The sequence below is a fragment of the Phoca vitulina genome, unplaced genomic scaffold (genome assembly GCF_004348235.1).
Source record: "Phoca vitulina isolate PV1807 unplaced genomic scaffold, GSC_HSeal_1.0 scaffold7, whole genome shotgun sequence".
Lineage (NCBI taxonomy): Eukaryota > Metazoa > Chordata > Mammalia > Carnivora > Phocidae > Phoca > Phoca vitulina.
The window spans coordinates 40,455,167-40,526,130 of NW_022589710.1; the positions used below are offsets into that span (position 1 = coordinate 40,455,167).

Below are 70,964 nucleotides of genomic sequence, written 5' to 3' on the forward strand. Positions count from 1 at the left end.
TCTGTTAAAGCCAAAACCAAAACAAATAAAAAATACCACCCCAGAAACAAAAACACCCCTTTTCTGAAGAGATGCTAAGCCTTTCCAATTTTAACAGATCCTTTGTTCAGCAGTGGAGAAACTGGGGAAGGAACAGCTGCCCCAGCAGCTTCCGTACAACATGGCGTCGCCCATTTGTATACCCCAGCCGGGTTTACGTCCTCCTAGCCGGTCGCAGGACCGGAAGTGGTTTCCGTCCTAGTGGATCCGGGTAGGTGCGCGCAGGTGGCCGAGGAGGGTTCCAGTTCCTCAGCGTGAAGTGCCGCAGGTGTTCGGGTTAGGTCCGGGGTCGCAGGTAAGTGAAAATAAGGGACCGCGGGGCCTTTCACCCGCCTTGTGCGAGGGAAGGAAGGGGTTTTCAGTGCGTTTTGAGGAGAGGCATAGATGTCACCGTGTGCGGGGGCGACTTATTGCGGGGACCCCGCCGTCCCCGAGCGACTTGGCCCAGCCCTTCTTCCCCTCCTCCGCGGCGGTTTAGCACCCACGTGTGCGATGAGGGCTCTCGCCCCGGGCCGCGGCCCACCATGCTTCCCCCGGGCGCCCCCTCGGGCCCCTCCGTCTCTCTTTAGGAGCGCCTACCAAACCTTCATGGCTTCTAGACCCAATCAGCTCAAAAGAAGGCACCACCCACAGCACCTGGCAACTCCTTGGGCGCCGCGTGTTGCACTCGGCCGCCGTTACGGTTCCCTCCCCTCCCTTCGTGGGGAGCTGCCCCCGCCCCCAGTGTTACCACCCCTTCCCTCCCAGACCACATCCGCTGCCCTGGGCCTTGCTGGGAGCAGGTTTGTCTTTCCGCAACCCTAGTGAGGCCTACAAAATTGATACTTGCTCATTAACATATAAGCAAACCCAGCCCTTTCTAAGCTTTTGATGTACTGATTGGACGCGAACTCTCTTAGATACCCACTCCTTGAAAACACTACATTATTTATACCATTTTTAAAAAGATTAAAAAAAAATTTATTTTTAAGTGATCTCTACACCCAACGTGCGGCTCCAACTCACAACCCCAAGATCAAGAGTCGCATGCTGCACCGACTGAGCCAGCCAGGCGCCCCAGACCGTATTTTTTTAGTTGTATTACATGGATAGAAGGAACTGCATGGGAATATTTTGTTAATTATCAGAATTAGGAAGTGTGGGAGAAAAGCGGCTTAATAGGGGAGAATAATGATTCGTTTTGGTCAAGTTGAGCTAGTTCTAAAAATGTATTCCTTTATATTTAATCTTTAAAATTTATGTATTTATTTGAGAGAGAGAGGGAGAGCAGAAGCAGGGGGAACAACAGACGGGGAAGGAGAAGCTGACTCCCCGCTGAGTAGGGAGCCTGATGCGGGCTCAATCCCAGGACTTGAGCTGTAGGCAGACGCTTAACTCGCTAAGCCACCCAGGCGCCCCATCTTTTATATTTATTTTAGTTGTAGTTCATGCATACAGCCTTTTATAAGAAATTTAAACAAAATGGATCCTCTTTGATCTCTCTCCATCTCCATCTTCTTTAATCTCTTAGACCTAAAGTAAGAACTGTTACTAGTTTGGGATGTGTTTTTCTATTTCTCTTTCTTTGCATTTGTTGACAAGTATTCACATAAGTTACATGTATGTAAGATGTAAGATTTCGTGTTAAATTTTTACTAATACATATTATACAAATATGGTATATTGTACCTATTCAGCAACTTGACTTTTATACTTAAAAGTGGGTCTTGGAACATTTTCTTTGTCCATGTGTATGTAGAGATTGACCTTATTCTTTCTACTTGCTCTGTAAATTCCATGGTATATTAAGCTTTCATAATATGCGAGATTCCATAGATTGCTTACAGTTAGACACAGTGTGGCAGAGAACATCCTCCCACATGTGTCTGTGTGCCCATGTGGACATTTCAAACCTGCAAATTGAATTGCTGGGTGGGAGGGTGTGGACAGGTAATGGCAAACTGCCCACCAACAGTGTATAATAATGTCTATTTCCCTAGCTCTTTTTTTTTTTTTTTTTTTTTTTTTTAAAGATTTCATTTATTTATTTGAGAGAGAATGAGAGAGAGCACATGAGAGGGGGGAGGGTCAGAGGGAGAAGCAGACTCCCTGCCAAGCAGGGAGCCCGATGCGGGACTCGATCCAGGGACTCCAGGATCATGACCTGAGCCGAAGGCAGTCGCTTAACCAACTGAGCCACCCAGGCGCCCATCCCTAGCTCTTTTAAACATTTGATGCTATTAATCTTTTTCATTTTTGCCAATCTGATGGGTGAAAAATGATTCTGATTGGTGTTTTAATTTGTATTTCCCTAGTTACTAGTGAGATTGGGCATCTTGTCATGATTGTTGGCTGTTTGTATTTCCTCTTTTGAGAAATGTCTCCTTTTAATTGGGCTGTTTTTAAATATATAGTAGTTTTTTTAATGTATTCTGGATATTAATTTTTTGTCATTTTTATTTGTTTTAAGTATTTATTCCCAACATAGTGCTTTTTTAAAGTTAATGCTTGTCTTTCAACTACATGGCGTCCTTGTCAAACCATAGTTTTAACTTTTACATTTAAATGTATCAGTTTTTTACTCTGTGTATTCTGTATTTTGTGGCTGTCATTCCCTACCAGAGTGGTTCTCCAGTGGGAGATATTTTGCCTTCCAGGGGCTATTTGGCAATGTGAGGACACATTTTTTGGTTGTCTAACTGGGGTTGTAGAATGACGGGCATCTACTGGGTGGAAACCAGGGATGATGCTAAATATCCTACAACACATTGGAAAGCCCTCCACAACAAAGAATTTTTCTGGAGTAAAAAGTCAGTAGTGCTGATGTTGAAGAACACTGTTATACCCTAAGGCACAGCAGGGTTTTCTCTTATGACTATTCTTTCTCCTATAAATTCTTACATGTTTGAGTTTTTCTTTAATTCCTCTGGATGTGTGTGTGTGAGTGAATGGTGTGTGCATAGTTACTATTTTCCCAACAGTGTCACTCTGAATATTAAATGCATTCATGACGCATTAATCTGAATTGCCACATTTATCATTTACTACTTTCTCACACAGAGTCAGTTTCTGGACTGGTCTATTCTGTGACCTAATTTTCTGTTTTGCTGGACCAATACCACAATATCTGATGTTAAATATATGTTCTATTTTGATATTTAGTAGGATACTCACTTATGATTATTACTGTCATTACTTTATTGAAAATTGTATACTTTATCAGCTCACATACTCATTTAAAAAAACTATGGGGACTAATCTTAGAATTTCTTTTCCAGATTTTTAGAATTAGCTTGTCAAATAGTTTTTTTAAGTGGCTTTATCTAGATGTAATTTACATAACTCATTGTTTAAAGTGTACAATTAAGTGGTTTTTTAGTGTATTCACAGTCGTGCAGCCATCACCACAATCTAATTTTAGAACATTTTCATCACCCCAAAAAGAAACCCATGCCAATTAGCAGTCATTCCCCATCCCATTCCCCAGTACCGGAGCCCTAGGCTAGCACTAATCTTTCTGCCTTTATAGATCTGAATATTTTATATAAATGGAATCATACAATTTGTGATATTTTGTGACAGGCTTCTTTCACTCAGCATAATGTTTTTAAGTTTCATCCGTGTTGTAGAATGTATCAGTACTCCTCTGTTTTTGCTGCTGAACAGAATTCCATCCTATGTTGTATTTGTTTCCTAGGGCTACAGTAACAAAGTAACACAAACTGGGTGGCTTAAAATAACAGAAATGTATTCTCTCGCAGTTCTGGAGGCTATAAAGTCCAAAATCAAGGTGTCAGCAGGGCTTTGCTGTCTCTGATGGCTCTAGGGGAGAATCCTTTCTTGCCTCTTCTTAGCTTTTGGTGGTTGCCGGCAATCCTTGGCATTCCTTGGCTTGCAGCTGCCGAAACTCTAACCTCTGCCTCTCTCTTCACATGGCCTTCTTCCCTGAGGGTCTGTCTTTACGTGATAATTCTCTCTGTAGGAGCCTGTTTCTGTGTCTCTTCTCCCCTTCATGGAAGGACACCATTTCTATTGCGTTAAAGGCCCACACTAGTTCAGTATGACCTCATTTTAACTTGATTATGTGTGCAAAGACCTAAGTTTCAATAAGGTCACATTCGCAAGTACTGGGGGTTAGGACTTCAACATATCTTTTTTTGAGGACACAGTTCAACCGATAACCTTATGGATATGGTACATTTTATGTATCCACTTGTCAGCTGAAGGACATATACATTGTTTCCACTTTTTGGCTATTTATGAATGATGCGGCTGTGAACTTTCCTTTGGACATATGTTTTCATTCCTCTTGGGTATATACTTAGCAGTGGAATTGCTGGGTCATATGGCAACCCTATGTTTAATCATTTGAGGAACTGCCAGTGTTTTTCAAAGCAGCCGCACCATTTTACATTCCCACCAGCAGTGTGTGAGACTTCTAATTTCTCCATGTTATTGCTAGCACTTATTATCTGTTTTTTTCATTAGAGCCATCCTAGTAGGTGTGAAGTGGTATCTCATTGTCATTTTGATCTGTATTTCCCTACTAGCTTTTCAGTGCTTATTGGCCATATGTATATCTTCTTTGAAGAAATGTCTATTCAGATCCTTGCCTGTTTTTAACCGGCTTGTCTTTTTTATATTGAATTGTAAGAGTTCTTTATATATTCTACATACATGCTCTTAGCAGATATATGCTTTGCAAATATTTTCTCCCATCCTGGGGTTGTCTTTTCCCTCTCTTGATGGTCAGTTCATTTTTAAAAAAGTTTTTTAAAATTAAGTTTGCATTACATTTATATGTTATTTTGACTATATCTGTAAAACAATCTCTTTATTAAAAAAATAGAGTAATTATAGTACCTTTTGAAGAAGGTTGTTGAAAGGATTGAGTGAGTAATGTGTACATGATTGCATATAATGTGGCACATGCTGTGTGCGCTGTATTTGACAGCTGTGATAATATCTCTCTGCTCTTCCAGGCTTCTGTGTCTTCAGTAAAGTTTTCTATTTTTCTTCATATCAATCTTGCACATTTCTTGTTGAGTTTATACCTAGGTGTGTGTGTGTGTATGTGGTTGTTGTTTTGTGTGTGGTTTTAAAAAAGTGTATGTTGCTATTATGAGTGGGTTTTTCTTCATATTTTTATAATGGTTTTGGAAAGCTATTGATTTTATATATTCATCAAACTTTCAAAATGATAAGTTGTAAAAGTTATGACTTGTTTACTTACCCAGGTGATTCCAATGTGGTCATTCTGCTAGGAATCGTGGTTCTTTTTTTCTTTTTCTTTTTTTAACGTAAGAGCTACACCCAACGTTGGCATCTCATGATCCCAAGAGTCACATGCTCTAGTGACCAAGCCAGCCAGGTGACCTCCCCCGCCCCACCCACCTGCCTCATGATTCTTTTTCATTCTGCCTTCTTCTGCCCTGATTTGGATCTTCCTCCCTTCCAGGCTCTACTATTGTGAGTCTTCCATCAGGTCTTCCTGTCTCTTGCCTTGCTCTCCTCCAGTCTAGCACCCACACAGCCGCCATGGTGTTTTTTGAAATCTGAGTCTGAGCCTGGCACTTCCTTCGTAAGTCTATTATTGGCTGTCCATTACCTATAAGGTTTTATCTTGTAAAGTACTTTAAGGCCCCTCACGACTCGCTCTGGATCTGCTCATTCCAGCACCATCTGTCTCTGTTTTCTTGTATGCACATTATGCTCTAGCACAGCACTGTCCAATGGAAATATAATGTGAGCCCCATAAATACAGTTTTCTAGTAGCCACATTAAGAATCTAAAGAGAGGGGCACGTGGGTGGCTCAGTTGGTTAAGCGTCCAACTCTTGATTTCGGCTCAGGTCATGATCTCAGGGTTGTGAGATCAAGCCCCATGTTAGGCTCTGCACTCAGTGGGGAGTTTGCTTGAGGTTCTCTCTCTTCCTTTGCCCCTACTCCCTCTCCAAAATAAGTAAATAAATCTTTAAAATATATATATATATGTCTGTATGTATGTAAAGAAATAAGGTAAACTTAATTTTATTTATTTATTTATTTTTAAAGATTTTATTTATTTATTTGACAGAGAGAGATACAGCGAGAGAGGGAACACAAGCAGGGGGAGTGGGAGAGGGAGAAGCAGGCTTCCCGTCGAGCAGGGAGCCCGATGCGGGGCTCGATCCCAGGACCCTGGGATCATGACCTGAGCCGAAGGCAGACGCTTAACGACTGAGCCACCCAGGGGCCCCAGTAAACTTAATTTTAATAACATGTTTTTTTTTAACCCAGTATATCCAAATATTTCAACACAGATAGAAAAAAGCAATGTGGAATTCATATAAACAGAAAGTGTAATAGGAGTTACCAAGGATTGCACGGGATGGGATGGGAAGTTACTGTTTAACATGTACAGGGTTTGTGTGTGATGAGGAAGTTCTGGAAATGAATAGTGGCGATGATGTACAATATTGTGAATGTAGTTAATGCCACCGAATCATACACTTAAAAATGGTTAAATGGTAAACTTTGTGTTTTGTATATTTTACTAAAATAAAAAAGGTCCTCCTTAAAAATCAATATGGAAATTATCAGTAAGATACTTTTACATTTTTTCATAGTAAGTCTGCAAAATTCTGTATTTTACACTTAGAGTACATGTTAAATTTGCTTGAACTTTTTCACCTCTACTGTGGTGCTTCCTGCCTTTTGTATCCTTGTACGTGCTGTTCCCTCTGCCGGGCGTGCCCTTCTGCTCGGTGCCTGCACACCTGGACGGCTCACGCTCAGGTTTTGACCCCAGCGGCAGCCTCCCTTGCCCTCTCTCCCGAGCATTCCCGTTGGCGGTGCCCGCGCTCCTTCCTCTCTGTCAGCCCCAGGCCGTGCCGTGTTCTCCCCCAGCCCTGCAGCCTGTTCACTACAGGTGTTTCTCCTTTCCTGAATCCTACATTTTTGAGGGCAGATTGTGCCTTTTAACCCTTTTTACCCAGAGTCTGACACCACGTCTGGCTTATTGAAAGTGCTACGTTCATGTTTGCTGGACGAACCCTTTGGCTGGAAAGACACCCACACAAAACCTCCCCATGTGAAAATGAATTAATATGTTTTTTGAATGTTGCCAAGCATTCCCTCATGTGGAGGTACCCTGCTTGCTCCTCCAGGTTCCCTGTGAGACCTTTCTCTTACAGGGGCCACACATGACAAAGAGTAAGTCAGGAACCTTACCATATGCTTGGGAACTCCATATCTGAGGGAGCCCTTCTCACTGGAAGCAAATCAATAATATTTTATTTTTTAAGCCTTTTCTATTTTAATGTCACCTTATTTTAATGTTATGAAATATGGAGATAGTATGAAATGCAAAAATAAATGTAAAAAATGAATTAAAACACATGTGAGAAGATGTTATTTTCTTTGGAAACAAAAATTTGCTTATCTCTGCAAAATGATTTCTAAGTTGAGCGGGAATGCACAATCAAGATGCAGATTGGTCTCAAAGGATGAAACATTTGGCTGAAACAAACAAGATGAAATTTAAAAGAAATGTGAAGCTTTGGATTTAAGTGCAAAATATAAATTATAATTATATAAAATGGGGGACTTGAGTTGGTATCAGTGAATTTCAGTTGACCACAAGCTTTATATGACCCACCATTGGGTTTCTTCTACTCAAAAACAGGTCATTTCATACAGCATTAATAAAGTCTAGGGTCCAGATACTAGGAAGTAGTAATACCAGTGTCGTCCACACCAATTGGACCCTGTCTCAAGTATTGAATACCGACCTGGGTGCCACATTTTAAGAGATACATTGACAAACTTGGAGGTGTTCAGAAGGACCCGGCCACAATGGTGACCCTCCCAGGTCACAGGAAGGCTGCTTGGATTGAGAAGAATGTTCTAAGAGAAACTATAAAAGCTGCCTTTACATATCTCACAGGCTCTCAGGAAGGAACACTGTTGTCATTTCAGGGGCCAGACTGAACATCAAAGACATCAAAGAGAGCGATTTCTGGGGCGACAGGGTGGCTCAGTCAGTTAAGTGCCCAACTGTTGATTTTGGCTCAGGTCATGATCTCAGGATTGTGAGATCGAGCCCCACATCCAGCTCCACGCTGGTTGTGGAGCCTGCTTAAAATTCTCTCTCTCCCTTTGTTCTTCTCACCCTAAAAAAAACCTAAAAAGAGAACAATGTCTAAGTAGGGAACTTTTGCAGAATGCAAGGACTTTTCAATAAAAACTCCTTCTTAAGGTGATGAACTCTGTTCCTAGAAGTATTCAGATAGAGACCAGGTCATGATCTGTCAGGATTACCACGGAAAGGATTCTTAACTTGTGTAGGAGCTGAATTTGGCTCCTGAATTTTCACTCTGTGATTCTTTGTTTTCCTTTAATAGGAGTTCTCTGGTTTATAGAGCCCAATAGCAGTAAGAGCTGACATTTATGGAACCCTGATGTGCTAGCCAGTATGCTAAATCAGGTGTATTGATCACCTTACTTTTAAGTTTCACAAGAGCCGTATGGGGTAGGTACTATCTTTCCCATTTTACCAGTGAGGAAACAGAGACTTAGAGAAGTTCAGTGAATTGCCCAAGTTATATAGCTAGCAAGTGGCAGGGGCTGGATTTGAACCCAGGGTATTTGACTCTAGGGCCCTTGTCCTTATCCTCTACCTTAGGCTGCTCCCTGAACAGCTTAACATATTTGTTTAATTCATCCAAATGTGATTTATTTCAGGAATATAATCATGTCTTAAGTGTGATATTTACATTGCCTATCCGTAAAAAACATCAGTTTAAAATAACGAGTACTTTTCTAATTATCAAGAGATACACATACTTGCACAGAATTTGAAAAATCAAAATTATAATCCTACTACCATTAGGTAATCACTGTTGTCAGTTTGATATTCAGTTACTGGTACAACTTTATTTTATTTTTTTAAAAGATTTTATTTATTCATTTGAGAGAGAGAGTGTGCACACAAGCAGGGGGAGCGGCAGAGGGAGAGGGAGAAGCAGACTCCCCGCTGAGCAGGGAGCCTGACACGGGGCTCATCCCAGGACCCCGAGATCATGACCTGAGCTGAAGGTAGACACTTAACTGACTGAGCCACCCAGGCGCCCCTACTATGTACAATTTAAAAAAATAAATTAAAATGGCAGATTGTTTTCAGTCATGGAAGGTGGTGAGGCACTGAAAGCTTTGGATCCCAGAGCAAGCCCTTAGAGAGGTATCTTAGTCTCTTTGGGCTGCTAAAGTAGAATACCACAGACTGGGTGGATCATAAAAAACAGAAACGTATTTCTCCCAGTTCTGGAGGCTGGAAGTCCAGGAGCAAGGTGCCAGCATGGGTAGGTCCTGGTGAGAGCCGTCTTTCACAAGGTGGACTGCTGACTTCTCATTGTATGCTCACATGACAGATCAGGGAGGCAAGCTTTTATAAGGGCACTAATCCCATTCCTCGGGGCTCCACCCTCATGACTTCACCTAACCCTACTCACCTTCCAGAGGCTCCACCTCCTAATACCATCACATTGGGGGATAGGATTTCAACATATGAATTTTAGAGGGACACAAACTTTCAGTTTGTAATGCAAAATTTGATTTTTCTCACTTCTGGCCCAGCATCGAATCATGCTGTTTCTTTTTAGCATCAAGGCTCAGTAAGGGGAAAAATACTTTTTTCATTGGAGTAAACAGATTTTTGTAATTGGATGATTAAAGTAGAGACATTTATCATAAAATATAACACCTTGAATTGAGTTTTATTCATTCAATGAGTATTTATTATTATGAGCTCTGTGCTACTTCCTGGGGATATATGTAGTGTTGAAGGAGCCAGGTAAGGTCGCTGTTTTCATGGAGTTTACAAGCTAGTGGGAAAGATAGACAGTGAATGAACCAGCAGTTATTCATCAGTCAGGCCACTGGGAAAACATCACAAATATTGCTGAATTTTTTTTTTAATATTGCTGAATTTTGACAAATGTGTGTACCTGTGTAACCCAAGCTTCCATCAAGACTTGGAATGTTACACGCAATTCTAGAAAGTTCCCTCTTGCCTGAAATGCTCTTCCCTAGAATTTTTCGTGACTGGCTCTTTTTTTGATACTCCGTGCTCAGCTTAAATCTCTTCCCTGTAACCCCCTACCCCCACCCCGAGGCAACTACTGTTCAGATATTTTTCTACTATAGATTAATTTTAGTTGTTCTAGAACTTTATGTAAATAGAACCATACAGTATCTCTTTTGTATCTGGCTTCTTTCATTCAGCCTAATGTAATTTAGGATTCATACATGTATCTTTAGTCTTATGAATAAAGCTGTTAACGAACATTCTTAAGTTTTTTTGTGGATAGATTTAATTTATCCAACTTGGGACTCAGAGAACTGTACTAAATCTGATGACCTCCGTCTTCCAACTCTTCACTACATGGATGTTGAGTTTCTCAATCTATCCTTCATGCCTCTGCTATGTTTTCTACATCTTTCTTTTTTTTTAAGATTTTATTTATTTATTTGATAGAGACACAGTGAGAGAGGGAACACAATCAAGGGGAGTGGGAGAGAGAGAAGCAGGCTTCCCGCTGAGCGGGGAGCCCGATGTGGGGCTCGATCCCAGGACCCTGGGACCATGACCTGAGCCGAAGGCAGACGCTTAACGACTGAGCCACCCAGGCGCCCCTGTTTTCTACATCTTTCTGTGCTACATTCTGAGTGAGTTCCTCAGATTTATCTTCAACTCCCTAACTCTCTCTCTCTGTCTGATCTACTATTTAACCTGTCTATTGATTATTGAACTTTTTAAAAATTTTAACAAATATCTTTCATGTCTAGAATTTCTGCTTTTTGTTGTCTCCTGTTCATGTTTTAGATTTTATTTTCCTTAATTTCCCCGAGTGTTGTTATTTTAAAGTTCCTTTCAGATCTCAGATATGGATATTTTTGTTTGGTTCTTCTGTGAACTGTTTTTTATTGGCTCTAGGGTTTTTTGATTTTTGTTTTGTTTTTATTCATTTATGATTGCTCTTCTAGGGACTGATCTTCTGTGGAAGTCCTACGTGTTTCCTGTGTGTTAGAAACAGACACACACACACACTCCAACAGAATGCACCAATTCTAACCATTTTAGTTTTAGGTTCTTGGCTTAGGGTTTTCTTTTGTGAGGATAATGTGAACTTGGCCCCTGTACTGCTTCATAGTGCAGGGTTGAGGGACTGTCTTCCTATGAGGAGCTCTGTTCATACTCTCAGCCTTGGGCAGGTGGCTTGCCTGGACCGTGGTGGGTGAGTACTTTCAGTTCCTGTTCATGGACAATCTCTCCAGGGTCCCAGCTGTACCCTGGCCTCGTGGCCTAGACTTCTGGTCATGGGCTGGTATGAGTTCTGGTCTCTGCCCAGCTCTCTCTCCCACCCACTTCCATTTCTGGCACCTGATGATTTCCCTTTCGTCTTTTTGAATTTAACTCTGTATTATACTTTTATCTTTTTAATGTCTTCTCCAGCATTTTGTATTGTTTCCAGTGAGAAAGGGAGGGGTTTTTTTAAACATCTTCTCAGAATATTTTAACTAGAAATTTGTGCAAATTCTTTAATCTCATTAAGCCTTAAGTAAAAGTACTGGAGAAAGTACACATGAGTACTTAGCACAGTTTCAGCAATAAAGTAAATCTTTTTAAAACAGCACAGCCATTTTATTGTTTTCATTAGCAGTGTTGTGATTTCATTTTTCATCTCCAATGCCAAATATCTCTGTAGGTATGATGATAGCCCAGGGTTGTTGTAAATATTAAATTATTTAAAAAATAACTGTTACCGAAACTTTGAAAAATGATTAAAATAGTACACATTCAGTGGTAAACTCTCAGCCATAGAGAAGCATAGGCAGAGTCTAGCAGATCACTGTGTCTTTGGGCATTAGAGATTTTAGGCCAGAGCTCACAGATAGGTGGCACAGAGCCCAGAGTGTTTTTGTTTGGCTGGTACAATGTTTTAAAAACTGTAAATTTGTTGCTGACACTTAAAAATAGTGACATTTCCCATAAAATTTAGATAACTGACTTCTCTTGAGTAATGGAGTTATCTGACTATACTGGGCCTGCTTCCCAAACAGGATCAATCACCTTGTGCTGAATGAAGTCTGTCCCATGATTTCTTTCCGTGACTGAGGCCAAGGGCCACTTACCCTTTATTGTTACACATTTTCTGTTGTTATTTAAATAGTACAGAAATAGTACTACATATCCATTTCTCTGTCAAAAATAGGAAAACAAAAGATAGATGGAGAAAACCACGTGTGACAAGAAAAATGGAAGAGAGACTATTGTGTGGGGTTTCCCTGACTAAAGCCATCTGCCATTCTTATTTTTTTTAATTGTATAAAATAATAGAACATCAAACTGATCACAGTAGTCACCTAAGGGCAGTAGGATTTTAATTAATTAATTAGTTAATAATTTTATAATTAATTTTGATTTTTCAAATTCTGTACAAGTGTGTCTTATGTTCAGACGCCCTGTTGTCATATGATTAAGTGACCGCTGGGCAGCTGGTAGAGGGCAGGGGGCTTTCCTCGGGTGAGAATGAAGGTAGAGATGGAATACAGAAGGTACAAAAGTGAGAAAAAGAAATATCGCTCTTTCCATGTGGAAATCTGTAGCATTTTGTTTTAGTTTGTGGACACATAGATTATAAGTGGAGCACTTTTTAGGGGAAAACATGTTTCCATCTAGGTTTAAATTCTGTATGTAAATATATTGTTGCCACTTGTTTTGCAGATTGTGGGATTAGTGATATGCTTTCCTAAACAGCAGAAAAAGTTGAAGATGTCTAGATACTTAATGGCTTTGACAGTGACCACCCTCGTCGGTGTGGCCGTGGGGGGGTTTGTCCTGTGGAAAGGCATCCGGCGGCGGAGGAGTAAAGCGAGCCCAGACAGCGGGCAGCGGTGGCAGCATCCGCAGCATCCACAGCATCCGCAGCATCCACAGCATCCGCAGCATCCGCAGCAGCAAGCACCGGGCCGGAGGGAGCTACCCCCTCCAGAAGAGGTCCAGCTGCGCTCCAGGGCCCCCGGAGCCTCATGGGAGGAGAGGATCCTCGGAGCAAAGGTGGTGACTGTGTCTCAGGAGGCCGAGTGGGACCACATTGAGCCCTTGCTTAGGAGTGAGTTAGAAGATTTTCCGGTACTTGGAATCGACTGTGAGTGGGTAAGTTAAAAAGCAAAAACAAAACGTGTAAATCTTTGCTGCTTTTCTAACTAGGTAACTTGAATGGTCAAGTAGAGGATAAGATTAAAGGAGAATTAGCTTGTTCTCAGCTAGCTCACAAATAGAATTTAGCAGAAGGAGAAGCTGCTTCTCTTCTCAGGATAGGGGTGTGCTTATAATCATGGGTTCTAGAGTGAGACGTGCCTGTACACGCTCCATTTTGACCACTTATCATTCTTTGAACTTGGACAAGCTACTTACCCTCTCAGAGTCTCAGTGAACTTGTGTCCCATAGGGATGTAATGGTATCTCCCTCCCAGGACTTTTCAAAGGATTCAAATAGACAAGCCCTATAAAGGGATTAGCATGATTTTCACATATAGTCAGTGATCATTAAGTATTAGCTACTATTAATACTTTTAATAGTATTTTCATAAGGATGCCATGGAGAAGATAGTTAAGGAAGTCTACTTAAATGGGAATTATTACACAAAGTAGCATTTAAAGAGGTAACAGTTAAAATTTGAAATACTAATTACCCTCAGCCAGGTACTTTGCTGTTTTGTTTCCATTATCTCATTTAATTTCCACAGTAATCCAATGTAGGAAGATACTATTGTTACCTTCACTTTACAGCTAGGAAAGGAGGCATAAAAAGGTAACCACTTGAGCCCAGGGCTTTCTTAATCATCTGGTTAATCAATCTTTCTTTCTTTCTTTTTCTTTCTTTCCTTCTTTCTCTTTCTTTCTTTTTTTCTTTCATTCTCTCTCTCTCTTTCTTTCTTTCCTTGATTTTATTTATTTAGAGAGCGCACGAGTGGGGGGAGGGGCGGAGAGAGAGGGAGAAGGAGATCCCAAGCAGACTCCATGCCAAGTACATGAAGCCCGACACGGGCTCAATCTCACAACCCCGAGATCACAACCTGAGCCGAAATCAAGAGTCAGGCAGTTAACCACCTGAGCCACCCAGGCGCCTGACATCTGGTTTTTTCTCATAGCTCTTCCTTTGGGAGAGTTGTTACATAGTTGGGATGAGGATCATATGGTGCATCTATTCCTCTGTCATCCTGATTCACAGAGTGAACTTTAATCTCCTTGAAACAGAAGATATTATAAAAGTATAAATAAATCATAGTTATCATTTCTTACTAATTCAGTAGAATGCCTTGCCAAGATTCTCTGATGTATTTCTTCTGGATATTTAGGATATGGCCTAGAGCCAGGACCTGGAATCAGAAGAGGCTCTAAGCAGAAAAGCTGCCACAAAATCAGGTCAGAGCAGGATGGGAGGCCTAGCAGATGCCAGGGCAGTGATGATCAAGGGTACACGTGGCAGCGTGGGCAAGGCTTAGTAGTCACACAAGACCTCATACCTTGGCTACTGGAGGCTATTTCATTGTATCAGCAATAATAGTAGTTGTTTCTACCAATGACCTTGGGCAGTCAGGAAAAGATTGGATACTTTTGGTGTATTCTATATAAGAAATTATATCATTTTAGAAATATTTACACCAACAATAATAGAAGAAGCCATTGCTAAATAGTGAGCTTTAGTAGACGAGGAAAATTCACTTTTGCCAAACACCTTGATTTTCTAATTAAATGAAGTATCAGTGCAGCAACAGGGTAGTCTGAAGTGAATAGTTTAGTGATAGTAATTGTTTAATTACTATAGCAGAGGCATGGATAAGTTAAAGTGGCAAGTAATCCCAAACCTACTTCCATTTTGGTTTTGGGTGAGTATTGAACGCCTGCTGGAGGCCACATCTCCTTCAGGTGTGATTGCATTTCCCTGATTATGGCTGCAGAAAAGCTTTAGGAAGAAAATCATTCATTCCTTGTTCTCTCCATTCTTCCATTTCTTTCTTTCTTTTTTAGAGATGGGGGAGGGGCAAAGGGAGAAGGAGAGAGAGAATCCCAAGCCGACTCTGCACTGAGCGCAGAGCCTGATGCTCCATCTCACAAACCTGAGATCATGACCTGAGCTGAACTCAAGAGTTGGACACTTAACCAACTGCCCCACCCAGGCGCCCCTCCATTCTTCCATTTCTATTTCCCTTCCTCTTTTATTCACTTTTTGGGTTTTTTTAGATTTTTATTTATTTTATTGGTCAGAGAGAGAGAGACAGCATAAGCAGGGGGAAGCAGGCAGAGGGAGAAGCAGGCTCCCTGCTGAGCCGGGAGCCTGACTCGGGGCTCCATCCCAGGACCCTGGGATCATGACCTGAGCCAAAGGCAGACGCTTAACCGACTGAGCCACCCAGGCGTCCCCACTTTTTGTGTTTGTTTAGCTATGGTTTTTGCTCCTTTGAACACAGTGAGTGTTTGGATTTACTGAAGCGTTTACCTTTTTATCTGCTCATTTTCCCCTTATCTCTCAGACCTTCCTTTTGGGATAATTTTCTTCAAGGTTATCCTTTAGAAGTTTGTTTGTTTGTTTGTTTTCCTCCCTTCCTTCCTTGCTTCCTTCCTTCCTTCCTTCCTTCCTTCCTTTCTTTTTTTGAGGGAGAGAGAGAGAGCTTGAGAGCCATTTGGAGGGTGGTGCAGAGGGACAGGGAGAGAGAGAATCTTAAGCAGGCTCCACACCCAGCATGTCTCCATGCCCCATTATGGGGCTCCATCTCACGACCTTGAGATCATGACCTGAGCCAAAATCAAGAGTCAGTCACTCAATCGAGCCAGCCACCCAGAAGCCCCTAGAAGTTTATTTCTTGTGGGCTCATTAAACTTATTGTCATTGTTATTGTTTGGAAAGTGTCTGTATTTTACTCTTGATCTGAAAAGATACTTTCACTGGATAGAAAACTCTAGCTTGGCAATTAATCATCATTCTCAAGACAGTATTCCATTGTCTTCTGGCTTCCATTGTTGCTGTTAACTGTCAGTCTAAATGTTGATTCCTCATAGTAATCTAACTTTCTGTAGCTCCTTCTAAGATCTTCACTTTGAGTTTGTGGTTCTAAAGATTCACTGTGATGAGGCTAGGTGTTCTCTCTGTATTTCCAGCTTGGGATTCAGAGAGATAGCTGGAAATGAAGATTGGTATCTTCTTTGAATTTTTAAATTCTCTTTGAAAATTGTCTTTACCTTGTTTGTTCTTCTCCTCCTCCTCCCCCCTTTCCTCCTCCTTTTCCTTCTCATCTTCCTCATCGTGCTCCTTCTTTCTTGCTGGAATTTGATCAACTGTATTCTCAACTTTTTATGCTATCCTACATGTCTGGTAATCTCTTACAATATATCCTACATTACCAGACATGTAGGATAGCATATGTATATATATATATATATATATATATATACCCCCCTATAATTTTAAAGATTTTATTTATTTATTTGAGAGAGAGAGAGTGAGAGGGTACAAGCAGGGGGAGGAGCAGAGGGAGAGGGAGAAGCAGACTCCCTGCTGAGCAGGGAGCCCAACGTGGGGCTCGATCCCAGGACCCTGGGATCATGACCTGAGCCAAAGGCAGACGCTTAATGACTGAGCCACCCAGGCACCTCTCTCCTTTATAGTTAACATAATTGTCATCCCTCTGGATTCATTCTGCACAGTTTCTTTAGGTCTCTTTTACAGTCCCCTTTTTTCTTTATTTAGTTTTGTCTCATCTGTTTAACTTGCCCCTGAGGTCTTTTTTTCTTAACCTTTTTTTGTGAAATAAAACATATCAAGAAAAGTGCCTGAAACAAAAATAGCTAAATGATTTATCTGAACAGAACAGCTGTGTAACTAGAAACTAGGTCAGGAAATAGAAGATTGCTAGTACCCCAGGAGCTCCCCTTATGACCCCTTGTAATCGTTATCTCCCAAGGGTTATCATTATCCTGATTTCATAGTATTCACATTCTTGTTTTTCTTTATACTTTTATTACTCAAGCATGTATCCCTAAGCACTATAATTTGGATATGCCTGCTTTTTAAATTTAATATATATGAAATGGTCAAGTATGTATTCTTTTGTATCTGTCTTCTTTTGCTCAACATTATGTTTGTGAGATTTGCCTATGGTGTGTGTGACTGTGATTCTTTGCCATATAGTAATCTATTGTATGAAAATATCACAATTTATTCATCTATTCTAATATTGATGGATATTTGGGTTTTGTGATTGGGAACACTTACAAAGAATGTTGCAGTGAACATATGCACTCATTATTATTGGGCATATGTATCTATGAGTGGAGTCCTGGATCGTGGAATTGTGTATATGTTTAACTTATATGGATAATGCCAAGCTGTTTGCCAAGGTGGTTTTCACTAATGTATCCTCCAATCAGTATTGTATGAGTGTAACCGTTGTTCCAGTTGTTTTCAGAAGTGGTTCTACTGATTTACCAAGACTATATGAAAATTATCTTTGTCATATATCTTGTCAACCTTTGGTATTGTCAGATTTTTATTTATTTTTAATTTTATTTATTTTTTAGTACTGTCAGATTTTTAAATATTAACCATTCCCATGGGTGTGTAGTAATATTTCATTATGGTTTTAATTTTCACATTCCTGATTACTAGTGAGGTTAAGCCTCTTTTTAAAAAGATTTTTTTTAGGAGCGCCTGGGTGGCTCAGGCGTTAAGCGTCTGCCTTCAGCTCAGGTCATGATCCCGGAGTCCTGGGATCGAGCCCTGCATCAGGCTCTCTGCTCAGCGGGAAGCCTGCTTCTCCCCCTCCCTCTCTCCCCCTGCTTGTGTTCCCTCTCTCGCTGTCTCTCTCTCTGTCAAATAAATAAATAAAAATCTTTAAAAAAAATAAAAAATAAAAAGCTTTTTTTAAATCCAATATATTTACTTAATTATACCATTTTGCATTTAAAAAAAAATTTTTTTTTGAGTTTTTATTTAAATTCCAGTTAACATACAGTGTAATATTAGTTTTAGGAATATAATACAGTGATTTAACACTTCCATGCAACACCGATGCTCATCACAACAAGGGCACTTGTTAATACCTATCACCTGTTTAACCCATCCCCAACCTACCTCCCTGGTAACCATTTGATTCTGTATAGTTAAGAGTCTGTTTCTTGGTTTGCCTCTCTCTCTCTTTTTTTTTCCCCCTTTGTGTTGTTTCTTAAACTACACATATGAGTGAAATCATATGCTGTTTGTCTTTCTCTGACTGACTTATTTTGCTTAGCTCCATCAATGTTGTTGCAAATGGCAAGACTTCGTTCTTTTTTATGGCTGAGTAATATTCCTCTGTGTATATATACCACATCTTCTTTATCCATTCATCAGTCATTGGACCCTTGGGCTGTTTCCATAATTTGGTTATTGTAGATAATGCTGCTTAAACATTGGACTGCATGTATCCCTTTGGATTAGTATTTTTGTATTCTTTGAGTATTGTAATTGCTGGATCATAGGGTAGTTCTGTTTTTAACTTTTTGAGGAACCTCCATACTGTTTTCCAGAATGGTTACACCAGTTTGTATTCCCATCCACAGTGCAAGAGGGTTCCCCTTTCTCCACATCCTCACCAACACCTCTTGTTTCTGGTGTTGTTGATATTAGCCATTCTGACAGGTGTGAGGTGGTATCTCATTGTAGTTTTGATTTGCATTTCCCTGATGATGAATGATGTTGATCATCTTTTCATGTGTCTATTGGCCATCTGGATGTCTTCTTTGGAAAAATATCTATTCATGTCTTCTGCCCATTTTTTAATTGGATTATTCATTTTTTGGGTGTTGAGTTTTAGAAGTTCTTTATATATTTCAGATACTAACCCTTTTTCAGATATGTCACTTGCAGATATCTTCTCGGTTGCCTTTTAGTTTTGTTGATTGTTTCCTTCATTGTGCTAAAAAGTTTTTATTTATTTTATTTTTTGATTGAGCATCTTTTTACATTTTATGGATCATTTAGATGTCTTCTTTTATGGAGTACCTGTTCAAGTCTCTTGCCCCTTAAAGTCTTTGAATTGTCTTTTTCTTACCGATTTATAGGATTTCTTTATGTATTCTGGCTATGAATCCTTTGTGAGTTAAATGTATTCCTTAAATGTTTGCTCCCATTCTGTGAATTGCCTTTACATTATTTTTTTTTAAGATTTTATTTTTAGGTAATCTCTACACCCAACATGGGGCTCAAACTCACAACCCCAAGATCAAGAGTTGCATGCTCTACTGACTGAGCCAGCCAGGCACCCCATCTTATTAACATATAATGTATTATTTTTTCAGGGGTACAGGTCTTGTGATTTCATCAGTCTTACACAATTCACAGCACTCTTCATAGCACATACCCTCCCTAATGTCCATCACCCAGCCTCCCCATCTCTCCCACCCCCCTCCACTCCAGCAGCCCTCAGTTTGTTTCCTGAGGTTAAGAGTCTCTTACGGTTTGTCTCCCTCTCTGGTTTCATCTTGTTTCATTTTTCCCTCCCTTCCCATATGATCCTCTGTCTTGCTTCTCAAATTCCTCATATCAGTGAGATCATATGATAATTGTCTTTCTCTGATTGACTTATTTTGCTTAGCATAATACCCTCTAGTTCCATCCACATCATTGCAAATGGCAAGATTTCATTTTTTGATGGCTGCATAATATTCCATTGTATATATATATATATACCACATCTTCTTTATCCATTCATCTGTTAATGGACATCTAGGTTCTTTCCATAGTTTGGCTATTGTGGACATTGCTGCTATAAACATTGGGGTGCACCTGCCCCTTCGGATTACTACATTTGTATCTTTGGGGTAAATACCCAGTAGTGCAATTGCTGGGTGGTAGGGTAGCTCTATTTTCAACTTTTTGAGGAACCTCCATCCTGTTTTCCAGAGTGGCTGCACCAGCTTGCATTCCCACCAACAGTGTAGGAGGGTTCCCTTTTCTCCGCATCCTTGCCAACATCTGTCGTTTCCTGACTTGTTAATTTTAGCCATTCTGACTGGTGTGAGGTGGTATCTCATTGAGGTTTTGATTTGTATTTCCCTGATGTCGAGTGATGTGGAGCATTTTTTCATGTGTCTGTTGGCCATTTGGATGTCTTCTTTGCAGAAATGCCTGTTCATGTCTTCTGCCCATTTCTTGACTGGATTATTTGTTCCTTGGGTGTTGAGTTTGGTAAGTTCTTTATAGATTTTGGATACTAGCCCTTTATCTGATATGTCATTTACAAATATCTTCTCCCATTCTGTCGGTTGTCCTTTGGTTTTGTTGACTGTTTCCTTTGCTGCAGGCGACCCCATCTTTACATTCTTTTAATGTTCTCTTTTGATAATCAGAAGCTCTGTATGGTATATAAGAAGTCTTGTCCTACTCCTAGTCATAAAGATATTCTTCTGTATTATTTTCTTGGAGTTTTGTGGTTTTAACCTTGCACATTTAGATTTACAGTTCACCTGAAATTGATGTGTGTCCGTGCATGCGTGTGTGTGTGTGTGTGTGTGTGTGTTAGAGTCCAGTTTCATTTTTTCACCATATGGATATCCAGTTGTTCTAGTACCATGAATTGAGAAGATAAACCTTTCTTCGCTGCTCAGCAATGCCACTTTACCACAAAACAAGTGTCTGTATATAAAATCTGTTTCTGGGCTCTCTGGTAGTCTGTTTTTCTATTCTTGCACCTATGATTACAAACTATCTTAGTTACTCTTGTTTTATGATGACTCTTGATATCTGGGACAGCAGTTCTTGCCATCTTGTTCTTTTTCCAGAATATCTTAGTCTTGGTCCTTATTTCCTTATTTATTTATTTTTGCTTTTCAGGTTCTACAGAATTTTTTTTTTATATTTTGATTGAAATTGTATTGCATCAATAGATCAGTTTGTGGGGAGTAACTTTTTATAATATTGAGTTTTCTAATCTAAGAATATTTATTTAGATCTTTAATTTCTCCTAAAAATCTATTTATAGTTTTCTGTGATTTTAAAAACTCTATTGTAGGGGCACCTGGGTGGCTCAGTCGTTAAGCATCTGCCTTCGGCTCAGGTCATGATCCCAGGGTCCTGGGATCGAGCCCCACATCGGGCTCCCTGCTCAGTGGGAAGCCTGCTTCTCCCTCTCCCACTCCCCTTGTTTGTGTTCCCTCTCTCGTTGTGTCTCTCTCTGTCAAATAAATAAATAAAATCTTAAAAAAAAAAAATTCTATTATAAATGAAATCTTTAAAATTTTTTGTGTTTCTGGTATAAAGAAATGCAGTTGATTTTTATATATTTCTCTTTTATTAAGGAACCTTACTAAACTCATTAATTCGAATTACACACTTGTAGATTCTTTGGATTTCTGTGTACACTGTTATATCATTTGAGAAATGATGATTTTATTTCTTTCCAGTCCTTACACTTTTTGTTTCTTTTCCTATCTTACCATAGTGACTAGGATCACAGTGTCGTGTTTAGTAGAAGTGGTGATAGTAGGTATCCTTGACTCATTGCCTATCTCACAATGACAGCTTTCAACATTTTCATATTGAATATGATATCTGCCATAGGTTTGTTTATAGATCTCTTTACCAGATTAAATACATTGCATTCTTTTTTTGTTGTTGTTAAAGATTTTTTGTTGTTGTTGTTAAAGATTTTATTTATTTGACAGAGAGACAAAGTGAGAGAAGGAACACAAGCAAGGGGAGTGAGAGAGGGAGAAGCAGGTTCCCTGCTGAGCAGGGAGCCCAATGTGGGGCTCGATCCCAGGACCCTGGGATCATGACCTGAGCCGAAGGCAGACGCTTAACAACTGAGCAACCCAGGGGCCCCTAAATACATTGCATTCTATTCTTTGTTTGTTAGGAGGGTTTTTTTGATTATTATTATTATGAATAGTTGTTGAATTTTATCAAGTGCTTTTTCTGCATTTCTTTTTTTTATTATTTTTTTTAAACAATTTTTTAAGGGGGAAGGGGCAGAGGGAGAGAGAGAATCCTCAAGCAGGCTACCTGCTCAGTGCAGAGCCTGATGCAGGGCTCGATTTCACGACCCTGAGATCGTGACCTGAGCTGAAATCAAGAGTCTGATGCATAACCAACTGAGCTACCCAGGCGCCCTTTTCTGTGTCTTGAGCTGACTATGAAGTTTTTCTTCTTTATTCTGTGGTGGTGGTGAAATACATTGATTTTTTAATTTCTGGAGTAAATTCAACTTGGTCATGATGTCTTATTCTTTTTATACATTGTTGAATTCATTTTGCTAATGCTTTTTAGAGGATTTTTTGTTTTATTTTTTGTTTTATTTATTTTTTTATATATATTTATTTGACAGAGACACAGCGAGAGAGGGAACACAAGCAGGGGGAATGGGAGAGGGAGAAGCAGGCTTCCCGCAGAGCAGGGAACCGGACGTGGGGCTCGATCCCAGGACCCTGGGATCATGACCTGAGCCGAAGGCAGACGCTTAACAACTGAGCCACCCAGGCACCCCGGGCATATACTTGTTTATAATATCTTCAGACAGTTTTTTTCCCCAATCTGAAGGATATGTAGGGATGGCTCCCTTTTCTTTTTTTTTTTTTAAGGATTTTATTTATTTTTTTGAGATAGAGTAGAGAGAGAGCATGCGAGAGTGCAAGAGCACAAGCCGAGAGCATGGAGGGGAGGGGGTGTACGCGTTGCAGGGGGTGGGGAGGGGGAGGAGCAGAGGGAGAGGGAGAAGCAGGCTCCTCACTGAGGAGGGAGCTCTGTGCGGGGCTTCATCCCAGGACCCTGGGATCATGACCTAACCAACTGAGCCACCCAGGTGCCCCTCCGTTTTCATTCATTTTTTTTTTTTTAATATTTTATTTATTTGGCAGAGAGAGACACAGCGAGAGAGGGAACACAAGCAGGGGGAGTGGGAGAGGGAAAAGCAGGCTTCCCGCGGAGCAGGGAGCCCGATGTGGGGCTCGATCCCAGGACCCTGAGATCATGACCTGAGCCGAAGGCAGACGCTTAATGACTGAGCCACCCAGGTGCCCCCCTTTTTTTTTTTTAATATGAGAGAGAGAGAGCACATGAGTGGAGGGAGAAGCAGGCTCCCCGCTGAGCAGGGAGCCTGATGCGGGACTTGATCCCAGGATCCTGAGATCATGACCTGAGCTGAAGGCAGACGCTTAACTGACCGACCCACCCAGGTGTCCTCCCTTTTCATTCTTGACATCACTTATTTGTGCTTCTCTCTTTTTCTTGATTACTCCTTCTATGGGCTTATCAATTTTATTAGTCTTTTCAGAAAACCAACTACTCACTTTGTTGATCTTCGTTATTGTATGTGTGTGTTCTATTTCACTGGTATCTGCTCTCTCATTTTTTTCTTCTACTTGATTGGGTATAATTTGCTATTCTTTATTAGTTCTTCAAACTACTTTAATCTGACCTACTAGACTACGCTACTGGAATTGATCAAGTTGATGGCTTTCTTGTTTTCAATCCAGCAGACACTTGTGTGGACTCGTGCTATTCTAGCTCTCAAAAGCATCTGCATAGTTCCTACATAAGACATTCTTCTTGGTTTTCATGTCTTCACACTCTCCTGTCTTCTGTCATACTGTTCTTTACTCTTTTTTGTCTTCTGATCTCTCTTTTACTTCACATCTAAATACCGAGGTTGCTCGCTTGGTCTCTTCTTTGTCTACCCCAGGGATTGCAAACTCATATGCCTACAAGTTCCAGATGGGAAATGTAAATGAAGATGTGGAGTGATTGTTTGCATTTTTGAGCATATAGAGATATTCTTAAACTTCATAAAGAAATATGCTCCCTCCATTTTTTTCTTTAAATACAAGGCCTCTATGATCTTTTATTTTCCTAGCTTTAATAGAGACATGGATCCTGAGAAATATTTCTTTCTATTAGAAAAACAGTGGTGGGGTACCTGGGAGGCTCAGTTAGTTTAAGGGTCCCACTTTGGCTCAGGTCATGATCTCAAGCAGGGGTGGGGAGGGGTGGTGGTGGTTGGGGTGGTGGGGAGGGCGGCAGGCTTCAGTGTTGAGAAGACATTATGGTGAATTAAAGAATTCATGCCTTAAAAAAATGAGAAAGCTGCCATATAGGTCAAGCCAAGTGTTGCCAGGTTGTCCAGTTCTTTACAGAGAAACTTGGAATATAAATTTTTTAAGCATGTGAACTTTACTAATTTTTAAATTTTGGTGCAAGTTTTTAAAGACGTGGAGACTAAAACAATAATAATATTAAATGTGTCTGTGGATCAGTAGATGTGTCCATGGACCACTAATTTATGTCCTCTATCTACATTCTTCTCTTAAGTGAGCTCATCTGTTTTATAGCTTTAAATATCATTGATACACTGATGACTCTCAAAATTAGAACTCCAGCCTTTTAGATCCACCTACCTACTTGATGTCTTCCCTTCAGTGTCTAATAGTCATCTCAAACTTAACACGTTCCTAAAAGAACTCTTGAGTTTTCTTCCTAAATCTGTATTATCCTTAGTCTTCTCCACCTTTAAGATGAATATCAGGGAAACATCCAACCCCCAAAGGGCTAACTAAGAGAAATGATAAGATTGAAAGTCAGACACATGGGCGCCTGGGTGCCTCAGTTAAGCGTCTGCCTTCGGCTCAGGTCATGATTCCAGGATCCTGGGATCGAGCCCCATGTGGGGCTCCCTGCTCGGCGGGGAGCCTACTTCTCCCTCTCTCTCTGCCCCTACCCTCGCTGGTACTCTCTCTCTCTCTCCCTCTCTCTCTCAAATAACTAAATAAAATCTTAAAAGAAAAAAAGAAAAAGGAAAAAAACAGACACAAACAGGCGGTTGTGGAATGCTGGGTTTCTTCAATGGCAAAATATATAGAAATTCAGAGAAGTAGTTGCAGAAACAGGAAATAACACAGCATGCTACCAGATAGAGGTAGAGGTATGGGTTTCCAGACACCGCTGAATTATCCATGGTAATGTACAATTATGCATAAATCACTTGTACAAAATGAGGTTTCTGCTGTTTTAGAAGGTAAAACATGCCTTTCTCTTGGGAAGGTGGGGATGGAGGTGTTAATCTTTCTGGCCCCTGTCTCCTGCCTGATATTTTCTAGAGTCTCTGGCTACAGATATCCTTGATCAACAGGTGCAAATAACTGGTGCAACAAAGATTGAATGAAGTGAAGGTTATTTTCCGAAGAGCATTGTTCTGCAGGCCCAGGCTTCAGGCCTACTGGAGGTCTATTTCCTTTTCCTTTCCATTAACCCCTTTCTAGTAATAGTACCTAGTGCTATCTCCAAAATAGACGTTGCCTCCATCTAGTTCTCTACATCTCCTCTGCTTCCTCCCTAGCCCAAGCCTCACGTGACTCTCATCTGGACCTTTGTTGAACCCTCCTGACTGTCCTCCCTGCTTGGACCCCTGTGCACCTACAGTCCCTCCTCCATTTAGTAACCAGAGTGAACTTTTAAAAATGAAAGTCAGACCATGTCAGTCCTCTGCTTAAAACCCTTTCATTGCTTTGCATAAAACCGACGTGTCTTAATTACTTATCTGTACTTAAGAACTTAGGTGCTCTGGCTTCTCTCAGCATCTCTGATTTGTCTCCTGTTCTCTTTCCATCCTCCTATTTTTTTTTTTCTCATCCTCTTATTATTACTTGCCAGGCTTATTAAGCCTTTATTCTGTCACTTGAAAAGGACAAGCTCATTTGTATCTCAAAGACATGGTCTAAATTTAACTGATACCATAAACTCTATAGACTAAGGTTGCTCATTAATCTGTTCAAAGCCCAGAAGATGGTCCCAAATCATTCTTTACTCTCTGCTGCCATCGTGGGGTCATTTAAAGAATTGTGGGCTTTTCCAGAAAGTTTTATCAGCTCTAGACTTCCTGAAGCCAAAATGGATGATCCACTGGCCCTCAGAAAGGAGATTCTAAATCATCGCTGTCTAAGTGAATCATTGAAATACGGAAAAAGTGTTAGAAATTTTGTCTACGATTTTTGATGGCATCATTCATTAAAAGTTTTTACTTTTGTGTATGTTTAATAATGTCTATAACATGTTAATATAGTACTACAAATAGTACTACATGTTTATAATATATAAATACATATTTATATATGTATGTATGTCCCAGACATTTTTTTATGAGTTCGTGAAGTAGAAGTCAAAGACGAGGGCTCTCTGAGTTTTGTTTCTAACAGCAGCTCTGTGACTATCTCCTCTCTGTGGTTTTGGTCATCTCAGCTATGAAATATCCTACCTCGGGTTACTTGTAACACTTTGTTTGAACCACTCCTTTGGTATTTACCGTGTCATTTCTGATGGTGTGAGCTTGTGTGTATTGTACTCTACCAATATGGCTGTAATCCCTGAGTCACGTTCCATCTCTTGCGTAAGTTTATAGCCACAGTGGCGCGTGGCACAGGGCCTGGCATGATGATCCGTGGTAGTGAGAGCACCACGCTGCCCAGAGTGGGGTTCCCCACTGTAAATAGCTGGGGCAGGTGATTCGTTGTCGTGAGCGGCTATCCTGTACGTTGTAGGATGTTTATTGGCAGTCTGACCTCTACCAGTTAGATACTTGTGCACCTCATCCCCCAACTTGTGACAACCAAAAATTTCTCCAGATGTTGCCGTATTCCCTGGGGTAGTGGAAGGAGTGCAAATGAATCTCGGTTGAGAACTGCCCTTCTAGATCAGGGAATTTTTTTTTTTTTTTAAAGATTTTATTTATTTATTTATTTGAGAGAAAGAGAGAGAGACAGAGAAACAGCATGAGAGGGGAGAGGGTCAGAGGGAGAAGCAGGCTCCCCGCTGAGCCGGGAGCCCGATGTGGGACTCAATCCCAGGACTCCGGGATCATGACCTGAGCCGAAGGCAGCTGCTCAACCAACTGAGCCACCCAGACGCCCTAGATCAGGGAATTTTGGTACTAGTCCTAACTTTGTCATTATGCCTGCATGTGTAGGCAAACTGCTTCACATGTAGGTCCTAAATTCCTTCTCCCAAAAAATGAGGATTGGGATTTCTTGGATGTTTAACTTGGGTTCCGTGGGATAGCTTTAGAGGATCTTTCTTTAATGTGAACTTTGCAAGTGAATTTTTCTGGGAATAATTTCTTAGCTTTCAGCTTTTTTCTCCAACTTATCTGTTACCTCAAAAAGATTAAGTCAGTTTGAGAGAGAGATAACGACAGAGATAGTGAGAGAGAGCACGAGCAGGGAGGAGAGGGAGAAGCAGGCTCCCCACTGAGCAGGGAGCCCCATGTGGGACTGGATCCCAGGACCCTGGGATCATGACCTGAGCCGAAGACGCTTAACCAACTGAGCCACCCAAGCGCCCTAAAACTAAATCAGTTAATATATGAAGTGATTTTCTTCTCAAGATATAAGGATCCTAGCTTATGCTCAATATACCTTTTTTTTCCTTAGTGAACACCATTTGTGATCATAAAATGCTGAGAAAGCATTTTGTGCTACCAGGATTTATTTTATTGGCAGGTACTACTTACTTATAGTACTGTATTTTCTACCTGTTGTCAAAAATTGGATCTTGAGGCAGTAACGATATGGTAAATGAGTAGCATTCCTAGCACGCATGTTGGAGAGTCTGGATAATGAAGAGTATGTATTTATCATTTGGCACTCTACTCCTTAGCCTTTTTTCACTTAGACTTTTATTATTTTTTTATTTTTTATTTTTTTAAAGAATTTTATTTATTTATTTGACAGAGAGAGACAAAGCGAGACAAGGAACATAGCAGGGGGAGTGGGAGAGGGAGAAGCAGGCTTCCTGCCGAGCAGGGAGCCCGATGTGGGGCTCGATCCCAGGACGCTGGGATCATGACCTGAGCCGAAGGCAGACGCTTAACGACTGAGCCACCCAGGCGCCCCTTCACTTAGACTTTTAAAACCAGCACGTTTCACATGACTCAGCCAGCTCTCCTCTGTGTCACTCTTTCTGGACTGCTCACATTTCAGGCTCACATTTGTTTAGGTTGCTGCTTCACAGAGTCCATTGCATTTGTTAGCATAGGCTCATCCTTCTATTTGAACCAAAATTTGGTCAGCCGCTTCCTTTGGGAAGTTAAGGATGTCCCTCTTAGACTTTTTTTTGCCAGTTTCATGTTGTACTTGGTGCTGTGATAGGGCATGACCTGTTTCCCTGTTTTCCTCTGTTGCAGGTGAATTCGGAAGGCAAAGCCAGCCCTCTGTCACTCCTTCAAATGGCCTCCCCAAGTGGCTTCTGTGTCTTAGTTCGCTTGCCAAAGCTGATCTGTGGAGGAAAAACACTACCAAAAACTTTGTTGGACATTTTGGCAGATGGCACTATTTTAAAAGTTGGAGTAGGATGTTCAGAAGATGCCAGCAAGCTTCTGCAGGACTACGGCCTCGTGGTTAAGGGGTGCCTGGACCTCCGGTACCTAGCCATGAGGCGGAGGTAGGGTTGTATGAATGCTGGGGTTCCTGGAGCTGTGGGGCAAATATCTTAGCAAGATTTGTGGAGTACTGAGAACAGTAAGGAAGCATCCAAAATTTTTTAGAAGCCTAGAGGCTTCTGAGATGCATATAAATTTGTGAGGAAATATTCCAGCTTCTGAGAAAACTTTAGTTACCTAGGATTGGTCTTCTTAGATGAAACGTTGATAAGGTGTCTCCATAAGCTACAGGTTGTAAACTGATGGCACCACTGGCTAAATTAGGGCTTCACATTTTGATTTTGCTTTTATTGATTTTTTCCCCATATGATATATATATATTTTTAAAGATTTTATTTTTATTTATTTGACAGAGAGGTAGTGAGAAAGGGAACACAAGCAGGGGGAGTGGGAGAGGGAGAAGCAGGCTTCCCGCTGAGCAGGGAGCCCGAGGCGGGGCTCCATCCCAGGACCCTGGGATCATGACCTGAGCCGAAGGCAGACGCTTCACCCAGGCGCCGCTCCCCGTATGATATTTTTGGGAATTTTTAGTTTAAATCCAGAAGATTTGATGTAAAAGTCTGTATTTGGGGCGTCTGAAAAATCAGATGATTTGACTAAGCAAGGTCAGGGGTTCTAGATGGTAACAATTGCTGGGGAGAGGTATGTGTCTTTAGATGCCCATGCTCTGTTCAATCGCCAGAGGCCCCACCTCTCCCATCCACTGTAACCCCAACTCCTCCTGATAAACATTTGAGTCTGCAAACCCTGCTTTAGGCCAAAAGTAGTGGTAGACTAATGCGTTACTGGGAGAAAGAGAGATTTCCCTTTTCCTTGGAATTCTATTCTTACAGAAATTCTATTCTAACTTGTTTTTCAGGGAGTGGCAATGACCTTCTCATGTGTGCCTGTGTGTGTGTGTGTGTGTGTGTGTGTGTGTGTGTGTCCTCATTTTAATAATGTGGAGTGAGGTAGCCTCTCTCCCTACCTCACTGACATTAAAAGTTCAGAGGATTTGATAAACTAAGAGAAGGCCTGATTAAAATCTCTTCTTACTGGGGCGCCTGGGTGGCTCAGCTGGTTAAGTGGCTGCCTTCGGCTCAGGCCATGATCCCAGGGTCCTGAGATCGAGCCCCACATCGGGCTCCCTGCTCAGCGGGCAGCCTGCTTCTCCCTCTCCCTCTGCCTGTCTCTCTGCCTACTTGTTCTCTCTCTCTCTCTCTGTCAGATAAATAAATAAAATCTTTAAAAAAAAAAACACAAAAAACTTAAAAAAAAACTCTTCTTACCATTTTTTAGTATAAAATGGAATTTTATTTTAGTTTAGTAGTTTGTCTTATGTAAATACAACGCTTATCAAGCGTTTTCAAGAAATACATTGACATATTTACTGTAAGAAAAATTTAAATCTGTGAAAGTATTTGGAGTGTCACCCCAACAGGCACCTCTCACCAGGCCTTCCCCCCCACCCTCCCGCTGGGCACCACCTCCCCAGAGGTGTCCGCTGTCACTCTCTTCTGTTAGAGGCGGTGGGTGTAGGAGCTAAGAGTTGACCCTGGAGTGGGCTGTGCGGTGGCTGTCCCTCACTTCCCTAATCTGCAGCAATAATTAGGTTCCCGCCTCCCAGGATTGGTGTGTGGATTGCAAGAGTTAAACTGCGTGAAGAACTTAGAAAGAGTGTGTCACCCAGAGACAGTGCAGTATACTGCTGTGTTTGGCTCTTACTAATGTCCTCGTCATTGTCGTCATGGTCACTACCTCCCTCAGAGCCCTCATCGATCAGCGCGTCCTTCCAAATCTCTTCTGTGCAATTACAGTCCTCTCCGTGAATAGATAGAAATGAGAGGTGCACGAATTCTCCATTTCACTAAGCGCAGAATGACCACGCATCAAAATAAGAATTTGGCCAAAGCTGAATATTACCATGAACTTCTCTAGAAATAAGAATGAAGTATTTATTGGGCCTTTCCGTGTTTAATGAGATTTTTAAAAACATTTTAAAAATTATTATTTTATTGTTGAACACTTTAGTAGTAAAATTAGAAGTTTTTGCCATTATAGTTTAAGAGATTTGACATTATAGTGCAAGGATTATACTTCGCTCTATTAGCTATAGGTTGCTCCTGACATTTGCCATAAGTAGTTACTTTCAGTTGACATTGGGAGGAGCACATTTTTTGGTAATGCTTTTCTTCTTACTCTTTATATTTTGTGTTATATGTTAACCAAAGGTAGTTTATTATAGAGATTGTTGTATATGACTTTGGAATCTTTCCTATTGAATTGAAACGGCAAAGATGGCATCTTGTTTTTAATTAATTCTCAAGAAACGTGCAACCTTTCCAAATACGACGTTTAAAAAAACACTAATGACCTAAATGGAATCAAGTAGCTTAAAAATTAAGTACTGTCCTTCAACGAGGGTAATGATTTCAAGAATTAAAGAACAGCCATGCTTGAAAAATTATACAGCTATTAAAAAGAATGAAATAGGGGTGCCTGGGTGGCTCAGTCGTTAAGCGTCTGCCTTTGGCTCAGGTCATGATCCTGGGGTCCTGGGATTGAGCCCGCATCGGGCTCCTTGCTCGGCGGGAAGCCTGTTTCTCCCTCTCCCACTTCCCCTACTTGTGTTCCCTCTCTCGCTGTGTCTCTGTCAAATAAATAAATAAAATCTTTAAAAAAAAAAAAAGAATGAAATAAGTACATTTATACTTATCATGAATGGAAGTATCTGATATATTAAGTAATACAGCACATTGCAGAGCAAAAACCAGAACAGATACCAAAAACGTTATCTCCTCCTCCGCTTAACCATCAGTTTATCTATTTGTGCATAGAAAAGGTCTGGAGAGGGGGGTGGGGGTATGGGTTAGCCCGGTGATGGGTATTAAGGAGGGCATGTACTGCATGGAGCACTGGGTGTTATACGAAGACAGTGAATCATGGAACACTACATCAAAAACCAATGATGTTGGGGCGCCTGGGTGGCTCAGTCGTTAAGCGTCTGCCTTCGGCTCAGGTCGTGATCCCAGCGTCCTGGGATCGAGCCCCGCATCGGGCTCCCTGCTTGGCGGGAGGCCTGCTTCTCCCTCTCCTGCTCCCCCTGCTTGTGTTCCCTCTCTCGCCGTGTCTCTCTCTGTCAAATAAATAAATAAAATCTTTAAAAACAAAAAACAAAAAACTAATGATGTACTGTATGGTGACTAACATAACACAATAAAATTAAATTAAATTAAAAAAAAAAAAGAAAAGGTCTGGAGGGGCCACAGCCTACTGTTAGGAGTCATTATTCCTTAGGAGTGGAAGTATGGGGCGATAGGCTTTTACTTTTCACCTGTGATGCTTTCCTGTTGTCTGAACTTTTAATAATAAGCATTCATTACTTTTATAATTTCCAACAAAACAGAAGAGAGTTTTTTTTGTCTCCCAAAGCCTTAATTTTCATTAATTGAACCAAGACATTATGTATTTTTCCCTAAGTATGTCTGGACCTGTTTTTACTTTTTAGTCAGTACTGCCTTTTGGGGGTAATGAAATCCATCAATTACTGCTGGTTTTTGTAGGGAAAGACTTCCTTTTCTTCATCATTATAATGATTTCATTTCCTACAGTACCTGAGGGAGTCCTGCTTGCTTAAGTAACCCTGATGTGAACCCCCACCTCTAAGCTTCCTGTTCTAAAACTTCTAGTCTCTCACTTGGTAGCCAGGAAGTCAGCTCCACTTGTGTAGACCAATGTGTTCTTAATTTCACATTTATTTCTTGTTTGGAATCTCTGAACCTTGGACAAATTAATTTTTTCCGCCACCCTGCAGGTATTTTAATCAGAAAGTGTTTGAAGGGCAGAAAGGTTGTTGTTTTTTGTACCTTCAGTTTTCAAATTTGAAAAGTAATTACATGAATACTAGCCAATGCAAATGTAGAAACATATAAAGAAGGTAGATAATCACCACAAATCCCATACCCAGAGATAATATCACTAACATGTGATTGATATCTTTCTAGTTATCTCTTTGTGCTTTGTCTCTCTCATAACTAGACTCACACACATACATCTGGAATGTGGTATATATATTAACATAAAGGGACCACAACATATGTTTTCTCCCACAGTCTCTTTTTACTTAACTAATACGTCATGGACATCTCTTCACATCAATATAGATCCACATCCTTATTTTTTTTTTTTTAAGATTTATTTATTTATTTTAGAGAGCAAAAGAGGGAGCATTCATATGAGTGGGGGGCAGGGGCAGAGGGAGAGAATCATTAAGTGGACTGCTGGCTGAACATGGAGCCCAGCAGGGCAGCAGAGCTGTGGGACTCCATCCCAGGACCCAGGAGATCATGACCTGAGCCAAAACCAAGAGTCAGATGCTTAACCGACTCAGCCACCCAGGTGCCCCATCCACATCCTTATTTTTAATAGCTGTATGGAATTTAATTGCATAGATATTTAACCAGCCTTTTGTTGATGGGCATTTAGGTTGTTTCTAATTCTTTGCTCCTATAAATGGTACTGCAGTGAAGATCATTTTATGTGCATTTGTCCTTAGGATAAATTCCTAGAAGTGGAATTCTTGAATCAGAGAATTTTCATGTTCAAACTTTTGAAAGCTCTTTATTGTTAAACTATTTTCAATAAAGCTTATAAAAATGGACTGTTCACGAATTTTAGATTAGACTGATTCTTCATGCTCCACCAATAGTAGATATAGTTATTTTTTTTAAATCTTTGCAATCTGATAGATAAATTATTTATAATTTTCATTTTATTTCGTTTGATGTCTAGTGAGTTTAAGTGTCTGCCATCTGTGTATTGGCCATTTAAATGTCTTTTTTGATTTGCCTGTTCTTCTTTTGCCCATTTTTGATACATCACTTACTTATTTCTTATAGAAACAATTTGCTCTGTAATGGGCTCAGCCTGAAATCACTTGCTGAGACGGTTTTGAACTTTCCACTTGACAAGTCCCTTCTGCTTCGTTGTAGCAACTGGGATGCTGAGAATCTTACTGAGGACCAGGTACTTCTTATCAGAGTAGTTGAAGAATGGAAGAGCCATTGCCTATGAAGTATAGTTCTTGTAATTGTAATCTTCAAACATAAGTATTGGGGGGAAATACTTGAAAAGAGACTCACTGAAGATAACTGGTCTATGTTTGTAAATGGTACTTAAGTAACAGAGTAAGAGTCCCTATTGTGTTTTATATTTTGAGCATTTACTATATGCCAGGCATTTCAGAAAATGTAATTTTTTAATTATGAATACAAATGCATAATTAGAAAACCAAAGTGTTATAAGACATTGTAAGAAACAGTGTCTTCCTCCCACTCAGTGGCAACCAATTTCATTTCTTCCTGGTAATTACCATTATATGTTTAAATTACATGCATATATTACTCTTTCTTATTTTTTATATTATCTTTCGACTTCTTACAGTGGAAGACATGATTTAATATTCTTGTAATTCCTCTGTCCCCAAATACTTTTTCCCTTCCCCATCTTCCCAATATAGCTAAATCATCATTTTTATCAGATTAATATCTACTTATATTGATATTATTTTAGCTGAGCCACATAGTATGCTACAATTAAGTTTTTTTCTTATACAACTTTTTGTTTTCCTAGGAGTAATAATTTGTACTTTTGTTTGCTTTGTTTTCTATATACCTATTAACTGTTTCAAGCCTGGACTCTTTAATGGAACCCTACATCTTTTCTTGGCCGGTTCTGACACATGAGGTGACTTACTCCTTTTGTTTTCCCTTGGAGCTGTCCCTTCCAGACAGAACCCTTTGTCATCCTGCTTCTTTCCAAGAGCCCTGCTGCCCATCTCTGACCCTGGAATCTGCATTTACCCTCAGCCTAGGGAGTCCCTTCACCTTCCTTCTGGAGTAGATCCTCTGTCTTTCAAATTCCATGTCTTTTCCCTTCCTTTTCTTGGAGTACATTAAGAAAGGGAGCATAGGAAATTAATTTATGATACCCTGCGTGTCTGAAAAGATATTGGCTTCACTGTCTATGAACCGATACTTTCACTGAGTACAGCAGTTTAGGGTGAAAATCATTTTCCTTCAGAATTTCAGAGGTAATGTTCCCTGTCTTAGAGCTTCCAGTATTGATACTGAGCATTGTCACTTGTTTTCCTTTCTGGAGAATCTTCACTTTATTCTTAGTTCTTTCTTTTTTTTAAGATTTTATTTATTTATTTGACAGAGAGAGACACAGCAAGAGAGGGAACACAAGCAGGGGGAGTGGGAGAGGGAGAAGCAGGCTCCCCACCGAGCAGGGAGCCCTATGCAGGGCTCAATCCCAGGACCTCAGGATCATGACCTGAACCAAAGGCAGACGCTTAACAGCTCAGCCACCCAGGCGCCCCTATTCTTAGTTCCTAAAATTCATGATGATACCCATTAGTGTGGGCTATTTTTCATTTTAGTATTAGAAGCCAGTGGACCCTTTGAATCTGGAAGCTCATGTCTTTTAGTTCAGATTATTATTCTCATAATATTTCTTTGAAAATTTCCCTCCCTTTTTTTTCTAGAACTCATATTATTTGGATATTGGACCCCCTTGAATTGATCCTCTGATTTCCTAGGAAAAATACTTTCTCCCTGATTTTTCTATCTCTGTATGTTTTGTTTTACCTTCTGGGAAATTTCCTCAAGTTTATCTTCTAACATTTCTATTGAATTTTTAATTATTCCTGTCATAATTTTAAGTGACAAGAGATTCTTGGTCTCCTCTGAATATTCACTTTTAAAATTACTTTGTTTTTGTGTAATAGATATAGTAGCTTCTGTTATCTTAGAGTATTAAAGATTTCTGAGATTTTCTTCTTCCTGTATTGCTTCATTTTCCTCTGAGTTCCTTATTTGTTTATTGGGTCCATCAACTGTTGAATGAATAAGTAAAATGTGGTATAGCCTTATAATGGAATATTATTCAGAAATAAAAAGGACACATGGTACAACATGGATGCATCTTGAAAACATTATGCTAAGTGAAAGAAGCCAGTTGTAAAATATCATATCAGATTCTATTTTTATGAAATGTTCAGAATATATAAATCTATAGAGACAACAGAAATTAATGGTTGCCTAGGGCTGAAAGAAGTAGAGGATGACTGCTAAAGGGAATAAGGTTTCTTTTTGAGGTGATGGAAGTGTTTTAATATTGATTGTGGTGATGGGTTATGCAATTCTATAAGCTTACTAAAAATCCAGAATCTTGCACCATCTGAAAAGACATGTTTGGAACAATTGGAGACATTCGAATAGAACTGTGTATTATTGTACTTTGTCACTTTTAAAGTTCTTGGGTGTGGTAATGGTGAGGTCATGTAGAAGAATGTCCTTGTTCTTAAGAAGTACATGCTGATGCATTTAGAGATGAAGTATCATAATAGCTGCAACTTAATTTTGAAATGTGTTCAGGCACAAAAAAGTGTGTGGTGTCCATATTATAAAGAGTTAAAGCAAGTATTGACAGTTGTGAATGTCAGTTGGCATTATTATTCTTTTAACTTTTCTGTAGGTTTGAAAACTTTTAAAATAAAAAGTTGGGGAGGAGAAGTTAATTGCTACCAAATTTGAAGCCAAATTTGTGATCCTTATTATTGTGAGAATTCAGAATTTCCAAAGACTCTTATTCATTCTTTTTTTTTTAATTTTTTAAGTTTATTTATTTTCTTTAGTAACCTCTACACCCAACATGCGACTCGAACTTGCAATCCCAAGATCAAGGGTTGCACGCTCTTCCTACTGAGCCATCTAGGCGCCCCTGTTCATTCTTTATTTCAATATTTTGTTCTAATTATAAACATAAAGCTTAATGAGATTTTAGAAAATACAGAAAATGATATTTAAATTTGAATTTTAAGAAATGGATTGAGAACATAGCAAATATAGCCAGGGCTTTTGGACCAGTGGGCTTTATTATCAGTACCTATAGATTATAGTCACATGTCAGTAACTGGAACTCTTTTTTCTCAGGCTACTCAGTTTCTCCAGAGATGAATCATCTAGTTTTCTGCCCAAGAGGTATAAGCCCCTCTGCTTATATTCTGGTTGCTGAGTGGGGAAAGGTATTGGTAGTTTCACCAATCCATATGTACACTTTCCCATGGTCCCTTTCTCAGGTGACACTTTGCCCCCCCATGCCAGGCCTGGTGTTACTAGATCCAGATCCTCTGTGAGTTAGCCATTATATGACTTAAACTTTTACTTTTTGGGGGGTTAGAGAAGGAGTTATTGCCAGCCCTGTGGTGTAAAGGAGAAGGTCTAGGGTTCTAAGTGTTCTTTATGAAGGCTTTCACCTTATCTTCTTGTTTTCACCCCTACTTGTACTTACTTTCACAGATACCTGGTGCTTCCCATTCCTAATGCTTTGCCATTCTCTGTGGCTCAAATTAACTTGATTCTTGGATTTTTGGCTTACCGCCCCCGTAGGCCTAGATTTTAGCCTTCTCTTGTTCTTCCTTCCAAAATGTTGTTATTGGAAAGATTTAGCTGATATCTTCAGGTTAACATTATCCTGTGAGAGAGTTTGGGAGTCAAATTATCTGAATTTGTTTTCTGCAGCTATTTCTGACTTTCTGTGACCCTAAGTAAGTCACTTCTTTGTGCCTTGGTTCCTTTCTTTCTTTCTTTTTTTAACAGTTTTATTGCGGTATCACTTACATACAATATAATTCAGGCATTTAAAGTATACAAATTGGGGCACCTGGCTGGCCCATTCTGTAGAGCATGTGACTCATAATCTCAGGGTCGTGAGTTCAAGCCCCATGTTGGACATGGAGCCTACTTAAAAAAAATAATAAAGTGTAAAAAATCAATGGATTTTAGTATTTTTATAGAGTTGTGCAACCATCACCACTATCTAATTTTAGAACATTTTTATCACCCCAAAAAGAAGCTCCATACTGATTAGCAGTCACTTCCCATCCTACAGTCACATCCCATCCCCCCCACAACACCCTAACACGAGGCAACCACTAATCTACCTTTTGTCTTTATACATTTGTCTATTTTGGACATTTCATATAAATGGAATCATACAATATATGGTCTTTTGTGATTGACTTCTTAATTTTGCATGTTTTTGTGGTTCATTCATGTTATAACATTTATTGGTACTTAATTTCTTCTTATTGCTATGCAATACTCCATTATATGGTTATACTACATTTTGTTTATCCATTCATCAGTTGGTGGAGATTCGGATGGCTTTCATTTTTGGCTGTTATGAAGAATGCCACTATGAATATTTGTGTATAAAATTTTGTGTGGACATATGTCATATGTTTTTACTTATCTTGGGTATATACCTAGGAGTGGAATTGCTGGGTCATAAACTTTATGTTTAATTGTTTAAGGAACTGCCAGACTGTTTTGCAAAGTAGCTGTACCATTTTATATTCTTACCGGCAAAGTATGAAGGTTCCAATTTTCCACATCCTCACCAACACTTGTTACTGTCTATCTTTTTGATTAGAGCCATACTAGTAGGTATGAAATGGTATTTCATTGTGGTTTTGATTTACATTTCCCTGGCGGCTAATGATGCTGAACATCTTTTCATGTGCTTGTTGGCTATTTGTATATTTTCTTTGGAGAAGCATCTATTCAAATCCTTTGCTCATATTTTAATTGAGTTGTTTTTATATTGTTGACTTTTAAGAGTTCTTTATATATTTTGGACACTAGTCCCTTATTAGATATATAATGTGTAAATATTTCCTCCCATTCTTCAGGTGGTCTTTTCACTTACTTGGTTGAGGTCACCATTTGAAGCAAAAAGGGTTTTAATTTTGATGATGCCCAGTTAATCTATTTTTTTGCTTATCACTTATGCTTTTGGTGTTGTATCCAAGAAATCATTGCCTGCTCCGAGGTCGTGAACATTTACTCCTATGTTTTCTTTTACAAGTCTTAGGTTTTAGCTCTTACATTTATGTTTATGATCCATTTTGAGTTAATTTTTGTGTGTGATGTGAGGTAGGGGTCCAATTTTATTCTTTTACATGTGGTCATCCAGTTGTCTCAACAGTATCTGTTGAAAGTGCCTTGGTTTCCTTAACAGTTTGTTAAAAAGCACTTTATTTTTTTTTAAAGATTTTATTTATTTATTTGAGAGAGAGTGAGAGAGAGAATGAGTGGGAGGAGGGGCAGAGGGAGAAGGAGAAGCAGACTCCCCACTGAGCAGGGAGCCTGACACAGGGCTCGATCCCAGGACCCGGGGATCATGACCTGAGCTGAAGGCAGACATTTAACCAACTGAACCACCCAGGCGCCCCTAAAAAGCACTTTAAACTCTTAACATTCAAGCACACTTTTCCTGTGGGAGACAACCTGCTGGTAGATGTATAGATTGTTGAGTCTAGGTGGAAGATTTTATCCAAACCTATTTTATTCTAAAAAGCATAAAAAATCCTTCCTAATAGTATTATTTACCAGGCTTGGTTACTAAAGATAAATTAAAGGAATTTTAAAGTCTTTACTTCCTTTGTTGGGAAAAGCTATTAATGATAGTTTGGGCTACTTTTATTTATGACCGGCTTTTCCATCACCAGTGGCTTGGGAGGGTGGCTTACCATTATTAATTAAATAAATTCCAGAAATGAGCCCTTGTGACTTTTGATTTGAGGCCCATGCTTGAAACCCATGCTTGTTTTCCACATCTTAATGGCAGGTTGTTTCTGATTGAAAGTCACACAGCCCTCTCAGTAAATCTTGTTTTCAGGTGTTCTAGATCATGGCCACCTCCAAAGTGAATTTCATGTACTAGTTGTCAAACTTGTGGTGACTGCCCTCACCCAAACTTGAGAAAAATCTGTCTATCAGGTTTGGTAACAGATAGAAAGAAACTTCATTGGGTTTATATAGGTTAGGATTTTTGAGTATTCAGAGTAAGTCATTATTTTAACATAGACAAGAAACATGAAGATTGATTATACTATTCAGTTTACTTTTGTATAGTGTGAAATATTTCATCATAAAAGGTTTTTAAGAAGTACATGGTGCACGGGGCACCTTGGTGGCTCAGTCGTTGAGCGTCTGCCTTCGGCTCGGGTCGTGATCCCGGGGTCCTGGGATCAAGCCCGCGTCGGGCTCCCTGCTCGGCGGGAGGCCTGCTTCTCCCTCTCCCACTCCCCCTGCTTGTGTTCCCTCTCTTGCTGTGTCTCTCTCTGTCAAATGAATAAATAAAATCTTTAAAAAAAAAAAAAAAAGAAGTACATGGTGCTTAGGGTATTGTACATCTTGAATTAGAATCCTGAAAGTTGTCTGCATCTTTGTGATTGACTTGGAAATTGCACTTTCTGGTTTGCCTTCCAGATTCCACTGATCTCTGACTTTTCTCTTCAGGTGATTTATGCTGCCAGGGATGCCCAGATTTCAGTGGCTCTCTTTCTCCGTCTTCTTGGATACCCTTTCTCTAGGAATTCAACTCTAGATGAAAACGATGACCACATGGGCTGGAGCAAAGTCTTGGAAAATTGCCAGGATGTGGTAGACATCCCATTCCGAAGCAAAGGACTCAGCCGACTTGGGGAAGAGGTTAATGGGGAAGCAGCAGAAGCTCAGCAGAAGCCAAGACATAAGAAGTCTAAGACAGATGGAATGATGGCAGGCAACCACCAAGGGAGAGATCCCAGAAAGCATAAAAGAAAGCCCCTGGGGGTGGGCTATTCGGCCAGGTAACTGAGTTGTTCTCTGTCTGGTAGAGAGAGACTCAGAGGCCCAGCCTCCAGCAAAAGGCATGATGCTTCATCTTGGGTCTGGGGAGAAGGTTGTGTGTGGTAGGGTAGCAGGTGCTCCAGGGGTTAAATTTTTTTTTCCCCAGAGGTTAATTTTATTTTTTCCTTTCCTTCAAGGACATTTGGAGCTATCCTTTGATCTATTTGTGTATTTTCCTCCTTTTCCCCTTCTTTTACTTTGTAATTTTTAGAATTGAGTGGATATAAGGAGAGCTTACCCTAGCTTTGTCACTGATCCTGATATGACCTGAGCCTTGTAACTTCTCTAGTTATAAATGAGGGTATAATTATTACTCCTTGCTTGCTCAGGATAGCTGCGAAAATGAATAACATGAATTTTCCTCATACATTTCAGGAGAAATGCATCATCTGATTTCCTGCTCATTTGGTATTTGATTATTTAGAAAGGCATCCAGCTCTAAGCCAGTATCATTCTCTAAGCAGTGAGAGTTTTTCTGTACGACTTACGCCTCTGTTGCAAAAAGATGACTAATAAGTACTTTGGAGTGGAAGTTTGGTCCCCGTAGCAGAGTGCCTTTAGGAATTGGTTGATTAAATTGAAGCAAGTATTGCGTATGAGCCAGAAATAAACCCATGTGGCCCTCATTACTTTAGCTTGAAGTTCTTTAATTTTGATTGACTTTGTTTAACCCAATGATGACTCTGTAGAGCAGTTTTCTTAGTGCTTTGCTCCTGTTCGCTCTCACATCAGAGCTGTGTGTATGTACTACCCAACTCACTCCTTGTTCCATACATACAAGAACTAGATACATGAATTCATTTTTAGTTCCTAGCCCATGCAGTTGGAGTAACAGACATGATTTTTTTTTTTGCCCTATTTGTTTTTTCCCATAAATATAATGTTTGACCCTAGTGTTGAGAATAGCTGGAGTCACTCAGAAGACACCATGGGAGGGGCGCCTGGGTGGCTGTCAGTTAAGCGTCTGCCTTCGGCTCAGGTCATGTGGGATCGAGCCCCGCATCGGGCTCCCTGCTCAGCGGAGAGCCTACTTCTCCGTCTCCCTCTGCTGCTCTCCCTGCTTGTGTGCTCTTTCTCAATCTCTCTCTGCCAAATAAATAAATAAAATCTTAAAAAAAAAAAAAAAAAAAAAGACAACATGGGAGGCAACCGATACCTTGGCCCAGAGCTAGCTTCCAGTTTTAGATTAATCTCTCCTTTCCCTGCAGAAAATCACCCCTCTATGATAACTGCTTCCTCCATGCTCCTGATGGACAGCCCCTCTGCACTTGTGACCGAAGGAAAGCTCAGTGGTACCTGGACAAAGGCATTGGAGGTGTGAGACTTACCTGTCCTGTTTCGTCTACATTTAGGTGCACGTGGGTACTGGCAGGAGTGGAAGGAGAGACAAGGGGCAGGGAGGGACAGAAGAAGGCAGGACGACCTTGACACAAGTGGGACGTGGCTATTCAGAAGCCAGAAATCATGATCTCTGCCAGGACACTGCAGAGAACATTTCAGGTGGGGCTTCTTTCCTGAGGGACAGGTGGGCAAACACTGACCTCTTATCTTTTCTCTAAGAGCTGGTGAGCGAGGAGCCTTTTGTGGTCAAGCTACAGTTTGAACCCGCAGGAAGACCCGAATCTCCAGGAGACTATTACCTGATGGTTAAAGAGAACCTGTGTGTAGTCTGTGGCAAGAAAGACTCGTACATTCGGTGAGTGTGGGGCTGGGCCGCCCAGACTCTGCCTCTGATGGAAACTGCCTTTGGAGCCACATGGGGAGCTCTCAGGTCTTGGTTGAATCTGCCAGCTTTGGCTGAGAGACTTGTCTGTAGGGGTCATCCCAGTTTTCCTGAGAACTTCTCCCCTCTGTGTGGTCCTGCTGTCGTGCTCTCCTGCCTCTCCTGAGCCCTGTTCTTGGTTTTAAGAATGCAGTACTCTTCTTAGTAACAGTTTGCCATAAAGAGAGTGGTTCCCCTTTGCTCATAAAAGACTGGGGACCCATTTCCTTCAGAAGCTGCCTTTCTCTGTGTGTCCTTATAATCTTCCCATGAGTGGCTCACAACTTTCTGAGCCTTGGTACTGTTCATGGAGTGCAGGCATACCTATGCATACCTCAGAGGTATTGCAGGTCTGTTCCCAGCGCACCATCATAAAGCAAATACCGCAATGAAGTGAGTGAGTCAGGGGTGCCTGGCCGGCTTAGTTGGTGGGGCGTGCGATTCTTGATCTTGGGGTTGTAAGTTCGAGGCCCACGTTGGGTGTTGAGATTACTTAAAAATAAAATCTTTAGGGGCGCCTGGGTGGCTCAGTCAATTAAATGGCCAACTCTTGATTTCAGCTCAGGACATGATCTCAGGGTCATGAGATCAAGCCGCATTGGGGTCCATGCTGGGCATGGAGCCTGCTTAAGATTCTCTCTCTCCCTCTGCTCCTACCCACCCCCACTCACACTCTGTCTCTTTCTGAATAAATAAATAAATAAATAAATAAATAAATAAATAAAATCTTTAAAAAAAATGTGAGTCAAATGAAGTTTCTGGTTTTCCCAGTCATTTAAAAATTATGTTTACACTATACCGTAGACTGTTAGATGTGCAGTAATGTTGTATCTAAAAAAACAATGTATATACTTTTTTTTTTTTTTTAAGATTTTATTTATTTATTTGACAGAGAGAGACGCGGCGAGAGAGGGAACACAAACAGGGGGAGTGGGAGAGGGAGAAGCAGGCTTCCCGCTGAGCAGGGAGCCCGATGTGGGACTCGATCCCAGGACCCTGGGATCATGACCTGAGCTGAAGGCAGACGCTTAACGACTGAGCCACCCAGGCGCCCCGCAATGTATATACTTTCATTTAAAAATACTTTATTGCTGGGGTGCCTGGCTGGCTCAATTGGTTAAGCATCCGACTCTTGATTTTGGCTCAAGTCGTGATCTCAAGGTCGTGAGATCCAGCCCTGCGTCAGGCCCTGTGCTGAGCGTGGAGCCTGCTTGAGCTTCTCTCTCTCCATCTCCTTCTGCCCCTCCCCCCCACTCACTCTCTATATATAAAACAAAACAAAACAAAACCTTTATTGCTGGAGCACCTGGCTGGCTCAGCCAGTAGAGGATGTGACTCTTGATTCTTGGGGTCATGAATTCGAGCCACATGTTGGGTGTAGAGATTACTTTAAAAATAAATAATTAATAAATAAAAATACTCTATTGCTAAAAAATGCTCACCATATCTGAGCTTTCAGTGAGCCGTAATCTTTTTTCTGGGGGAGGTTATTGCCATGATGTTGACGGTTGCTGACTGATCAGGGTGGTGGCTGTGGCAGTTTCTTAAAATAAGACAACAGTGAAGTTTGCTGCAATCGATTAACTCTTCATAAATGATTACTCTGTAGCATGTGATGTTTGATAGCATTTCGCCCATAGCAGAACTTCTTCCAGAATGAAGTTAGTCCTCTCAAATTTTACCACTGCCTAGTCAACTAAGTTTATGTAGTATTTTAAATCCATTGTTGTCATTTTAACAAGCTTCACAGCCTCTTCACCAGGAGTAGATCCCATCTCAAGAAACCTCTTTCTTTGCTCATTCAACAAGAAGCAACTCCTCATCCTTTTAAGTTTTATCATGAGATAAAACAATGGCTGCAATTCAGTCCCATCTTCAGGCTCCACTTCTAATTCCTGTTCTCTTGCTGTTTCCCACCATATCTGCAGTTACTTCCTCCACCAAAGTCTTAAACCCCTCAAAGTCATCCATGAGGGCTAGAGACTCCTGTTAATTAATGTTGGTATTTTGACCTCTTCCCATGAATCATGAATGTTCTTAATAGCATCTAGAATGGTGAATCCTTTCCAGAAGGTTTTCAGTTTACTTTGCCCAGATCCATTAGAGGAATCTCTATTTATGGTAGCTATAGCCTTATGAAGTGTATTTCTTAAATAATAAGACTTAAAAATCAAAATTACTGCTTGATCCACAGGCTGCAGAATAGATGTCGTGTTAGCAGACCTGAAAAGAACATTAATCTCGTACATCTATCAGAGTTCTTGGGTGACCAGATACACTATCAATGAGCAGTAATATTTTATTTTTTAAAGATTTTATTTTTATTTATTTGAGAAAGAGCACAGAGCATGAGCGGGGGGTGAGGGACACAGAGGGACAAGCAGACTCTCCACTGAGCAGGGAGCCTGATGTGGGGCTCAGTCCCAGGACCCTGGGATCATGACCTGAGCCAAAGGTAGACACTCAGCTGACTGAGCCACCCAGGCACCCCCAGCAGTAATATTTTAAAAGGAATTTTGTTTTTTTTTCCTGCCTAGTAGTCCCAACAGTGGGATTAAAATATTCAGTAAACCATGTGGTAAACAGATATGCTGTCATCTAGGCTTTGTCGTTCCATTTAGAGAGCACAGGCAGAGTAGATTTAGCATAATTCTGAAGGGCTCTTGGATTTTTGGAATGGTTCGTGAGCATTGGCTTCAACTTAAAGTCACCAGCTGCATTAGTCCCAAATAAGAGAGTCAGCCTGGCTTTTGAAGTTTTGAAGCCAGGCATTGACTTCTCCTCTTTAGCTATGAAAATCCTAGATGGCATCTTCTTGCAATCGAAGGCTGTTTCATCCACAGTGAAAATCTGCTGTTAAGTGTAGCCACCTTCGTTAATGATCTTAGCTAGATCTTCTGCATAACTCACTGCAGCTTCTACATCAGCCCTTGGGGCTTCGTCTTGTACTTTGATGTTTAGGGAGATGGTTTCTTTCCTTAAACTTCATGAACCAACTCAGCTAGCTTCAGACTTTTCTTCTGCAGCTTCCTCACCTGTTTCAGCCTTCACAGAATTGAAGAGAGTTAGGGCCTTGCTCTGGATTAGGCTTTGGCTTAAGATAACCGAGTGGCTGGTTTGGTCTTCTGTCCAGACCACTAACCTTTCTCCATGTCAGCGGTAAGGCTGTTTGGTTTGCATAGCATTTATGTGTTCACTGGAGCAGCACTTTTAATTGCCTTCAAGGACTTCTCCTGTGCAGTCACAACTTGGCTAACTGCAGCAGGAGGCCTAGCTTTTGGTCTGTCTTGGCTCTCGACATGCCTTCCTCACTAAATGTAATCATTTCTAGCTTTTGATTTAAAGTGGGAGACATGCCTCTTTTCTTTCACCTGAACACGTAGAGGTCATTGTAGTAGGTTATTAACTGGCCTGATATCAATATCATCGCATCTCAAGGAGTAAGGAGGCCCGAGGAAAGGGAGAGTGACACGGGAATGGCCGGTTGGTGAGGCAGTCAGAACACACACATTTATCTATTGAGTGCGCGGTCTTATGTGGGCGTGGTTCATGGTCTCCCAAAACAGTTACTATAGTGACACCTAGGATAGTGATCACAGATCAGCATAACAAATATAGTAATAATGAAAAAGTTTGAAATGTTGGGAGAATTATCAAAATGTGACACAGAGACACAAAGTGAACAAATGCTGTTGGAAAAAAAAACGGGGCCAGTAGACTTGCGTGATGCACAGTTGTCACAGACTTTCAATTTGTAAAGAATGCAGTATCTGCCAAGTGCAGTGAAATGAGGTGTGCCTGTACTCGGAGACCTGAAGGCACGCTTTGGCTCTACTCCCTGGCTTCAGGGGAGTAACTCACTTTCCTACTCTCCCCTTACAAAGTGAAACAAATAGTTGTGAATGCCAAGAGTTTTTCCTGAGAGCTCAGTTCTCCTTAGAAAAGAACGATGGGCCTTGATGAGCCACGGACATAGTCTGAGTAAGGGGTTCCTCAGATGAGGAAATTTGCTTTTTTTAGGTCACCAGGCTTCCAAAATTTCAGGAGTAGAGGGACCCGCTACATGCTTTGAGAGAGTTATTTTCCAGATGTTAAAGGTCATTAGAATTTTTTTTTAATTCTCTGATACTTTTCCTTCTGGGAGCACAGTTGTTATTAGCCTTCCCCTGCCTTGGCCCTCTGCTGACTCTTGCTAGCAGGTGGTATGAGCTTGCTCCTCGGAGAGAGGAAACTAAGGCACAGCTAGGTAGGTAGGCCGAGAGTGGAAGAGGCAGTATTGCCTTTATGTAATCTCTCTTGGGTTGTGGTGCCCAAGGCTTCTCAGTCCTGTGTAGGCCCAGAGGAGAATCCCAGTGGCCTGCCTCCTAGCTCCACCTGTGTTCTGTGTCCTTTGCTAACGAGCACTGCCTTCTGGGTGGGCTTGGCAGGAAGAACGTGATTCCGCATGAGTACCGGAAGCACTTCCCCATTGAGATGAAGGACCACAACTCGCACGATGTGCTTCTGCTGTGCACCTCCTGCCACGCCATCTCTAACTACTATGACAACCACCTGAAGCAGCAGCTGGCCAGGGAGTTCCAGGCCCCCATTGGCTCCGAGGAGGGTCTGCGCCTGCTGGAAGACCCTGAGCGCCGGCAGGTCCGCTCTGGGGCCAGGGCCCTGCTCAACGCGGAGAGCCTGCCTGCTCATCGAAAGGAGGAGCTTTTGCAAGCACTCAGAGAGTTTTACGACACAGACACAGTCACGGATGAGATGCTTCAAGAGGCTGCCAGCCTGGAGACAAGGTACAGTGGACAGTTCTGGTCTGAGAAGGGATTGAGGAATAACCCAGTGGCATTAACCCTGACTACTTAGTGAGGGTGCTTGCCAGGAAGGGGGTGGGGCATTAGCCATTTAGGTGCAGAGCATAGCCTCCTCTTCTCCCATTGAGTGTCTAATGGCTTAAAATACCATAGGGCTGGGAGAGAAGAATCTGTTTGAGAATTTCCTTTCCATAGGAGACTTGCCTTCTGTCCTTGACCCTTTAGGGTCATCTACGTCCAGTCGTTTTCATGATTAGCAGATGAGTTCAAATGCAGTGGAGCTGTGCCTTAGACGTTCTATGCAGAAGTAAATCCTAAAGTCAGCACAGGAGATGAAAATAATACTCAAAAAATACCCTCGAGTCTCTGAAGTTGCTCATGAGTACGACGTATGTGGCTTTGTGTCTTATCTTACCCAGGTCTGTGGGAACCGAGACCAATGATTGGATTCATGTTCGCTGTCTCACCTGCACTCAGGGTCCTGGCCCACCGAATAGAATATTGGCCAGAATTGCTCTTACCGTTCATATAACTTTTCTCCTTTTTCCTTCCTTCTTTGCTTTCTCTCCTTCCCCATGAGTACAGAGTTGAACTCGTGACTTAATTCAGTGTTCCTCAATGAGAAGCCGATGGTCCTGAGAAATGAATGGGTACACGGCTGAGTGAAAGAGACTGGGCCACCTGTTCTAGTTTGACTTCCCATTATCACTTTTCCAGTAGTACTAGGGACTGATAAGTTCACAAAACTGTGAGAGTGATGCTGGTGGCCTGTACCATTTCATTACCCAAAAATCTTAAAGATAGCAGCAAACATTTATCAAACAAATAGTTATAGATATCCTAATCTACTTAACCAAGCTAATAAACTTTCTATAAATTGCCTTAATTGGTTCTTCTAACAACCCTATGAAATAGGATTTAGATTTCTTACTGGTAACTGCTAGCATTATATCTTGCATTTTTTAAATCTTTTGAAGTTAAAAAAACATCACTAATGAGTTTTATCCTTATAACTATTTTATGAGGTTGTAGAATAGATGTTATTTTCCAGGTTTTATGTTCGCTACCCTGAGGTTAAAGTTAAGTAACTTGCCAAGGTCTGATGAAAAATTAATGAGACTGGTTCCTTTGGCCAATTCCCAGATGTATTTGCTAAAACAACTAAACTTTCCCCTTTCAGCCACAGGCCTTTCTAACCAATCACCTTGCTGACTTGGATAGAGGGATGCTGGACTTGGATGTCTGGGGCCGAGAAGAGTAGCTGTTTGGGGGGAGCTAGGCACGTTAGTGGCACACTTGTGAGCTAAGCAGTGAAGTGGCTGCAGATCCCAAGAGGGCACTAGCACTGCTAGAATGGGGAGAGGGTATTGAGAGGGAGGACTGAGAGTGGGGTATGGATGCAAGGAGGGGAACTGAGTCCATAGGGTAGGGGCTTCCTCAAGTAAAGTAGTCGTTACTCACAGGAGGTGAAAGCACTGTTTGCAGGGCATCAGAGCACTTTTTAAGGTCTCTCTGCTTAGTTAGGAAGAAGGCAGGGATTCATCTTCCATTAAACAGCACCGGCTGCACAACTGACTGTTTCATAGGACCAAAACATGTCTCCCATGGATGTGGTTTGGCATTCTTTTTTATTTTTTTTTTTAAAGACTATAATTTTGAGTAATCTCTGCACCCAACATGGGGCTTGAACTTACAACCCCAAGATCAAGAGCTGCATGCTCCACTGACTGAGCCAGCCAGGCGCCCCAAGATTTTTATTTGTTGATTTTTTTTTTTTTTAAGTAATCTCGAGGCCCAGTGTGGGGCTCGAACTCATGACTATATGATGAAGAGTCGCATGTTCTACTGACTGAGCCAGCCAGGAGCCCCCGTCTTTTTTTATTTATCTATTTTTTAAATTGAAGCGTCGTTGACACAGTCACAGAATGTTACGTTAGTTTCAGGTGTCCGACAGGGACCCACCAGGTCCACGTGGTATGCTGCGCTCACACAGGGGGAGCTCCCGTCTGTCGCCACAGCATGCTATCACCATACCACTGACTGGACTGCCTGTGCTGGCCGGCTGGGCATTCTTTCTGGGAGGAAGGAGGCACTAAAGAAATGTCCCACCTTGCATTTTACATGTAAGTGTTCCAGTGTTTGAGACATTGGAACATGTGGGGTGATGCAACAGCCCCATATAGATACTAAGTATGGTTGAGAATGAATAACTTAAAAGAAGGGCGGGCTGGTACCTGAGTAACCCTGGAGGAAATAAAAGACCAACGACATTCTTCACTCGTTGTCAGCCAGACAGTGCGGCCCCTGCAGTGGGGGCTGAGCAGCCTGCCGCGGCCTTCCCACAAACACAGCTCAGAATCCCCAAACACCTTGCTGTTGGACTGTGTGCAGTATGTCCAAACTACTTCTTTAAAAAGGCAGATGTAGGAAAGATGCTTTAAAAACAAAGTAGGGGGCGCCTGGGTGGCTCAGTCCGTTAAGCGTCTGCCTTCGGCTCAGGTCATGGTCTCAGGGTCCTGGGGGCGAGCCCCTGCTCAGCGGGGAGTCCGCTTCTCCCTCTGCCCCTCCCCCCTCCTGCCCATGCTCTCTCTCTCTCTCTCTCTCAAGTAAATAAATAAAATCTTTTTTTTTTTTTAAGCATTAATGTAATCAACCCTTTAGAAGTCTAGCCACCTCCTCATCTGCCCTGTGGAAGCCCCGTGGCCCGCAGCATTTGGAGCCGTCCGCGCCACCATGCCGTACTTGCCTCCCTCAGACCCCTGTACTTTGTGTCTTGCCAGGATTTCCAACGGAAACTACGTCCCCCACGGGCTGAGGGTGGTGCGGTGCCACAGCCGGGGCGGGCTGCGCTCCCTCATGCAGCTGGAGAGCCGCTGGCGTCAGCACTTCCTGGACTGCATGCAGCCCAGGCACCTGCCCCAGCAGTGGTCCGTGGACCACAACCATCAGAAGCTGCTCCGGAGGTACGGGGAAGACCTGCCCGTCAAGCTGTCGTGACAGCCGCTCTCCTCCCAGGTGAGGACGGCCGGGAAGCTGAGCCAAGGTGGGAAAGTCACCTCTTCCCGTGTCATTAATTGTCAGAGCCCAGTGTCACAACGTGGAATGCTAACCCACGCAGCTCCCAGGATGCTTCTGGGGGAGCCAGGCTGTTGCCTCAAGGGGAGCGTATGGTTGTGGATTTTAGTTGGGCAGGGTGAGAGTTCTTTTTGCCTCCCTCTTATTTTATTTTCGTGGACAAAAGGGCCTTGGCCTTTATTTTGCTTTCCTTCTTTTGCTTTCCCTGTGCAGACAGCAAATGAAGGATTCTCCCCTGAGGTGACTTGTCAAGATGCTCAGGTTTTTAATACATTTCTTCCCTGCCCAGTATGTTGGTTTTTCTCAAACAGGGGCAGCCAAGTATTTTAATCCCATTGGGTTAGGACGGGAGAAAACGTTCTTGCAGAGGTTGGAGAGGTGAGCAAGGAGTCAGATTCATTTTCCCAGTTCAAGATCATAATTGTAAATTCCTTGGCTTCATGCTCTCCCACAACTCACCTGGTTGAGATCCATCCCATCTAGGTCACTTCAGTTTATTTCCATACTTGAGAATGTCCCCCTTTACACGTCCAGGACCAAAGCAGCGACTTCCTGCCATATGCTTCCGCCCTAACACTGGAGGAAATCCTTTTCTGGAAATAGGCCTTCTAACTGGGTGGGGCCAAGAGAAGTACAAGCACCATCTCTCAAGAAAACTTTGATATTTGCTCCGCATTCCCTTTCATTGCTGTTTGTTGTCTGTTCGTTGCAATCCTCCTGTCCAGAAGTGCAGGGTTTTTAGCTGAATCCCTTTCTGAGAGGAAGATTCTCTTCTTTCAGAATCAGTGTCAGGTCCCTTCCGGGTTCTGTGTTCCTTCAGATTTGTAATACTGACCTGTTTTCGACACTTCATTGTCTCTTGGAGTCCTTTGGTTAGATTGCATTGTGAGGATTTCTCCACCTGCTCTCATGCCTGGGACTCTGAGATTAATTCATATATTTAGATGTTCAAAACGGTGATGTTTCATCTCTTTATGTGAAGCCACCACTTTGAGCATGAAAGCAAGTTATTAGTGATTAGTATTTTTTCTCAAGTATGAGGAGAGCTTTTTTACAAGATGGTTAACAAACTTAAACAATTTTATGGCCAGAATCCAACAGGAGCTGTTTTGAAATTGTGCCCAAGTTGGTGATGGTTTGCTCTAACACTGATAAATAAAACTTCTTCTAAGCACAAAGTTCACTGATTGTAAATGTAACACTTTTTTCTTCACAGCTTTATAAAATCGGTAACTGTTCTTGGGGGAGATAGTCATCCCTCAGGTCCCTGCCGTGTGGCAGTGGCGTGTGACGTGCGCGCAGACATACCACGCGCGGCGCAGCTTCAGCCCATCAGCGAATGGTCCGGAAACGAAGGTGCATTTTGTTCTTACGCCCCTTCTTTCCCTCTTGTCCTCAAACAGGCATTTCTGGGCCCTAAACTTAGAGATCCTTGAAAATGAATAGTACCGGCCGCCTTAGGGACCGTATGTTCAGTGGGGTAGGTTATTGTGGGCGTGTGCCTCGGTGGCTGGACCCCATGCTCTGGAGTCCAGGGGTGAACCTTGGAGACTGATGGGTGGTCATTAGAGTAGTCAGGCTTGCCACAAGGTGGCACTCACAGATTTTGTTTTATATTCATTCTTGAGAAATAGGGCTTTTATATATGGTTCCTGAACATAACTGGTGACTTATATTTCCAAATCTGTGTAGCTGATTTTGGGTCATTTGGATAGGGTTACAAGAAAACTTCCTCTGAAACAGGGAGTAGGGTGCTTTCATTCTCTTTCCCCGTGATCCTCATGCTAAGAGGGGAGAAGCACGTACGAGCTTATGTAGGTGCAGTGGTTGCTGTGGGAAGAAGGAATGGATTCCCCAACAGAGCTTCCTGCAAGGCCCAGTAACAGAGCCAGCAGCCACCGTAGAGAAAGAACCTAGACTGGCACATGAGATTTCTCACCCTTCTCAGAAGTTACTGTGTAGATTTGACTTTCTCTGAGTCAGCCTTTAGCACCCTTTCCTCAAGACTGACAATGGTGACCTCAAATGAGATATTTTAGGGCAGGCATATTATAAAAGAGCTAATTATTGTGTTTTGCCGATAGAAAAAAAAAAAGAAAGAAAAGCAATGTATGTTCATTAGAAACGAGTCTAAAGAAGGAATAAAAACTATCCATCTTCCCTCTGTTTAGAAAAGAGCTAACTTTGCTGGTATGTCCATGAATTTCCTTTCACTATTTAAAAATGCATAAAATACAAATAAAATTCAGAGTCATATATAAATACAGGTTGGCATCCTATTTTTTCCTCCTCACTTAACATGGTACCACACCACAAGTAATTAATTTCCTGTGCCCCTAATCTTTGAAAGTAGATTTCTAGTGGCTCTACCATATTTTAGGTGTCCATTCCCACACTGTTGAAAATTCTGGTTGTTTCAGATCCTTTGTTAATGTCAGTGATGCTGTGATGAACTGTCTTTTATATAAATCTTTGACTGTATCTTTGATAATTTACTTAGGATAGAATCCTAGAAGTTGGATGGGGCGGAGGGGGCTCACATTGCTGGAGTGAGTATCAGTTGATACCACCTTTTATTTCAAGGGAATGGTTCTCTCTAACCCTTAAGCTCGTGTCCCAGTACATTTGCTGAGCCTCCATGTGAGCAGTAGTGAGAGGACAGGGTCATGGCAAGGGCCTCCCTGAATGTGCCCCTGTCATTGTGTTTCTAGGCTTAGAGTCTTCTCTCTGCTTCCCCTTTGTCTCCCATCCTTTATTGACTCATTTCCCCTTGTAGTTAATGTTTTTTGGAAACACTGTTTATTTTAAAATAAAAACGTAAAATAAAAGTTACAGACAGATCTTTTTTGTGTGTACGATACACAAGCAATCAGTGATTTAGTATCCTAAAGTGAACAAGGCACAATATTCAGGGATTTGTTGCTCTTTAAGAGTGCAGCCATAAGTTACTTATTCTTATCCATGTCACGGATGGAGATCAGATGACAAATGTGTTCTGTTGAAATAAAGCCATTTTAATTCCTCATTTTAGACTCTTAGGAACCCAGCAGGCAGAAGGAGCTTTTGTTCAGCTTCCTCTTCTACCTGTTAGTGTGGGCCCCTAACTTTTGACTATAATCTAAATTCTTAGTTTACCTTACCTCTCTGAGTTTTTCATTCATTCATTTATCCTTTCCTCCTTTTTTTTTCTTCATCATGTCTCATCGTCATGAGAGGTATCACTTTTTACTTTTAAAGAAGACAGTTTCTTGGTTTTCTAGTTTACTAATTATTACATATTTTAAAAGGGTCCTTCTTTCTGATCTTTTGTCTTTTCTGTTGCTCAGTGGCCATTTTTGGAGTACCTGATCCTTCAGGAATTCAGTGGGAATCCGTTTTTCTTGGGTGAGATAAGCTGAAAGAGGGTGTAAGAATGACCTTGTTACGATGAACTCTTGATCTGAATAACATAAATATAATACATGGTCCCCAGAATACATTTGCTTTGGAATTCAGCGATATACATTAGCCATTCACCAAGTTACCTCCTCATGCTGAAGTCTTAGACCTTCTGCCTGTCCCCAGCCCTGGAGCAGTTTCGCATCAGGTGATGGCGCAGGGCTTACAGGCAGCCAGGTAGCTTACTTGTTCAAATGACCTAGCCCACCAGCCTGCTAGGAGATGCGTTAGTCACCCCCCTTTGCTTGAGGCACCAAGGCCCTTGCTGTAGTGCCGGCATGTGATTTGGGAAGGTGGGAAGTACATTAGACTATTACTTCCATCTAACCGGGTCTGTCTGTGGCCCACCTTGTTGGAGGTCCCTAGACACTGTGGGTAACTGAACCAAATGGGTAATCATTTGGGGGATAATCAGGAACTGACTTCCTTTGCATAGGAATAGGGAATGTCAAAGGACCTAGTTCACGAATCCTGGGTGGTATCCTCTTCAAATATAGTATACACTGCCTTAAAAGGTCATTTTCTGCTCTGAATGGAGATAATTTCCTACCTTCCAGACTGAACCGAAAGCATTTGCCCTCCTTTTAGCTTCCTTACTTGTTATTAATTCTTGCATTTTCCTCTCGCTAAGTGGGTAGTCTGTTGCCTTTCTGCCTGCATAAGCTCCAAAAGCTGCTGAGTTTGGAGTCAGCATTATTATAAGCATGATGTGTGGTCCAGAATATTTCTGAGTTGGAGAGCCTACTTATATTCTACTCCTGCTTCCCAAAGATCTCCCTTTTCGGGCTTCAACATGCTGGGGCAGAGTTGGGATTCTGACTGTTCAGGCCACCAGGGTATCCATTAAGTCCTGGATAAGAACCAAACATTTGAGCTTAGTAAGCTAACAGCTGAAAAGAAATGGGAGATTAAGACATGGGTAGTTTTATTTTTATTTTTTTTTTAAAGATTTTATTTATTTATTTATTTGACAGAGAGAGAACAAGTAGGCAGAGAGGCAGGCAGAGGGAACGGGAGAAGCAGACTCCCCGCTGAGCAGGGAGCCCGATGCGCGGCTCGATCCCAGGACCCTGGGATCATGACCTGAGCCGAAGGCAGCGGCTTAACTGACTGAGCCACCCAGGTGCCCCAAGACATGGGTAGTTTTAAAAGAGGTATGTTTATTTGGTTCATGGGTTGATGTGGGGTAGCCCATGGACTTCGCTTTCTATTTTGCTTTTCCCTGTACTCAGTTCTGTCGTATGTTGGAGGGTCAGAGAAATAGGCTGGTGACCTAGGTTTTGGTTCTGGCCATTAGCTGTGTATCTTCGGACTAATCACTTAACTTTTCTGGGCTGCTCTCTTTACCAATAAAGTTAGAAGTCGAGATTAGATGTGCTGTAAGGACCCTCCTAGCTGTAGCATTCTGCAGTACATCCCACTGTTTCTTATGTGGCGCTTTCCCTTGGGAGTTGTGTACCTTCTGCTTCGCTGAACACCCTCATCCCGCCCCCGGCTCTGGGAATGGAGACTGTGCACGGAAAGGGGGGAAATGAGGGAAGCAGGATGCCACACCATGTCCTCCTGGCCTCATTGACTAGAGAGAGAAGCCTGCTTCCTCCACCTGGTGTTCCACCTGGGGTCAAAATACAGTTCTCACCAGAGATGTGCTGTGTGTGGCCTTAGGGAACTCACATTCCTACTTAGTTCACTACTTAACAACAAAGAAAGAAGAGAAATCTTTATCTTCAACCGCATTGCTAGTTTTGTAAGGTTTAATAAGAGATAAGCACAGAATGGAAATGAGGCAAGTTTGCCAAGTATTATAGATGGGAAGATTTTGAGAAAAAAGGAGTGAGTGTTTCTCATTTTAAGGATAGGAGAAATTAAGACTATACTATAGAGGACTGAATAGAATTAGGTACTTTACAAGGAAAACATTAAACCAATAAGTTAAAAATATTCTCTCTTTTTTTATGTTGTCATGACTGCCTTTTTGAGGGATCCAGTGTTAACACGTTGTTATCCATCCGTAAGTCCTAAGACATGATCAACTCACAGGGAGACTGGGAAGTTTCTGGGGCCTGCATCTTGTATAACCCTGACTGGCCTTGGACTTTGTCCCTTTTACCTTTGGCCATCAGTAAGACAGACATGTGCAAAACGTAGTTTATATTTTATAAGCTGCCAAAAGACATTGCTCTGTTTATATATCTGTTCCCTATGACCTGACAGAAAATACATTTCCCAGTTCATCCTTGTGCTTAGTTTCAGTCCCAAAGAGGGTGTTGGTATATTGGCTTTTCTTTGTTTAGCACAGATTTAGACCCAATATGCTAAACTTGCAGCACTTTTTATAATAATCACCCAGATGTAGACACGAGCCCCCATTTTCTGCCAAATCAGGGTCATTTTGTTGCTGTAGTTCCAAAAAAAGTAACCAGATAGGCAAAAGGGAGGCTAAAGTGTATTTCTCTGCCCTCTGATAGATGAACCCTAACTTCATCTAAAATTCTGACATCTTTCGTCATATCCCATAGAGCCAACTAGAGTCCCAGCAAGCTAGCTTATTTTTTTTTAATCAAAGTATGTATGTATGGGCCCTGGAGGTTTGGTAGGCCTGAGATGTAGCCACATACATGCGGCTTCCTCTGAGTTCTTGGATACAATGAGCAGGACTAATGTTGGCTCCAAAAAGGGACAGAGATGGCTTGGGGTTAGTTTTTCTTTTTTAAATGTCATACAAGTGCAGAGCAGTTGGCTGCCGTCCCCGTCTCAGCAGAGCTTGACCTTGGCCAAGATTTTGCCTCATCCTCTCGGCATCTCAGCATAGAGTTGCGTTTCAGCCGTGGAATGCTTAACCAAAAACACATGCTGTAGTGATGGTTTCCAAAGAGCAAGTTTTTGCAGAAAGTCTACATTGTGTTGTCTTCTCAAAACAACAGTTTTCTCTGAACTACCAACCCAATAAACCCCCAAGTGGCGATTCTTTGACTCATTTGTTCACAAGGGCTAGGATTTTTGTTGTTGTTAATAATACTTTATTGAAGCACAGCAAAATGAACATACAATAAAGTACAAATCTTAAGAGTACTGCTTGTGAATTTTGACAAATTGTCTGCACCCATGTAGCCATTCAGGGCTGGGGTTTCTTTCTTTCTTTCTTTCTTTTTTTTTTTTGAGCAACCACTCATCACAGCCCTTTATTGGCTTGGACTAGCTATGCAGGACCCTCCCACCCAATCCTGGGACTGTGCTCCTTGGGGTCTCCCAGCTCCTGGCCAAGGACAGCCTAGCTCTTGTGGGCCCCTCAGCCTGCCCACAGATCATGACCTCCTCTAAGGCCCTTGGCCAGGCCTGAAACTGGAGGGGCAACTAGAAGCCCCAAGGCAAGGGCCTTGCCCTCTCCCACTGGCTGAGGCAGGTTTCAGAAAAGGCCATTCACTGCCCAGTGGTGCTGGGCAAAGGAAAATGACGATTTGGGAAGAGAGGGGCTGGACAGTGAGTGAACAGATGCTCAGGATTGGGAATCATGCAAAAAAGGGGTGCCCCGTCTGCTCCTAAGTGTGAGAGAGTCAGTCGTTGTGCAAGCACCACACCAGCATCTGGCCCACCTCTGTCATGCTCAGCACATGTTCCAGCTTGTCCAGGACCATGCGGGGAGGGCCACTGATGAAGTACTCAAAAAAGTTTTGTTTCCCAAGACACTTCTCTTTGAGGCCCCCAGATACTGTATCAGCTCTGGAGCTGAGTGTTCATCACCCACTGGGGTGGGGCCCACTTCCATGTGGACCTGGGTGCTGATGAGCAGGTAGGGCATGATGTGTGAGTCCCGATCAGGCTCCTACCCAGGGCTTTGGGCTCAGTGCGGACACCAGCCCCTCAGGTTCTAGGACTGCTGCGACCCACGGCTCCGAGTCCAGTTACTCCAGCTCTCGGGGCTGGGGTTTCTTATATTACATGAAACATCTGATGATGTACGGCTTTGGATCAGAAGGTTGTACATTCATCTACCTGAGCAAATTACTATAAGACAGCAAATCCAGTTTGCCCTTTTGTCGTATCTAGTAGATGTGGTTACTGCAAAGCTTCATGATATTTGTTTCTTACAAGTTACTTTTGAAAATAGGTAATGTGTGCACAAATTCCAAAAAAAAATTTTTAATGTGTAATGAAAAGGGAATCCCTCCCCCCCGCCCCCATCCCTCCCCAGTCCTTTCCCTCCTTGAAGGTAACCACTGTTACTGTTACTTGGGCATTATTCAGCCTGGGGCTGGGGGGAAGAGGGGTTTTGTTTTTAAGTCCCAGCTTTCTTTGGTTGTTAACCAAGAATATGTTTCTCAGGGGCGCCTGGGTGGCTCAGTCGTTAAGCGTCTGCCTTCGGCTCAGGTCATGATCCCGGGGTCCTGGGATCGAGCCCCGCATTGGGCTCCCTGCTCCGCGGGAAGCCTGCTTCTCCCTCTCCCACTCCCCCTGCTTGTGTTCCCTTTCTCGCTGTGTCTCTCTAGGTCAAATAAATAAAATCTTAAAAAAAAAAAAAAGAATATGTTTCTCAGCCTTTCTCTTTATACTCCAGGCTCTGGTCTAAGGCATTTATGCAGAAACTTGGACCTACAGCCTCAGTACCACTAATCCTGTTTGTCCTGTCCTATGAAGTTCATTCTCTGTATCTGTCATCTGGCTCAAAAGTCCATGTTTCTCACAGGATTGGCCAGGAGTTGATGATAGCTGGAGTTGGGTATTTTATATTAGGCTTGCTACTTTTAAAATACATATTTGAAATTTTCCATCATCAATTTTTTAAAATTCATACTTCTTTAGCAGGGGCTTCTGCAACATACCTATCCGACTAAATTTTTTGTTTTAAAGTGATGCTGAATTGCAATCCACAAGTAAACTATAGATGGATCTCTAGACAGTCCCATCCCCACCCCCACAGCCACCCAAATCAGACATTCAAAACTCCAAAGTTACAGACATGAACTGGGATGATTTTTCACCTTCACAAGCCATTCTTCTCTTTAAACATAGGATTGACCTCAAATTTATTTTGAAAGGCCAACTTCTCTGGCAGGCAAAATTTGATTTGATTTATACACTATGTTTTTCAAGAATATAAATGTCATGCAGTGCAGAGGACTTATATTCAGCCTGGAATAGTATTTTACACAATTTACAGGCTCCAGAGCCAGGGAAGGAAGCCCTCTCATTCCCAACCCTCTCAATCAGAAACCAAAGCGTGATGGATGGATGGCTGTCCTCAGCCACTTTTAGCTCCCAGCCTTATTTTGTACTCCTTTGTGGCAGGTGGATGAGGAGTCAGGTCTTCCCCAGATTAGAGTTTCCCAAAGATACACAGTCCAGGGAAAGGAGGGAGGCTGTTTGTGTTTTCCAGTTCAAGTCCCATATGGTTTCCCTGGGGCCATTTTATCTCTCATGTCCTTTGGTGCTCTCCTCTTTGTCTTGCTGTTATCCGATCACCCAAGGCCTCTTCAGTCATCACTGAGAATATTCCCACTGGTCAGGGAGCTCCCTGTGAGCATCCCTTTTAGCACTGCTGTCATATTTGAACAGCATCTGCTTTCTGACAAGCTTGAAGACAGAGTGAAGGAAGTCGTTGAGACTTTCCCAGTGGAAGTGGATAACACAAGCAGCCTTTGGGACTTGGATCAATACGCTGTGAGGTTAGTGGCCGGGCAGCTTGTACCAGGGGAAGGGAGGCTGATTCCCAGAGGGGGCAAGGATCTCGTGGTCTCAGCTCTGTCGTCTGTGCAGGGTCCTAATGCTGGAATGGTTCCCTAAGCCTTTGGCTCCAGGCTTTTCTAGACAGGAAAACAGACGGACGTAAAATGCTTGCTTTGTTTTAAATAGATTCTGCTCGCCGCAGCCAAGAAGCCCACAGCTTGGGAGGTGAATGACCCTTCCTGAGAGGTTTCTGTTGCGCCATGTTTCCTGCTCCTGTTCCCTGACCTGACTGCGCTGGTGTCAGGCGTCTGCTTGCTGCTCCCCGGACGGTTTCTCTTCAGGCCTTTCTGGTTTTAGTATTTACTACACTTTCATGGGTTTTCGCTCTCTGCTCTTTCTTTCCCTGAAGCTGTTTTTCCTCATACTGTGTATCTTTCCATCTCTTGTGTCCACTCTGTCAAGTGTGTGTCTCCATCTGCTGCTCCTTGTCTGACTCTGCCATGGCTTCTCAAATTGTCCTCTCGCTCGCACCTTCCCGTAGCCTGCTGGGGGACGACCCGCCCTCACCTGGGCTTTGTTGGCCCTGGAAAGAAGTCGGGTACAGGGGTTTCGAACGGATGGCGGAGGAGCCTATCCCAGTTGTGGGGCAGGTGACAGCGCCAGTCTGGGTGGGGACCTCAGAGATGCGGCTGTCGCTGGGCAGTGTGGCAGGGAAGTAGGTAAGTCGGGTTGGGGGGTGGAAGGAAGTAGGGGACACGGAAGGGACGGGCAGCACCCATCGAAGGGGATAATCAGAAAAGGAGGTAGAAGAAGTCCGGGTGGCAGCTAGATGTCACAAGGGAAAGCTGAGCAGGAGCCACACTAGGGGAGAAAAATGGGGGAGCAGGGCCTGCCAGAGAGACCGCAGCCCAGCTCTGCCAAGCAGAGGCCAGTGGGCCGGGGGGAGAGAAAAGGGAGCCTTAAAGACCCCTTCTCCCCATGCATCTCTGGTCCTTTTGTTCTTTTTCCTTTCATGTTCCTGCCCTCATGTTATATTAGCAACAGAAAACAAAAAGCAGTCTGTCTTTGAAAGGGAATGGCAAGATCTGGAGAGTTTAAAGCTAGATGCATGTACTTCCCCATTTCCTGGACTCTTGGGCCCCTTTGCCCACAGGCTGCTGGAGCCGGGAGAGCTAGCCCCTTTTTGGAATGCCTAGAATGGAGTCCCTATAGCAGTTCGACAGCTCAGCCGGAGTGCCCGTGGCAAAGGCAGCCCACAGTGGTGCCCACCCACAGAACCCTCCACGTACATGGGGGAGCAGGGCCGTTGGCCACGCCGGCTGGAGGGCTGGGACTGGTCTTGGGCAAGGCCTGGGCTGAGGGGTGGCTTCCAGCCATGACGCCAGCCCTATCGTGGTCTCCTCTGCCCCCAGGAACTGAGCTGCAGAGAGGTTCGTGGTTGAAGAAAGAGAAAGGAAAACTCTTCTCTTGTTTAAAAAATGTTTAAACTGAAGAGGTAATAAATGCATATGGCAAAGAAATCAAAAGATACAAAAGAATGTATGATGAAAAGTCTCCCACTTCTGTTCTCAAGTTCCCTTCCTCAGGCATCCTGGATGTACCAATTTCTTGTACATTCTTCTTACTTCTCCTTTTTAGGTCTGCTGTAATCCAGAAGTTTTTAGATTCTTGACCCAATGGAATATTTTAAATTGTTCGGATATATATGTATGTATGTAATGTGTGTGGAGGGACTAAATGATAATAAAGAAAACTATATCTCAGTTTATTGCCAATAATCCTTGCTGGGGCAGGAACGGTTTAAAATAACTAAATAGAGTCTTAAAATGCTAGCACTGGAAAGGACCTTCCGAGTCCCTTGTACCAAAGCCTTCATTTCAAACACAAGAAAGAGGCCCAGAAAGTGACTTTTCCAGGGTCCCCACGTGAGGTAACGGCACTTTTTAGGTAGTGGCCTTTGGAAAGATAGGGATCCTGGAATGAAAGACAGATGATTGGGCATGGGTTTAAAAATTTCCTCCATTGGATACAAACATGCGGAAGGAAATCGGTAATTTCCAGGAAAAACCTGAAGTCACATTCTAATTGAAAATAGCACACATGCGCATACACACACACACACACACACACACACACGCACGCACGCACGCGCGCGCCCTGGCCGCGACAGAAGATGAAAGTCGGCAAAGTCTACTGTCTGTCTCTCCTGCTGAGCTGGGCAGAGCTGTAAGAGGCAGCATGACGTCACTCCTCTACTGAGGAACCCGCACCCCTCAGACCTGGGGTCCCTGGACTGGAGGCAGACGCAGGCGTTTTTGTTGGGCCGGAGGGAGAAATGCCCACCCAGACTTGAGTAGGAGGACAACGTGTGCATGGACGCTAGGTCAGAGATGCCAAGGGTGCAAGGAGGGAGTGCCTGGCCATGCCACCGTGGAGCTCTGCCACCGCGGGATCCAGGAGCACTGACGACCCCAGCTCTTTACACCGCCTCCCGGGAGGCAACACCCCACGATTTATATGCTGACAAACCAGCAGGATAATTTTGAAAAATTCTCTCTGCTTTGACGTTCGCTCCACACACTGTGAACGATTTCAGTGTCCAAGCCAGATTGATGGGCCTTTTGATGGCTTCAGTGAGAGGGCACATGTATGACTGTAAACACTGGCAGTAAAAACCCTCAATTGCTTTGAAATGGTAAATTTCCAGGCAATGTGGATCTGATGTTACACGCCTCCTGCATTAACAGCTTTTTCTTCCTGTTCAATTATTTTGGCTGGTAAGGGAGTGGAAATTACACTTCAAAATATATCGATGGATATTTTCAGCCTTGCTGAGAGCTTCAAAATATGTACCAATCCCAGGAACATTCCCTTAATTTCCACCTCCAAGTTTGTCAGGGAAAATGGAGCTATCAACTACAGGCCCAGTTAGACTAAAGGAGATGCAGGAGCAGGGCCAGCGGTCTCTTTGCATTTCAGTTTCTCTCCGGTCTTACTGTGTAATCTCTTTCTCAGCCAAATTTTGCTCCAGCCCTAAGTCTAGGGGTCCATCCTAATATGTACCAGGTGACAAGGTCCTTGATAAAGAAATGAGATTTCCCAAGAGCTTGGGTCCGGGGCCTTGAGACGGCATCTGATGGAGGCGGAAAAAACCACCAGTTCTCTGTGGCTTCGTTTTCACTCAAGGGATCCAGAAGTCCTAATCTCTGACACCCGTGGTTCTCTCCTATGCCTAGGTGCTGGGCGCATGGGCAGCCATCCAGCAACACATTTGCCCCAATTGTGCTTCTGGTTTTCTCATGTCTACCTGACCGGTTCCTTCCACTCCTCTTTCTAAGCACCAGACCTGGATTTACAGCCGCCTTTCGGGACGGACCACAGAGAGCTCCAGTTCGGTTGAACATGCCTCCCAAATCTGTTCCTCCATCTGCGTTTCCCGTTAATAGTTGGTTACCTTACACCAAAGCACTTGTCTCCTACACAAGAAATTTGCATACTATTCTTCATTCCTTTCTCTAACCCCACTTCCAACTGATCACCAAATCCTTTGAGTCTGCCCTCTCTCTCTCTCTCCTCCAGAGTTTCTGCCCTAACCCAGGCCCACAGTACTGCTTGCTTGGACGATCGTGGTATCCTTGTAATCCCCTGCCACTAGTCTCCAGCCGCCTCAGTAAAATTTATAACTAATCATGTCACTCCCTGGTTTAAAATCTTAGATGGTTCTCCATGGCTTACCAGAGTAAGTCCAAACGTCCTAGAAAGGCAGAGAAGACATCTGTTAACCGGTCAGTGCCTACGCCTCTACCCTTGTTGCCATCAGCACCCCCTACCCCCAAACCCCTCACCATTTCCTGTGTTCCCACACACTTCCACATCCTAGTGTCCTCTGTTTGCCTCCTCCTCTTCCCAGAACACCCTTCCACTCTTGCCTACCTGCCTGCCCTTTAAGATTCAGCTCTCAGGTGACTTCTTACTTGAAGAAGCACCCTTTGTGCTTCTAGAGAGTTCCATTATATCCTCTTGTGACAATTGATGTGTATTCCCCCATGATCAGTTACTGGGCTCCTCAGAAGCTGTGATCAGGTTTTGTTCACTTTCGTGTCCCTGGAACCTGGAATTGCCTGGTGTGGTAGGCACTCGAGAAGGAAAGGAAAGAAAGGGATGGGCATACCACCCCACGGGTAAGCAGGCTTTGCCGTCCGAGCAGGCCTGTGGCATTTTCATGGGACAGAATGGGCAGTAGCAACAGCCCTCCCCCCTAGGTATTTACTCATTCACTCATCGCACAAATATCCAGGGAGTGCTGCCGCAATGCCCAGAGGCTGTGCTAGAACCGGTGACAGAAGAAGGCGGCCAGGCCCTGCTCAGAGGAACTCCCATTCAAGGGTGAGAGACGGGCATGTGGCAAGCCCTGCCCTGGCCTGTTGGGCCATCTGTCCGGCTCTGAGGACCTTTGCCACTCATCTCCACAGAGGCTGTGGAGAGGGGGAAGGGATGAAGGAGAGCACCCGAGAGATGGGGAGGTCAGGGAGGCCTCGCAGAGGGCTCTGCCTCCGGGACCAATTCTGCTGACCAGCTGGCTTCGTTTATGCATTTGTCCTTTGTAGAAATTCCTTACTGTTAAGAAAAAGCATTTGACACTTTTCTAATTAACCCTCAGCCTCTGCAATCTTATTATTCCCAAATGCAACAGCTGACTCATCTCATGATCAGTAATAATATTCGTAGTTCCTGCAGTTATCCTCCAGAACCAGGGTCACTCCTCCCAGATTCTGGTGGGACCACAGAGGACCTTTCCGCCCCCCACCCTCCATCCTGCCATCCTGGGGCAGCAGCATTTGGCCCCCGGTCCTGGGGTTGCAGGGAGGGGGGCAGTGCTCCTGAGGAAGCACTGTTGGGGAACCTGAGTTGCTCCCCACCCACTGGCCCACACTGACCCAGACGAGTCCCTCGCTTTCTCTGGGCTCCACTCCTGCACCGATGTTGCACACGGCCACCCACTCCTCTTCCCTCCCTTCCTGCCAGCAGCAAGTACTTACTGAGGACGTACTATGTGCGGCTACATGCCAAGCGCTGTTCTAAGTGCTGGGGAGACCACGGGGAGCTCCTGGCCTCATGGGGCTCACACCCCAGTGGCAGAAACCAATCTGAAAAGCCAAATAGGAGATCTAGGACTGATAAGACTCTTGGAGCTCCTTTCAAAGAGCCAGGTCCTCTCCTTGATGGTTTATAAGAAACTTGGCTTAGAAATAACGTTCCCTTAGGTCCCGTGGTGCCTTCAGTGCTGGCAGTGGGGATGGTACGTGCCACTGATGGCTGGGGGACCTCTGCGGGCACCGGTCTCTTCGTCTGTGCAAGGGAGAGGGTCGCCCCCTTCCTCACAGGGTCATGGTGAGTATTCTGAGGTCTTGCTTTGGCACGGTGCCTGTTGCCTGGTAACATACGTCTGTTCACCATGTCTGCCTCCTTTTCTGCTTAGAGCCGACACGGCCGTCTAACCAGTCCCCCTCACCCACCGTCTGGGTCCCCGCTGCAGCTGCAGGCTGGGCGAGAGGCGTCTAAGCTGACGCAGTCTCAAGGGTGATGGGTATGCTGGCAAGAATGGACACCCACCAGCAGCTGGGGCCCCGCACGCTGCCTCTGCCCCCTCCAGGCTGCTGAGCACAGGCTCTAAAGAGACAGGCAGCCATCCCCCGGTGGGGCAGGACAGTCATCCTTGTTGGGCCGGTCCGAGCTCTGTCCTCCTTCGCAGCCCTGGTGAGCAATCCCCCACATGTGCCCGGGGCAGGCCTTTAGAGAGCCCCTCCCCGGAAGCCAGCGGCAATACCTGTACGAGGGGCAACGTGGGGTGGGGGCCTGGGCGGCTTACCAGCCCCGGGGCTTACGTGCTTTATTTCCTACCTTTCCCAACAGTGCTGCAAGTTAAGGGCTGTCAATACCCCTTACAGTTGAGGCAACTGAGGGTCAGAGTTTGCCCCAGCCACTCTCCTAATACGGGACAGAACCAGCATTTGAATACAGGTGGTCGCACTCCAGAGCCAGGGTCTCACCCCAACTCTACAGCCTTCCTCCCCTCTGTTATCCACCCCCACATCAAATGCACAGGGGCAGAGAGTTCCCTGGGGCCTCTGGGAGCACCCAGGGCACATGGCTTTGCCCAGCTGACCTGAGTGCTGGCTTCAACAGCTCTAATAGAGAAGGCCCATGCGGAGAGCAATGCCACATTTTGGAAGAAAATGCCCAAGGAACCAGCAGTCCAAAAGCGCACAGTTGGAGGGACCTTGGAGGTCATCTTCCTGAATCCCTCCTCTTCCAGAGGAGAAAATGGAGGCCCCAGTGGGGAGCTGAGGTCCCTGCACACAGAACTTCGGACCACCCCGCAGACCACCCAGTGTGCTCAGAAGCCCTGTCCTGGCACCCAGACACTGGCGTGGGGAACGGACTCAAATCCAGCCCCACCTCTTCCCTGCTGTATGGCTCTCGTCGCCCGCCCGCCCAGTTTCCCCAGGTCCGGGTCTGCGGGCTGTGGCGCTTCAGAGATCACAGATGTGAGGAGCCGGCTCGGCTGCTGGCACCTGCTGGGTACCCAGTGAACTACAGCTATTATTACCGCTCTTGTTCAGTGAATGCTGGGCAACACCAAGTCTCTTAGGTGTCGCTTTGATTCTCTGGTTCCACTGGACTCCATTCCTAGGACCAGAGAGGATACAATGCTCATTGTCATCTCTGAACACTGAAATCCATCTCAGGGAGGGCTGAGCCTCAGCCCGGCACCTATTTAGGATTCAAATGTGGAAGAAAGCCCATGGGCTGTAGCTGAGGCGGCAGCCCCAAGTTCCTGGCTCTTCCAACGTGCCCGTTACTTGAGGCCCATCACTTAACCTCTGCCTACGTCAAATTTCCGTCGGCCAAATGAGCATGGTAATAACCGGCCTCCTTACCTGCACCCCTCCACCCCCGCTCTCGGGGGAGTGGGGGGAATTTTACTGTGTCCATCTAAGGGAGGGCTGGCTGTGAAGTCAAACATCATCCAGAGAGGCTATGTCCCTATGGGTTTTTCTCGTGGTGGTGGCATGGGGGTGCATGGGTGGGGGCAGACAGCCTTCTGTTCCAGACAGAGCTACCAGGGAGTGACAATTGGTACAGAGGCATAGCATCCTCACCACTGACCCCTGGGGAGTAAGAGGTGAGACATGCAAAAATCCTGCCAAATTCCAGCTCCTCCTTCCCTCCCTCTCCTCGTACAGCTCTCCTTCTCGAGCCATCAGAGACCCCATCAGCCTGATTTTGATTTCCAGCTTCATTCCCCATGCCTAGGGTGAGTTTGGAGCTTCTCACTAGGGGGTTGATGTAATGTCTTTGGATCCCATGTCCTCTTACCTGGTTTTCTCAAGACCAAAGGCAGCTAGACATGCATAGGCCAGGCTGGGCTGATGGAAGGAGCCCGTGGCAACAGAGGGCCATTCCCCAAGTCTTTCCACTTCGCTGACCTGAGAGCCTGTGTGGAAGTGGGGCACGGGAGGGCAGTTCCTTTATATATTTTTTTTAAGATTCCATTTATTTATTTGACAGAGAGAGAGAGAGACACCGCGAGAGAGGGAACACAAGCAGGTGGAGTGGGAGAGGGAGAAGCAGGCTTCCCGCTGAGGAGGGAGCCCGATGCAGGGCTCGACCCCAGGGCCCCGGGATCATGACCTGAGCTGAAGGCAGACGCTTAACGACTGAGCCAACCCAGGCGCCCCCCATCACATTTTCTTGTTGTTTGGAAATGCCTGTGGGGCCTGACTCTTAAGCAGCAAGGTTTTCCTGGCTTCCCCCAGAGGACATGACCACTGGTCAGTGCCATGATTCCTGCGGAAACCAGGCTATGGCTTGACAGTGGTTTTCTCTATCTCTGGAAATGAATCCTGGCCTCTATGGCAGTCTAATTAAACCCCCCAGGCAAGAGACCCCAGGAGAGCAAGGCTGGCCCACGGCCCCTGGGCCAGTGGCATCTCCACACCCATCTCCTGTTGTTCCTGACTGCCACCTGGCTTAGGCCGTGGATTCCCTGCTACCCTCTGTGAGACCCTCTTTGTACACTCTCTTTCCAGGGTCCTATTCTCGGTGGGGCCATTTCTGGACTTGCCGACATGTCCTCGCGGCTTGTGTTCTGAGTGAGGAAGAGGGTACTGCAGTGGCAACGATGATCTTTCTGCAGCAAAAACTCGTTAGGCTTTTCTTTCTTCATTTTACCTCATTCCAACAGAAACGGAATGAGCATCTATTACACGCATGGTTCAGTCCTGCATGTTGGAGAAACAGGGTGCTGATGGGGGTCACTGATGGGGGTGGCTGGGGAAGGCATGAGCTGTGACCTCACCTTTGCCTGATTCCTGAGGCAGCTTCATTTAGAGTCGGGGACATTATGTGGGCCGGGACCCTCCGTGAGAGCCAGGGTCCAGGAGCACCAGCACCAGCACGAAGCAAACTCCCCGCCAACTCTGCCCCTGGCATTCCAGGGCCCAGCCTGCCCAAAGTCAACTCCCAAGTCCTTTCCAGCATCCTGGGCCCCAGCAATACCAGGCAGCTCTCTTTTCTAGAACACATCAAGCACTGCCATGCTCTGGACCTTTGCTCTGGTTATTCATGCACCTAATACCTTGCCCTGCCCTGCCTCTTAAGGATTTATTCAAAGGTTTATCCACCTTCTGTGAGAAGTCTTCTCTAAGCCTACCTTGCAATACATTATTTCTTCCTCTGTGATCCCAGCTTAGTTTATGTAGCATCTACTCGCTGTGAGTCTGCTCTGGGCCCGACACTGCTGCTCTCCTAGAACTCATTTAGCCCACCCTGCCTTCTGCTCTGAACACGAGCAGTTCACACAGAATTCTCAATGCCTCCGGGGCTGGGACAAAATCTCCGTGATTTCTGCGTCCGTGACTCACACCACCGTGTTTTGCACTTTGTGGAAAGGGCAAACGGAGAGATGGCTTCTAGACTGGGCTCTGCCCACTAATTAGTCGTGTGGCCTCGGGCCAATCTTCCAGGCTCTCTGGTCTCCTTTCTCCCTGACAAATAGCGGTGATAATACCTCACGGTTGTTCAGGGGAAATGAAAGGTCTGGAGGGAAGCCTCCTGAAAGCTGGGAGCCCCAGGCCAATGGAAGATGTGGGGTAGTTGTATCCCCATTCTCTCCCTGGCGGTGAAGCAGAGTCGCACCCACTCCGCTCTCTTCGAATGTCAAGTGCACCAGCTTCCAATCCCTCCTCCGGGCGGGCCCTCGGGCGGCTCGGAATCCTAGGCTGCGGAGGATTCCCGTGCAAACTCCAGACTCTCCTCCCGCCCAGCCGTCCCTTCCCGAGGCCTCGCAGAACACACCTTAAACCCCGCGCCAGAGCGCAGTTCCGAGCGCAGCCCAGAGCTGCAGCTTCGCGGCGCGGGCCCGGGCCGGGGTCGCGCATCTCCAGCCGGTGACTCAGGGCCGCTCGGGCCGGGAGCGGTGGGGGGGTGTGGAAGTAGGCGGGACCGACCAGGGCCGCGCGGGGGCAGCCACCGGGCGTTCGGTCGCTGAGCGGTGGGAGCGGAGGCTGGCTCTGGCCCGTCGCCATTCCACCGCGGGCGTCTGGCTCGCGGGGCCTTGCTCCCGCGCCGCTTCGCACCCGCCGTGCTCCTCTCCCGGTGCGCAGCGGCCCAGGCGGCCGGCGGCGGCCGGAGCGCGGGGCGGGCTCTGCGCGCGAATGAATGGGCGCCCGGGGGACGCGCGCGCTCGGGGCTGAAGGGCATTAGGACCGTGAGGATCGCTCCGCGCTCCTGTCTCTCCCTATCACCCCCCACCCCCCACCTCTCTCCCTTTTCTGCTCTGCAGGACTGAGCAGCCAGGCGCGAGCGAAAACAAACAGCTGGGGCTGCGAGCGCCCCCACCCCGGCCCCGAGAGCAAGCCGGCCCGGGCCCCCACTCGGGGCGCCCGCCCGCCCACCATGAGGAGGATCCGCGCCAATGCCATCGCCATCCTGACCGTTGCCTGGATCCTGGGCACTTTCTACTACTTATGGCAGGACAACCGAGCCCACGCAGCATCCTCCGGCGGCCGGGGCGCGCAGAGGGCCGGCGGGAGGCCAGAGCAGCTCCGCGAGGACCGCACCATCCCGCTCATTGTGAGTACGCCCTGCGCGCCGGGCGGCCGGCCGGGGAGCCGCGGCGCGCGTCCTTAGCCCCGCGCGGCTGCAGAGGGCGCGGGGCCGGGGGCTGCGTGCCCGCCGCGCCCTGCCGGCTTTGTATATGTTGGAGCATTCCTGTCCGTTGTTATGGCAACCTCTGTCGGGCCAGCAGGGCCAGGGCGCAAGGATGGAGGGAGGGTGACAGCGGATGGGGGCTGGGAGAAAGTGCTGCAAGTTTGGTGGGCCCGGCGTGCGCGCGCGACTGGGAACGTGGCTCTCTCAGCACTGCGCCGCCGGAGCCGGGGGCCGGGGGTCGGGGGCCGGGGGCTGTCCGCACCTCGCCCGCCCCAGGAAGGAGGCTGCACCGTGCGCGCAGCGAGCCGGCAGTGGGAACCTCGCGCGGCTGAGCGCGTAGGTGGCGGTGCGCACCCCCTCTCTAGTCTCCGGGGGGCAAAGGACGTGGGGTGGGGGCGCTGGGTAAGACAGGGTCGCTAGGGGCTGCGCCCGGCTTTGCGCCCCCTTTTCGGCCCGGATCAACTTGAACTTGCTTCTCTGGCACGGAGGACTCCCCCACTACCACCCGCGGCATTCTCTGGGTCCGGGAAAGGTCTCTTCCCGTATGCGCCCTGCACCCCAACACGAGGGTCCCTCACGACGGGCGAGCTGGCAGTGTGTGCGCTAGGGCTGGGAGATTCCCTGTCTCGAGGTCAGCTCCGCGGGGAAACAAAGGTGGCGGAGCACGGCGGGGGCCTCGGCGGCGCTGCCGGGGCCCTAGGCTCTCCGGGGACTTGGGCTGGGGCGTGCGGAGCCCCCGCCGCCCTGCAGGGGGCGTTGCTGTCGCCGCCTCCGCCCGGGCCCCGTGTGACAGCCCTGTGTGGCAGGGGCACCTGTTGAGGCGGGCGGCTCTGGGACCGGCGGAGAGGCGCGGTCGGGCGGGGCCGGTGGCGTGCGAGAGCCTTGGGCGACCCTCGGGACAAGCTGCTGGGCTGGGGCGGCTTGACCAGAAGAGGACCAGGAGGAGGGAGAGCAAAGTGTGGGGGCTGAGGGTGGGAGAGTAGAGCAGGGTGGCCATTCTGATGGGAAAGATCTGGGCCTGGGGAGGGAAGAGTGTGGAGCTCCTCCGGGAGGGAGGTGCGGGTTCAGGAGGGCGAAGGCTTGTGTGGAGTAGAATCTGGGATATTTCTGCAAAGGCAGCTGAGCCCCAGGAATATGGAGGACGCGGCTGTCGGTGTGGAAGTGTTCTCATATTCCCAACCTGCCCCAGATGCCGTGTCTTGTCAATCCCCCCCCCCAAGAAGGTAAAAAACCCCTGCAGAGGAACCATATTTCCTAGCCTTGCCTGAGGAGACCTTGGGGTTTATGGGTTTTCCCCAGCCTCCCTCTCCCAATTCCCAGATTCGTGTCTGGTTGAACTCTGTGGGTGAGCCTCATTAGGTGGAGTGTTCCCTTCTGAGCTGAGGGTCCCTGCCACTAGGAACTGTTTCCAAAGCACTTGAGGATGTTTGGACGGAAAGGCTGATGAGGATAAAGCCTCCAGTGTAAAGACCCCCGGGTATTGGGATCTGGGCAGACTGACAGATTGGAGTGGGAACTGGCCAAACCAGTAGTGGCCTCAGACCAGCAGGGAGCTTGCGCAGGCATGGACCCATCCGAGAGCAGCCCGTTCTTACATCCTGTGAGGGCCAGCCCTGGTCTCAGGGTAGGTGGGCTTGGAGCGCAGGGGAGAGGCAGGCTGGCCAGATGTTCTGTCCTTTGCTCTGGAGACGTGTGGGGTGGAGGGTCTGAGCTGGAAGGGGAGGAGGAGGGGAGGATGGAGGGGAGAGAGGAATGGAAAGGAAGAGAG

General features: G+C 44.2%; 2 protein-coding genes and 1 pseudogene across 6 annotated transcripts in view; 2 read left to right on the forward strand and 1 right to left on the reverse strand.

Annotated features, from left to right (window-relative positions):
* The first annotated feature begins 227 nt into the window (after positions 1-227).
* On the forward strand, positions 228-54,304 carry EXD2 (exonuclease 3'-5' domain containing 2). 4 transcript variants are annotated; one of them, XM_032405401.1, is made up of 10 exons: positions 228-334; positions 12,784-13,215; positions 28,266-28,522; positions 33,398-33,524; positions 39,869-40,200; positions 41,449-41,555; positions 41,801-41,936; positions 46,430-46,786; positions 49,585-49,819; positions 51,096-54,304. In XM_032405401.1, exons 2-9 carry the CDS (start codon positions 12,832-12,834, stop codon positions 49,799-49,801), a joined length of 1,917 nt encoding a protein of 638 aa, XP_032261292.1. In that variant the 5' UTR covers positions 228-334; positions 12,784-12,831; the 3' UTR covers positions 49,802-49,819; positions 51,096-54,304. The 4 variants fall into 4 exon arrangements, with proteins under 4 accessions (XP_032261292.1, XP_032261291.1, XP_032261293.1 ...); XM_032405400.1 differs by having other exon boundaries at positions 49,585-54,304; XM_032405402.1 differs by lacking the exon at positions 33,398-33,524 and having other exon boundaries at positions 39,943-40,200; positions 49,585-54,304.
* Positions 54,305-54,394: 90 nt separating this feature from the next.
* On the reverse strand, positions 54,395-57,614 carry LOC116633097 (annotated as a pseudogene). The gene has a single exon (XR_004299566.1). The product of XR_004299566.1 is annotated as a GTP cyclohydrolase 1 feedback regulatory protein-like (transcript).
* A 10,729-nt stretch (positions 57,615-68,343) lies between these two features.
* Positions 68,344-70,964, forward strand: part of GALNT16 (polypeptide N-acetylgalactosaminyltransferase 16) — a 90,567-nt gene continuing 87,946 nt past the window's right edge. Inside the window, exons 1-2 of the mRNA XM_032405405.1 lie at positions 68,344-68,433; positions 68,829-69,118. Coding sequence (XP_032261296.1) covers positions 68,942-69,118 — 177 coding nt within the window. The 5' untranslated portion in view covers positions 68,344-68,433; positions 68,829-68,941. The remainder of the gene's footprint in view (positions 68,434-68,828; positions 69,119-70,964) is intronic.

Excerpts from the sequence above, each read along its gene's own strand:
- EXD2 (XM_032405400.1), top strand. The coding sequence starts at position 12,832 with ATGTCTAGATACTTAATGGCTTTGACAGTGACCACCCTCGTCGGTGTG. Across the intron at positions 33,525-39,868 it reads AGAATCTTACTGAGGACCAG|GTGATTTATGCTGCCAGGGA; the intron begins GTACTTCTTATC and ends TTTTCTCTTCAG. Across the intron at positions 40,201-41,448 it reads GGGGTGGGCTATTCGGCCAG|AAAATCACCCCTCTATGATA; the intron begins GTAACTGAGTTG and ends CTTTCCCTGCAG.